We start from the raw sequence: 72,089 nt of genomic DNA on the forward strand, positions 1-72,089 counted from the left end.
TATGGTTGGGTCAAGAGTCTGTTTTTTTAGGAGTGGAAGTACCCAAGACTCTTTGAGATTACTTGGAATGGTGCCCGTGGCGAATGAGCCATTGATAAGCGTTGATATGAAGGGTGCCAGATCCCTTGCCTCATCCTTAATGAGTTGGGCTGGACATTGGTCACCTTGGGAATTCGAGGGTTTGAGGGAAAGTATGACTTTTTCAACCTCGAGGATGGAGAATTTGGAAAATTTGAAGCGGGTTGAAGGGTTATGAGATGGCATCGGGGTATTGTTAGGTGAGGTCAAGGTAAATAAGGATGCTTTTATTTTTTTTGTTGCGATTTTATCCTGAAGGGTGCTAACTTTATTTGCTACAGCATGCTGAATATTAGAACACCAAGTTTTGTCCTTAGTGCTGGTATCTTGCACTGGGATGGGTGTTTCTAATTTGTTTAAAATTACAAATAATTCCTTCATGCTCGAGTTAGCTTGTGAGATTCTATTGTTCGAGGATTCTCGTTCAGCCAAAATTATGTATTTCTTATAATGAGATATGTTGCTACGGATGGTTCTATTTTCTACCGATGGCAGTAGTCTCCAAGAAGCCTCACATATTTGTTCCATTCGCAGGGTTTAAAATTCTGGGGTGAACAATGAGTTGAGGTCACTTTGGGTTTATTTTGTCTCATTTTAAAAGTCATAATGGAGTCAAGTGTTACTGTCATAATTTGATTGTACTCATTGACTAGCGAATTAGGATCCATGCTGTCCGGTAGAGAGTTGAGGATAGGCAGGATAAGGGGAATAAGTCTATCAGCCGTAATATTCTTTTTATTCCTTGTTAGACTAGGGGGAGCGGATGGAGTATATTTAGAGGTTGGCCTTTTTGTGGCTAGAGTGAATGACAGAAGGTGGTGGTCTGTCCAGGCTTGGGTGGTTATGGTAGTGATATTGCATTGCAGTTATAATCCACCACCCAATCAAGTGTTCTGCATTTGATATATGTAGGAATGTTCACTCTCTGGGCAAGACCTATTACTGACAAGATGTTGGCATCACTAGTTGCTTGTTTATCTTTGGGGTCATTAAAACCTAAGTTAAGGTCCCCTAGCATTAGTATTTGTGAAGTGCTTTTTAATTGATCAGAGAGAATGGTGGAAATATCCTCCTCAAATGACCCAATGACACCTGGGGGTCTGTATATGAGGTGAATGGTGAGTGACTGAGAGTTGGCGCTAGGTAGTTTAGTTGTGAGGACTTAACAGGATTGAATGTCTGTGGAGGGGGCTAGTCTCATGGATAAATTTGATTTAGCGATGAGAGCTATACCTCCTCCTCGAGCCTCTGATATATCTGCTCTCAGGATGGTGTAGTCATCAGGAACTGTGAGCATGAGTGCAGGGCCTGCTGCAGCGTGCAGCCATGATTCAGTGATTGCAAGAAAGTCATCGTTTTCTGCCAGAATCAGGTCAGATATCTCGGTGGCATGCGTGACTAGAGATCTGGCATTTATTAGTGCCCCCTTGAGATCTGAGGTAGGGTTGTCTGGTAATAGAGGGAATGAGGGGCTTGTAGTCACTCCAGTAGCCTGTGCGGCGCAATGGTGTGTGGTCTGTTTGGGTGTTTTGTCGGAGTGGTTGTGCGTGATGAGAGAGAATGAGGAGTTAAGGGCAGACTTTTCTCTAATAGTGGATTGTCTATTTGGTGTACTTTTTCTCTGAAGGCCTGGTTTAGTCGTGGAAGTATCGGGAGGTTCAAATAATTTGGCCAGTCTAGAATGGAGCCTTATGTTCCTAGAGGCTGTATAACATGGTCTATTAGAATAGGATGGTCTCTGGGGTGGGTTCAAGTTACTTAGCAGTTGTTCATGGACTAGGTCGATAGGATGGGATGAGGTAGGTGTAGTATTGAGGGTCATTGCCATGTTAGTTATGAGCTTATGATCTGGTATTAGAGGAGTAGATGGTCTTGTGACACTCACTAGAAGGCCTAATGCTAGTAAGGTGCCTAGGGAGACTTGGTTTAAGACAGTGGCAAACATATTGCTTTAGGTCCAATTTAGCATGGTATAGCACTTAGGCTATGAAAAGTCACAATAGACTAAACATTATTGTAACAGCAAATTATGAACACACAATTGAATTGCTAGATCTAGGCATGTTCTTTGTTACGATGAGGTTAGACAATATTTGTGTCTATTGGCAACAGAGCAATACAATGCTAAAGTGGAATAGTCAACTTCTGGTGTCACATGTAAGGTAGTACAGCAGATTAGGCAATGTTCAATATATTTGAAATGCTGGCTTTATAACAGACGAGAATCAGATCACGACAGATGCAGTGATCAGCTAGTTTTAAACGCTCGTTTGTATTGCTGGACAAGATTGGTATTTTGTTATAGTGAGGCTGGACAATATTCATTGAGATTTCTAAATGCGGACAGCAGTTGCAGTAGGCATGCCAGAAAGTAATATAGTCACCTTCCGGTGATGCAAGTAGAACAATGCAACAACATTAGCAGCTTTACAATATGTTCGACTTGTTCAAGATGTAACAGATGAACAATGTTCAAATCGCAACAATTACAATAATCGGATCAGTACCAACAAAGAAATGGGTCGGAATGCAGGCAGACTCAGATGCTAACAGGGATGCAGATACGGAAATGGCTACAACTGTGGATTATTGCGGTAATGGTTTTTGGAACACAACCATTTTTCAGTTTTTACAGAGTAACTTTTTTTCAAGCATCAAAATACTTGAAGATTTCGCAAGTAGTCCAGAGCCAATTCGTTTTTAATCATTTGTGATGTTCTGTTTTCCCTTTCCCAAGGAAAACAGGGTTGTCATATATGTATTTCCCTACCCAAAGACATTTCATGTCCTGATGAAGGCACTGCATGGAACTCCAGCAAAAACATCCCAGGATAGACTCATCTTGATTCATGGGGCAAAAACAGTGTGTCGACCCATAGTCTGACTAGACATTGCTCGTTTGCTAGTCTGTTCCTTTAAGGACCAAACTCCTGAATCACAACGCACCACACCTCCGTACTGTGTAATTAATCATGACCTATTGGAAGGTTCAAAAAAGGTGTTACAAATTGCACTATTGTATGTCCAGTGCATTAGGTTGTGGACCGTGTGACCCATTTGTTAGCCTATTTTGCTTAGGTTTTATTTTTTGTACAAACCTGTACTTACACACATTTTGGTGCACTAACCCGCTAGTGTGAATACTGCTCTCTCGTCCTGTAAGTAGTAAAACTTGTTTGCACGGCGTCAACCTACTATGAAGTGGTTTGTGCTTTTGCATTTTGTTTTTATTATGAATGTTTTATACATCATTTTTATGTTGAGTGAATTAATAAACTATTTGTAACAGACCTTCTGATACACGTGCAGATGTTTGGATTGACTCCTGCATTTGCAAGTTGTAATACTTTATTAGTGAATGTGTTGAATGCAATGGTAGCATGGTAGCCTTTTTACCAGTTTGTGCAGCTCAGTGTCTCGCACCCATGAAACGGGCCCCTCGTAACCAAAAAAGTGTGAAGTACCCATAGAAAAACTATCCCTGATCAGTCTCGGTCAAACATCCAAAAAGGGTATTGCATACATTTTTCTACTGAAAACAATCTGTTATCTAATATAGTCCCACTTGTAACTGACAAAGATGCTTGCGTGGACGTAATGATGTCACAGGAACGCTCCCAACTCGTGGTCCGCATTGAGTCCATTTAGTGGTGTTCTAGTTTTTAAATGGGTTTCGACTCCAGTTGTAGCAGCTTTAATTCCTAATGACATCCTCACTTACTACAGTTGCTTTCTGTAGGCCAACGTATCTTATTTGCTGCTTGTCACCCAGTCGGTGTGCTTTTTGCCACTGGTTCACCAGGGGGAAATCTTTGCTAAATGTTCACAAATTCTTACTCTTAATTCTCTGATCGTGCTACCCACATTTGTTTTGTTACACACACACAGATAATAGCAGAACTACAAACTTAGTTTGACAGTTGATTACATCTCTAAAATCTATGTTTATACTTGTCAGTCACAAATGTCTGGGTGTTAGAATAGGCATATTTACACATGGTGCAACAACCACATTTGTGAAAGCCTGTGCTGGGCAGTTGTAACCAAGATATCCCAGTACTTGTGGTGTCTGGCTGCATCTGCATGAACGAGGGACTTAATGTATTCTTCAATGTGGTGGCCTTGGTATAGATAATACCAGGTACTTGCCCGTAAGTCATGGGTCCTCATTATAGTTTTTCCGGTCCAGAAATAAGGTGCTGATAAAGTTACAAGCACCTTTTCCATACCAGAAAACTACAAGTCTGCCGGTAAGGGCAGTGAACTACCAGCAGGCCTGACCTGCCGGTAGTTCAAGCCCCTACCGGCAGATTTTTGAATGACTGAAATGGGAACTTACTGTTCCTCCGCCATCTGTGTTATCCCAGTATTTCCAGTGTATCGGGCGGTGGAAACAGTAAGCCGAGGTTGCCGGCAGGCTGCCGGTAGCACCAATGGCCTACATTTAACCTTGTAATGAGGGCCATCGTCAATAACTAACAGATGCCAGTGCTTCTTAAAAACAGAGTGTAACAAGTTGTTGTCCTTGCAGTATCTAGTAATTAATTTGGTTTTATATCTATTGGAGGGCTCAACCATTATTTCTTTGGATGTCAGAGTATCATCCCTACTTATGCTTCCAGTTTTATCACGTGCTTTGGACACACAACAGTTTGAGTAACCTCTGTCTAGTAATCTCTTTGACAACATATAACATTATTGGTTAAAATTAACAAGTTCACTGCAGTTTCTCTTTGCCCGAATGAATAACCCCATTGGGATGTTGTTGATACTACATTTCTGATGGCAACTCATGGCATATCATCTAGAGTTTACCTCTGTTGGTTTCCTATATGTATCTGTTTCCAACCTACCATTTGATACATAAATGTGTAGGTCGAGAAAGTTAATCACATCATTGTCACTTTGGTATGTGAATGTGATGCTAAAGGTGTTGGCCTTTAGGTGTTTCATAAATGCTTTCAGTTGTGTTTGGTTTCCATATCCTTAGCACATCTATGAATCTATGCCATATACCATTATTGGCTAAAAATGAATGTTCATTCTATACATGTATATCCTCAAATTTCCCCATAAAAAAGGTTGACCAGTGATGGTACATATTTCACATCCATTGCCACACCACTGGTTTGTTGTAATATTCATTGTTGACAGAAACATGTCATGCTCTAGTGTGAATTTGAGCATGTCTTTGATCATCATGTGCTTAAAGTATGAAGCTGGGCTGTTTCTGAAGGTGCAATCTATAGCCCCAATAGCCACATCATGTTTAATTGATGTAAATGGAGCCTTTACATCTAGGGACTCTGTCCCATATTATATTCCACAGGTTCTGTAATATTTGCATTGAATCACTAATATATGATGGTAGTTCTGTTACATTTGGTCTCATGACTGTGTCAATATATTCAGACACATTCTCTGTTGCCCATCAAATCCCACTGATGGGTCTTAATTTGAGTAGTGTCATAGGTTTTGTGAATCTTAGGCAAGATGTAACTGGGGGACATAGTAGGTTCTGTCACAGTAGGAAACGTTCTCTTAATCTACCAATAGTGCTTCTCTGTACCAACTCAGGATGAGCTCCTTCTTGCATGATACAACATCTTTGCTAGGATTAGAAAGTAATTTACGACAACACCCGGGGGTACTGAGATGTAATGTGCCCAGCTCTGTATAGACTCTGGTCTTCAAAATGACAATATTGCCTCCCTTTACCGCTTCTGTAATAGTGATGCTGGGACATGTTGCCAAGTTATGAAGTGCCATCTGTTGATAGGTCAAATTATTGGTAGCAGGCTTGCTTTTTTTAGCGCTTGTTTATTTATGTGTTTATTGCAACACACTAAACCCTCAGGTATATAGGCTATAGTTGCAATAGGGAAGGACTCAAAGTTACAAAAGGGAAGGGAACAAGGTATCAGGTATCAAGCAGTATAGTGAATAAGGTGATGGCCATGACATCTTGGTAGTAGATGCCTTTCAGAGGCAAGGAGGACTTGGTGTCATCAGCGTAATTCGTGTATGATATGCCAAGGACATCCAAGTGTTCCAAAAGTGGTTTTGTATAAATGTTATAAAGAGTAGTGGAGATGCATTAGCCTTGTGGTACGCAACATGATCGTCCATGAAAGCACAAGTAGATCTGTCGGCCAGTAAGGATCTGATCCAGTTGAAGGCTGCAGGGGAGAAGTTAGCTGGTGAGGTGGTTGCATAGCATATGGTGGTTGTCGAGGTTGAAGGCTGCAGATAGGGCCAGCAAAAGGTTTGGCCTGAATAGCAAGACGTTTGGTGCAGATTTTCTCCTGGAGGGGAAGGAGTTTTCCAATGAGGGCTTCTTGCACGTTGGAGCACCAGGTGTTGTCTATGGTAAATCCTGTGGAAGGAGTAGCTGGTGACTAAGTTCTCACAGGATGGTGAAAAGTTTGTGAGTGTTGTATTTTGGTGTTGTCAATTCTTGCATTGTAGCTGCTGGCTTTGGCATTGTGTATCGCTTTTCTAAGGATGGTGAACCATGCTTTAACTAAGGAGGGGCTGTTTCTGCAGTGAGTTTGAGTGTGGGTAGCAAGGAGCTCCGGAGTGAACCAAGAGTTTTTTGTTAGTACAGGTATGGCTTTGTGCCATTTAAGCAGTCAAGTGTGTTGACAGGTTGCAATATTGCAGTTATAAAGATTGCTTAGGGCCTCAGGGTTGGCTGCGATAATGGTAAGATCCTTGAGGTCTGTGAGAAGAGGTATGAGGTGCTCTTTATTGAGGTTTTTGGAACAGCGTGCTAGAGCTTCTGGTTTTGCTGAGTGGATGAGGCTCGGCCGTTTGCTAATAGAGATGTGAGAGTTGATTGTCAGACCAAGAGCAGGTTGTGATCAGCAATCCAGTCGAGGATGCATCCCTGAATGTGGGTAGGTTCAGAGGTCCACTGTGAGAAGCCAGCGTGGTTAAGGGCTGTAGCTATGCCTTTTGTATGTGTGTCTGTGGGGTCATTGAGGCCTAAATTGAGGTCTCCTACAGTAAGTATTTTAGGGCTTGGCTTGATGTTGGGGTTCATGGTTTACATGAGGTCATCTTGAAAGGAATGAATGAGACCTGGGGGGGGCAGGGTTAGATGATGTGGAGACTAATGGTGTTGCTTGGCGAGAGTGAGTTTGCAGTTAGGAACTGGGCTTGTGCTAATGGCTCTGATTGCAATGGTGCTTTTGTAGATTAGGGCAACACTCCTGTCTGTTTTTGCTTCTATCATTGCAGAGGATTGTATATCCTGGCAAGATGTCAATTGATAAGGTGGGACCCGCAGCTGGATGAATCTAAGTTTCAGATATGGTGAGCAAATCAAGGTCATTGGTGGTTAGGTTGTAAATTTCTTGGGCGTGAGCTGGGACTGATCTGGCATTGATGAAGGCACATTTGAGGAAAGTCTTGGTGTCCACTTGTATGGTGCGAGCAAGGAGTTTGGGGGCCAGAGGAGAGGGCTGAGGTCCAGGTTAGCATGCAGAGGAACTTGTTTCTGGTGGGGTCGGTGGCAGTGCTGTGGTGGACGAGTGGGCTGTGGTGTCGTAGAGCTCAGCTCCAGGTTTGATGCTGGAGGTGCTTGTTCCTGATGGAGAGCGGGGGAGGTGAGTCTGGTTGTCTTGATTGTTGGTCCGTCTTTGGGCTAATCACTTTTCGGGTTGCTGTCAGAAGGGGTTGAGTAGAGCGGACGGAGGTGGGCTGTGAGTGCTGTGCATTCAATGCTGGTGGGAGGAATCTGGAATAGTGTGGAATGAGCCTGGGCAACATGCAGGCTGGTCTGTGTGGCTGTTAGCTGAGGCTGGATGGGTGTGGGTTTAAGAACCAGGTGGGAGGTGGCATGAGTGCCATGGTACCAATAGGCATAGGTGGGGTGACTATGGAGTCAGTTGCGCCAGTTGACTTACCTGAGGCATGGAGTTACGGGCATGAGAGGATGCAGGGCAGAGAAAGGTCAGCTGTTTTTGCTGTCATAGGATGCAGGGGTGCCACACACCTGCGGCACACAAGACTGCACCCTTTGCCTGCGTGGGCTTCTCCACAGTGGGCTTTGGTGTTGAGTCTTAATGTGCGTGGCGGTGGAACTAAGCCTGCATTGCGTCATACGTAGCAGAAGTTTGGTCCAACAGAAGGTCGGCCAGCATCTTCTTGTGCACCCGTGGGGTACTCCGCTGCACCTTTTGCCTGCACATGCTTTGCCACAGTGGGCTTCATTGTCAAGTCTTTATACAAGTGGTGGATGAACCTAGCATGCATTGCATCATACGCAGCGGATGTTAGGCCCAGAGGATGGTCGGCCAGCATTTTGCGCACCTGCGGTGCACAACACAATTATCAATTAATGTGGGTACGTCAAGTGTCACTGTTTCATGAAAAGTATCAACAATACCATCTGTGGGTGTTGTGGTGTAAATTTGGACCGAGGTATAAATTCCTCTATATCCATGTTACTTGACAATATTAAGGTGGTCCAACATTTGTTGGTAGATTGTCTCCTGATTATCTTCTAACGAAAGAAGTTGTTGAGTATTATGAATATCAACCATTGTCAGTTCACTAATGGGAACAGATTCCTTTACCGGCTCTCCTCTTGAAGATTTATTCATAAACTTTAAATTTAAGTGTTCTTATAAATTTGTCAAAAATTGATTTGAGTTTTTTTTGTGAGAATACAACTCCTTATGCCTGCAACCTATTTACTCTTCGTGTTCAACCGTGTCGCGTTGGTGTGAAAGGTTTTGGAGGAACCAAAAGCCCCTACCTCCGTGGATAAGTGTAAGAGTTCTTGTTTTAACACAATAACTGCGCCACACCATAGTCGTTTTTTGAAGATTTGTTTTAAAGTGGTTTGTGCAATTCACTTAAGTGCCCTTAAATTGTGACATGTTTCGACTTCACAAGAGCCTTTTTCAAGCAATAGGGCATATGTTCAAATCACATTTCCGGTCTGGTAAATATTCACATGTGGCTATAATCCACCTTGTTGTCTGAAGTCATGGGTTAATCCCATCTGTGAGGCATACGATCCAATCTCCGTGCATCAGCTGTGTGGTTCCACACTCTCGTGAAGCCAAAACAAATGTTATAACTAAAGGCCACTTAAGTGAATTGCACAAACCACTTTAATACAAATCTTCGACAAGAACGACTATTGTGTGGTGCAGTTATTGTGTGGAAACAAGAACTCTTATTCTTATAAACTTGAACAGGTCAATTTTGAAACTCAGTCACAGGCTCTCAATTATGCAAATGATAGCCCTTTGTTCAAAACCACTATCTCTGTTGGTGTAAGTATTGTATCTGATAAGTTAATCACCAAGTCTTTTCTGTCCTCCTCCTGTTTCCTGTAGCCTGCTTGTGTGAGCCTTCTGATTGGATGATCTTCTACGCCTCTTTCTTCTCTTTCCACCTCTCGTTCCTCTTCTAGTTGAACATGAGTTGGAATATCTTCCTTGATAGGGTCCTGAAATCTGACTAGCTTGGTATATATTCTTTGATTTACTTGTTTGTACCTCTTGATCTGCTCTAAAATAAAAAATAAAAACACGTTGGTACTTGTTTTTTTTTCCTGAGGATCTAACAATGACTGATGTACTACTGGTAGTTCCTGATTCGTTATCTAGATCTGAGTCCAAATCTGAGCTGCCCGGTGAGGATGGTGGGGTACTATCCCATAAATGTTGCTTAAAGTTGTCATATTTATTTTTAAATGTATAAACTCAGTCCTCCCTATAGTCCTTATCTTCCCTAAAGAACTTTCTAGATTTCTGTGGTATATCCTCATTTTGATAGTTCTTTAGAATGTCATACATGGGACAGTAATTTCTTTCTTTGGAAGTTTCTAGTGAATCCATTTCTATAATGTCCTTCTTCAGTCTATTTGTTCCACTATCCATTTGTGTTTCAGGGTCGCATGCTCAATGAACAGCTCGATCATAACTTTGGACCCATTAGTCAGGTTATCCTCCCATGTATGTGCAATGCCACAGCTTCTGAATTACTAAATTTTGGTAACATCAAAATCCTGAGGCCCCTGGGAATTATATCATTTTCCAGGTAGGTGGACATTCGTACCTTTTCCCTGTATTTATTGATCTCTGGTTTTGAGAGTCTTTCTAGTTTAATGCATTTCTGTTCTAAGTTTTCTTTAACAGATCTAGTGAAGTAAAGGAATGAGTAGTACTGGCCAGAAGGGCAAATAAAGCTGCTGTAACCTCATCTCAAGTTACTATATATTCTGCCATTTTATCACTAAATGAAATTGTCCTGCTGCTGCACGACTAAGTAAAGAAGTATGCCAAAAAGAATTGGGCTATACCTTGTAACACAGCACAAGGATGTAAGAGTTGCACATTGATCGCAGCTTGGGTGGATGTAAACAGGCTGGCCCTCCAGTCTGTAACTAAAGGAGGTATTGAATTACACATTAGACCATCTTCCTTTCTTCCTGTAAATATTGATACCACCAAGCTAAGGAAGACTAAACTGGACATACAATCTGTTGTCAAGTAATTTCTTTCCAGGAATACTGTGAAGAAGATTGATGGAGTTATACCAACTACTCCTTTGGCACGTGCAGAAGGTACTGGGAAGAGGTGGCCTCAAGGAGGCATGAAGAATACCCAATGGACACAAAGAAAGGACTGACACTCCACCCGGAGGAACCAGCTGAACAGAATAAAAATAGAGAAAGGACCCACTGAGAAGCAAAGCTGGTGTGAAGCCTGGCATACACAGGACGTTCAAACCTGGGAGCAAGAAGCTGCGTTGGGGAAGCAAACATCCAGTCTGGAGGATGCCAACGGCAGATTGCAGGAGTCTTTGACAGGCTGATCAGGAGCAAGCCTGACTGGAAGCTGAAAACCAACTGACAGTGGCGTGACGTCAAGTAGAAAGAGAAGCCAAGAGTATGTTCCATGGGAAAGCATCAACCCAACACCCCAGTTAGAACCGGCAACCTGGTTACAACAAAGAAGAGTTAACGAGAGACCCAGTAGGAGATTGGGGAAGGGTGCTTAAGCTAAAGAAGACATTAGGAGTAATCTCCCTAAACTCAGTAATTATATCAAGAATATCAACTTGGAAGAAAGCATCTGGAAGTACTGAATGGGACTTATCTCGTGGATCTTCCTTGCCCTGCACTCTGCTTCCGCAGGCTAGGTCTACCTGGCCTCCCCTGGCACTTGCTTTGTCACAGGCCCTTATGCCCTTACCGGCACTTCTCCCTCTCCCCTCTCCACTGCACTTGCACGATCCGAATGTCACAAGACCTAGTAGGATTGTTTGTTTTGTCCTCCCTAGTCCCCCACTCTTTTGTCTTGTTGTGCCTCAAAACACTTGTGTATATGCTCATTATAAATACTCAATCAATCAAGATATCTAGAGTGATCTCCATCATCTCAGTAATTGTATCAAGATTATTGAAAGGAAGGAAGAAAGAACATCAGGAGTAATCTCCCTCGTCTCCAGAGTTGGATACAAGAATCCATTTTGAAGATTACATTGTTAGTGATATTCCTCGTCTCAGTGGTGCCAAACAGACTGAAATAGACATTCAGGCTATCCCGTATAAGAGGGTTAGGAGAAATCAAGGACACAACCGAAAGGTTTCCCTTGTTTTAACCGACTAGAGGCGGGAAAAGAAGAAAACAGTGTGTTGGAAACAGGAGCGTTTGACTTTCAGGCAAAGACTAGGAGAAGCCAGGAAAGAAGTGCAAAGGTTGATGAAAATGGTTGCAGGACACTATTCAAAGTTAGCCAAAGGCTGAACCAGGAGAAGTGAGTCAATCTCTTGATTCTTTCATCTAATTTGTTAAATCTGAAACTAAGTTCAAAGGTTACTAAAAAGCAGCTTGGAGGCTGACCAACCAGACCAAGAGGAGATAGCAGGTGTTGAACTGTGGGGGCAGGAGAAGGCAGTCATTCTCCTGGCATTTTCTACATGTGCAGACCTTGAACTATTATCAGAGACTAATAGAAATACACCCCTAGGACTAAACCCCTTGCACCAGGAGAAGGGAGGCATTCTCCTGGATCCGTTCATGTTATTGTTTCTTTTTAGTGGTAGAGCTACAGGGAGTTAGTTTGAACAGAGGACTGACATTTTGAGTTGAAAAAAACACCTTGACAACTATCACCCAAGTTCTTCTTTAGTTGGGTACCGTATTCTCTTTAGAGATAGGGGAAGATAGGCCTTTTTCATTATTATTGAAATAAAGATTGTTATAAACATTCCAATCCTTTGTCCAACTCCTTCCTCAGCATGCCAAGTGTTTGAGTTAACCTCCTCCGGCCAAACTTGTACCCCATTAAAATCCTCCTTCACTGACCTGGGCAACCTAGTGTGGTTGTATTCCTTCAGTTATTCCAGCCATTGTACCTGCTATCACCTGTAAGAAGGGTCTGCCCATAGGGGCTATCCGCAATGCAAAGTTCAGCTGCTCCACCAAGCTCTGCAGCTGTACCAATGTTACTTTCTTCGCTCGCAGGAACCTAGACTCGAGTCCTGGAATTTCTGTATGTTGCCTGCCGGAAGGCGACACACACCCTGCACTGAATCAATTTCAATCCCTAGAAATGTGAGTGTGGTGAATGGGCCCTCCATTTTGTCCTTGTCTAATGGCACCCTTAGTCTCTCGTTAAGCCTCCTCGCATTGTTTTGTGCCTGGTTTGCCCATAAACAAATAAATCATCCAAGTAATGCAAGGCTGTGGCCCCTCTATTCTCGTGCTTGGTGGCCCATTCAAAGAAGGTACTAAATGTTTCTAGGTAACTGCAAGAGCGAGAGCATTCCATTGCCATGCATTTCTAATGTAGAAATTACCCTTAACCTGAAACTCCAAAAGCCAATAATCATCTGGGTGCACAGGAAGTAGCCTGAAAGATTCAATATCCGATTTCACCAGCAGGCCCCTTTTTACAAGGCAACGCAATAACCTAAGTGCCTCTTCAAAGGAGCTGTACCTCACTGAGCAACCCCTCATCAATTGCGTCACTAGCAAACCCTTTGGGTAAAGATAGATTATGAATCGACCAGAATTTGCCATCTTTTCTGGGCACTATCCCCAATGGGGAAAACATGAAGGATGGGAAAGGGGGGCATTCGAAGGTTCCCCAACTTCCCCTCCTTCTCAATCTTTTCCTTTAGGACCCCAGGGTTGGTTTATGGCCGAAATCTGGTTCTTGGGGAGGGCGGGGTGTCCAGCCCCTGAACAGGTATACGAAAACCAGCGGAAAACCCTCTACAATGAGTTTAGCATCATTCATCCTAGGATAATCGTTTTCCCATATCCTTGATATGTCCTTCCGCATTGGCGTGGGAAGGTTTATGTCACCAAGCAGGGTTCGAGCAGTCCTATTTTTGTTACTTATCTTTTGTCCATTTAACACGCCCAATACCTGGTGTCCAGACATTCCACAAAAGGCGCTTGCGTGCTTGAATTTACAAACTGGCTTTGTACATGTTTTAATTTTAAATGCCCAGCAGATCCCCCTTCTTATCACCGGCTTGGACAACAGTCTGAAAGGACTGCCCTGCATTAGCTGACCACCTTCCCATGTTTTTTTTCATTATTTGGTCACACCATTGTGCAGCTAGCCACCAGGTCCATGGCTTTTGTCCCTCAGTCCAGTTCAGTGCTCCGCTCTCTGCTTTAGAACTCCTAAACCTTTAGTCCTAGTTCAACTACTACCCAAAAACACATTCCCGGTACATGAGAATGATCAAGTGCATGTAAGATAACTTTTGATGCAACTCCAGGAATTCTCCTAACATCACTGCTGAGAATATCATGGCCCAATTCACTATGGTTTTATCAACCTGAGTTTTCTTATGCTTCCCTTCTGCCTAGGGGTCCTTAACCTCCTCCACCATGGCATTATTCAACAAAGAGAATACATCAACAAACTTGTCCTTCCAAATGTTGTCTTTAACCTCTGGCATCATGTGCAAAGTAAGCATACCTGGTGTACTGGGGATGGGGGCAGGGTTAGCCACATCACCTGTGTTGTGCCTGGGAGCAGCATGGCCATAGCACTCCACACCACCTATATTCCCACAAACCTGTTGGGCCCGCCGCAATATGGGCCGAGCCACCCGACTGTCGGAGAGTGCCACCCCCCTGCTCTCCCAGGCCACCCAGCCATACCGCTGGATAGCTGACCAATGGCCCCCAACAGATTACCCCTCTGGGCAAGACCTATGTTGCCTGAGAGGGGCATCCTCATGACATCCAGGGAAACTTAGTTCTTCACCCTACTGTATACTTGATCTGCTGTTTGTATTTGTATTTAATAACATACTTGTTAAGCACATCTGTACCACTATGTGACGTTTTTAGCGCCTTGATGCCTCTGGGCTAAAAGCACTTTACAAATGACTAAATAAATAAATTTGAAAATACTAGAGAACAGGCCCATGTCCCCCAACAAATTGTCCCCCTGTTGGTAAACCGACTACACCCCCCCCCCCCCAAGGGTGCTAAGCCCCATTGCCTGAGCCACCCAATGAAAAAGCGTGGGTGGGATTCGACAACCTGCTGTGAGGATCCTACGCCCCAGGGGCTACCCCCTCGGTGAGGCCCCCACCCACAAGGGACAGGGTGAACAATACTATTTGGTGCCCATGAGGCGCTGGCACCCGTTCTCTGTCCACTCCCGCAAACATATTCAGCGACCTCCTCACCATTGCTGTCGTACCTGCATTGTATGACACAACAGTGGGAAACTGCACTACTCCCACACTCTGTCCCTACATGGTCATCGCAACTCCTGACTGCCCTGCTGGATGGCCATATAATCCTGCCCCAGTGCTGGGGCAGGGACCACCATCCCAATTGGAGACTGGCCCATTGGTGGCCCAGACCCGCCACCCTGTCCCTCACTGCTCTGTCCATCAGAAAGCTGGGTGCACGTCTCACATAATTTCCGGGCTGCACCATACCAACGGGCGTGCTGCAGTTGGTTGTTGCCTTTATGGGGGCCAACCCTTGCCCCTCTGTTCAATTGCATCCCCACCCCCTTTTTCCCTTTTTTCTCCTCTTTACTGCAGGGAAGGCTTTCTATGTAGGACATCTTTTCCACCTAGGGTGAACAGATGCTTGATCCGGGGCACACTGGTACAGCATCCTGCAGATCCTGTCCTGGTGTACCACCAACAAACCCCCCTCTAACTGTGCCATTACCCTGTCTATGCCCCTGTCTTGTAACATGGCACACAATGCCACCACCTTTGCTGGATCCATCTTCCTGGTGCCCACCTTCACGTGTGTCCACCCAGAAACAGCATGCCCAAACGCATTATGACTGTGGGCTTCCTGAATGTTTTCCTTCACTGCACACCTACTCCACAATGACCCTTCACCCCTGGAAAACGATCCATGCACCCACAGTTTGCCAAAGACCCAGAATCGGTATAATAAATGAATCACTGTATGCATAGAAATTGCGAGCCACAAGCAGCCGCTTGCCAAATATCACCACCACTGGAACAAAGAAATCCAAACCAAAAACTGCAAACCAGTAACTAAAACCCTGCATGCCCGACTTGCAGCCTGTGCACTCCCAGCTTCTTCCGCACAGCTACTCACTCTGTGCCACTGCCAAAACCAGTGTCCATGCCCCGTGCTCCCTGATGCCGCATCTATAGCCCCTCTCCTTACCTCTCCAGACGTCCCTGGGCCTGGGGTGGTCAACTCAACACTGGAATTCTCTGCTGGAACCAGGAAGGCACTGGAACAGAAGGCAGCGGCAGCCAGGCAGCCATCCAACATGAGATGCAAGTGAGGCTGGTGACAGCAAATGTCTATTTCCTTGGAGCACAGCGACGGCCATACGTAGCGGGGACCAGCAGCAACAGACAATGAGGCATCCGATGGAAGGGGGAAGCTGATGCTCTGTCTTCTTTTTACTAATAGATTTTATCAATCAGCAGTGATTTTTAGATACTGAAGCTCGAGCCCGATTACTCGATCTTCTTGGGTTGAGTATGTAGTCCTTAGTTAGGATTCTTCTTGGTCCATGTGGACTTGTAACAGTAGGGCTGGTTTCACAGGGTCTCTGCTGTGATGGGCCGCGGGTAGCAGTTGAAGGGGTGTGCAGTGGCGGCAGTAAGTCTTCGGATCAGAGGGTTTGGGTTCTGATCCAGTCCTTGGCAGAAGTTCTTACTCGGCTTTTATAGATGTTCGTCCAACATCTCAATGTCCAGTTCTCTGTGAAGGTCAGCTATCCTTGTGAATATTGAAGCTCCAGAAGATATCTGCAGGGCCTTGTTCTGGATTATCTGAAGACTCTTCCGGTGTAGCTCATGGCAGGTCATCCATGCTGGGGAGGCATACGTCAGGGTAGGTTTGATGATAGCCTAGTACACATTGATCTTTGTCCGGAGGGGCATGGATTTGGTCTTCAGGAGTGGGTACAGCGCTACAAAAGCGCACAAGTGGTGCCTTGAATTACAAAGGGTTTTGTCCAAGCGACAGGAATGTAACACAAAAAACTGCAATACTACTGCACACAAAATTGAAATCATAAGCAACAAATCAACATGTGAATCCAGGAGCAATCCTGAGATGGGGGTTGCCCTGGGTTTGTATGAAGAGGACTCTAATGGATGGGGTGCATACAAAAGGAGACAGTAGGACAGTGGCGAGTTCTAGCTATCCCTGCCTAGGTATCCACTTATACTAGAAAGTGCTGATGTGCTGCTTATCTGAAACTGAGAGTAAACGGAATGCAACATCTACCTATTTAGTTAAGTATGCACCTTGCATCCGCTGGAAATGCAGAAGAGTCTCGCTGTCTAGAATAGCCACTCTCTGTCAAAAAAGTTTGTCAATGGCAAAACAGTAAAAAGTGCATGTGAGGTGCGCTCTATTGCACTCCTACAGTCAGTCTACTTCTGGTAAACATATACTTTAATAACCTGTAGAGTTGGCTAGGACTGTGCAGGTGTTAATAAAAGATAACCTAAGTCATCAGTTTAATAAAACCGGGTATTAGTGTACCCTGACCCTTGTATGTAAACCTGTAAGTAGTTTGCAAGTCGGACGTCTCAGAGAACTGAAGACAAAACTTACAACAAAACAGGAAAAATCTGGGGGGAGGCTTTTCTAGTGTGTGTAAGAAAAAAAACAATTTCTTGAGGTTTGGCGTCTACCGGTTTCAGTGGTTTTTAAACAAATGTACCCACTTTGTCCAGGACCGTCTTCGTTGGGTAACAGAACCAATTCAGGTACTTGGAGGACATCGGGTTGGAGGTTTTCAGGTTGCTCAGACCCTTATTATGGTTACTGCAGCGCAGTCCATGACCGATATTAGTGTTCTTGGGAGGAAGAATAGATACCAGGGTCACTAAGGTTGTTGCTAAGACTAAATAAATTAGAACAAACATGACTAGCTATTGGCATGTTCATCTGGCACACCCATGACAAAAGCAGCTGATGTTCCACTGTATCCAGTTAACCTAATGGTTTTTGTTTCAATAGGAGTTGGTTATTTTAAAAAAAGTGTGAGAAACAGTTCCTGAAATATGCTCAACACGGGCCTTGTATGCCCATACATGAATCACTGAAAGGGCTATTGTTATGCTGTAAATGTGGAAAAACAAGAGATCTTTTGGTCACATTAACTCCAGAGTATAGATTAACCCACCTGTGTGTGGTTCATACACAATCCTGTGTGTTGATGGCAGGTGGTCCCACTTAGTGTTAGCGCATGCAATTATAAAGGTTGAAAATTCACTGTTCAAGTGCTGTGATCAAAAAGGAGGAAACTATGAGTGATTGGTCCCCTATTGCATGCTCTAAATTAATGCTTAGATGACATTTCCTGATGGTTGGTTTGTACCTGAAGTGTAGTTTGGTTGGAGCAAGTGGGTCCTTGCCAAAATTGCATTTGATCATAGGATGAGTAAAGTACTGTACTCCTGTGGGCGTGTCTGAAGATGTAATCACTCCATACAGCCAGTCATTATAGAACCGGCAAATCCCTGAAACGTGAAACATAAAATGTCACTCGTATCAGGGTTGTGGTATATGCCGAGTTGTTGCGTGGTCGCTGGGGCTAAATAAAAGTACCTGCAACAGGGTTGATGTACTGGAGGCAAGCAGCGTCTCTCATGGTACGTGCTCTGCTACCCGAAAGTTAAATCGAATCAAACGGAAATGTACGTGCCGGCTCCGATCATGAGCGTCAGGTGGACGTGCTGACGTGTTAAGGAGATCCGGGTTATTTTCCATGGTTGCCTGGGCAACGGAGATGCCAACACTCGCTAGGCGCCACCTAGGGTTGGCAAGTTTTGCATCCAGTGAGAAATTGGTTATAAACCTCAGGTTTGGAAGTTTATAGAGTAATTCATCACATGCTAGCTTGCTGGATGCGTAATGCAAATTCCATGGGGTCAATCCAGCAGGTCACTGGTATAGACCAAGTGGTACTGGGGTGTCCACACAGTTATTATGGGTGTTGTTATGGGAACATTAGAATGAATTTCACAATGCTGTGTCCTCATTTGTTATTCGCCTTGATCAGGTTTGACACTGTGACTTACTGGTGAAGTGAGTGAGTTGGTTGGGCCAAATTTAGCCCGGAAGCTTTTGTAGAATGGCGGGAGATGGTAAAGATGGGATTCCCTTATATTGCCATCGGGGGTGCATAGGTTGTGTAAGTGTGGCCAGGGTTTGCCAGGCTATGGACTCATTAAGGCCGTGCTGATCGGTCTTCAAACGTAAAAAAAAACAATTTTGTTCACATCTCAACAAGTGACTTAGCATATCCCCGCCTCTCCAAGGTCTGGCAACTTTTTCAATGATGGAAAAAAGTGTGCAACCAAAGGTGCATTCTCCCATTGGATACAAGACATTTGTTCCTGTATACGCTTTTTCACTGGTCTGCTGGTCATGCTGATGTATTTTAATTTGCATGGGCATTCAATAAGGTATACCACATTCGAGGAATTGCAGTTGGTAAACTGAATTTGTTGCCACGGTCTGTATTGGCCTAGATCCAATTCTGTGGTTCTAGTAGTAAGTAGTAAATCTACATACATTACATTGGCCACATGGTGAATGTCCTATCGGTGGTGTGGCATTCCATAGGAGGCCTTGTTGTATAGGAGTGGCTGGGGGTTGATAAGATTGTATGAGGATGTCCTGCAAATTTCTCCTTTTCTTGATGGCAAAGCGAGGAGGGGTTAGGGTGGTGTCTCCAGTATTAAGAATGGGCCAGAGTTTCCATATCTCTCTTTTAAGTCAGTTGGTGTTTGCAGAGTAGTTCAAGACAGCAGTTATGGTGTGTTCCGAAGTTGGTTTGTGGTCTGTTGTAAGGTAATTTCGTGTGGGATGTTGCGCACGTGTTTCCTGGCCTCCTTTATGATCTTACGCAGATACCCTCTTTGGTGGAGACGGTCATGTAGAATTTCTGCTTGCTTATCAAATTCAGAGAGGGGAGAGCAGTTTCTTCTGTAACGTAAGAATTGGCCAAAGGGTATATTCTGTCCTAACCTCTTAGGATGGAAGCTGGAATATTCCAACAATCAATTCCTGTTTGTGGGTTTCCTAAAAATACTAGTTGTAATGGTCCCTTCTTGTGCTTTAATTTCAACATCAAGGGAATGTATAGTTGTTTTACTGATACAGTGTGTGAACCTCAAATAGCGGTTACGTGAATTCAGCCTTTCAGTAAACTGGAGAAAGGTTTGTAGATCTCCTGTAAATATTACCAGAATGTCGTCTATGTAACGCTTGTAGACAGCTGATTCATGTATGGATTGTCAGCCCTGTGCATATGTTGTTCCTCGAAGTTTGCCATGTACAGGCTCGCTAGTGGGTGCAAAAGTGGCACCCATCGTGGTGCCTGATCGTTGTTGGAAAAAGGAATCCTTGTATTTGAAAAAGATTTGGGTCAATGTTATAAGAAATGTGGGGATCGAGGGCAGGGGAATTACATTTTGTATGATTTGATCAAGTACAAACAAGGTTTCTATTTGTGGGATATTCGTATATAAGGCCTCAATGTCGAGGGTGGCCATAAATTGAGTGTTAGGATCGAATTGAAGCCTGTTAATAAGATTCAGAATCGCAGTAGTGTCTTTGAGGTAGGATCTGGCCTGGGGTACTTCATTTTTTTAGAAACCAGTCTACAAATTGTGATATGGGTTCTAAAATACAACCTATCCCTGTCACGATTGGTCTGCCCGCAGGAGGGTGCGGGGAGGGGGGAGAAACCCCCTTATGTACTTTAGGTAGTGCATAGAATAGTGCATGGAATGCAGGATTTTTTGGATGTTTGGGGACCGAGAAATGCTGCCTCTTTTGTGCTTATATATCCCTCACAAAGAGCATCCTCTACAATCCCAGTGATCAGTGTTCTCAGGTTGCTGGTGGGATCCCCTGTTAAAGACTGGTAGTGCTCTTGGTTGTTCAGTAGAGCAATGACCATGCTGTCATAATCTTTTGTGTTAATTAACACAATTGCACCCCCCTTGTCTGCTTGTTTTATGATGATCTCATTGTTGTTTGATAGGGATTAAAGAGCATCACGTTCACTGTTGGAGATCTTCTGAAAAGTATTTCTAGGTGTGTTTTCTATTTCTTTGAGTTTATTTAGAACTGCTCTTTCAAAAACCACAGATTGAGCAGAATTTGCCGGTGGGTAAAAGGTAGAGAGGGGGTGAAGTCCTGTGGTGTCTCCAGTTGGCCGTGTAACATCAGGCTCTTCCTGATTGCAACAGAACTGTTTCAGATGAATTTTATGTATTAATCGGGCGATTTCAATCCGGGTTTTGAAGGGATCATGGTTCGTAGTTGGCACAAAACGGAGACCTTTTTGTAAGACAGCCATTTCGATTGGTGTTAATGTGTAGGTGGATAAATTCATGACTATGCTTTCCATCATTGGGGTTGACTTCTCCCTTTGCTCCTGGTTACGATTTGGTTGTCTTGCTCTTGGCTTCTGTCTCTTCCTTTTCCTTTCCCATGTTGGAATAAAAAGGGTTTCCTGCCTCTTTCTTGGTTTCTCGGGTGCATCTGTCCTGGAATTGTACCAGTCTATCTCTTGACTGATCTTGGTTGTGTGAGAGACTCCTTGGATTGATCCCTGAGGTTCCAGGTCTACAGTCATAGTCTTCACTTCCTCTAGAGAAGGTCCAGGCGGCCTGTGTATTTCTCCACTTGTTCTTGCGGGGGACACGCCATTTTTTTGGGCTGAGTGTCTCCTGGGTTGTTCTGCTGTTGTCATAGTAACTGTCCAGGGTATATGGATACGTTTTTTCATGCGTAAATGTCGCAGTATCCTTAAGTAATTTAACTATTTTTTTGTTGATATTGAATTCCTTAAATTAATTGATCAGTTGGTCAAGTTCTTCTAACTTTTTCTTGTAAGTGGTTTTGGCCTTGAGGTTATCCATTTTTTGTTCAATTTCAGCAATTAATTTTGTGGAGATAGATTTGGCTGTGTTGATTATGAGGATGAGCCAGTCCTGTGTGATTTTTGTTGGCTATATAGCTCCAATCCTTCCTGAATTGTATCTGATCTAGGAATATTTGTGGTTCAATCCAAATTATTAATCCATCTGGTGCAGTTTGGGCCCATAAATACTTGGTCATAATAATGCTGTGTAGCTCAGTATGTATAATTTTCTTTCTTAGCCCCTCAAGTTCATTCCAGACATCCCCTGAGGTAGGGGTGACTTGGATTATGATAGTATCTATCAATGAAGGTGCTGACGGGATGGTTTTGAGGAGTTCGTCGGCAAATGCCAAATAGTTGGACTCTGTCATGGTATTAACATTAGTGTCCATCATGGTATGGCTGAATAAGAGTGGATGAATACTGTTTAGTCACAAGTGTGTGTGTCGATTTCTGTTTGCTCAAAAGGATTCAGACATGCTGTTCACCTAAGCACAGTTCACGGCTGTCGCCGTTTGTAATTCAAGGCACCACTTGTGCGTTTTTGTACTCTCCTAAGGGTTTCCATTAGAGTCCTCTTCATATGACCCAAGACGACCCCTATCTCGGGATCGCTCCCAGATTCACATGTTGGTGGGTACAGCGCTGCCATCTTTCCTGTTGTCTTCTGCACAGTATTCTCGATATGACTTCCCCAGTTGAGTTTGCTGTCCAGGGTCACACCGAGGTAGCGGCTGCTGCTCTCCCACTTGATGGTCTCTCCATCGAGGCTGATGTGCGGGTGCTCCTTGATCTTCTTTCTGGTGAACAACGTTGCAGTTGTCTTGCTGGTGTTGAGTTCCATCTGGCAGTAGCTGTACCATGTCAAGATAGTATCCAATGAAGCTTGCAGGTTCTTCACAACTTCCTTTTCGCTGAATGACTGGGAGATGATTACAACATCGTCCGCATACAGTGCCAGAATGGTGAACAGGAAGGGTCCAAGGTTTGATCCCTGTGGAACGCCTGCTGGATTGGAATGTGATGAGGAAATCTCAGACCGCACAGCGACATGGAAGGTGCAGTCTCCCAGGCAGCTTGCAATCCTCTTCATCGGGTAGTTTGGAAATCCCAGGCCAATCATCTTGTGCAGCAGTGCCTAGTGCCAGACTTGGCCGAATGCTTTGGCGACATCCAAGAAGATGATTCCCGTGGACTTCTTGATGTTGAATTTCTTGTTGATGGTGTCCACCACACTCAGCAGCTGATGCGTCGCTGTATGCTACTTTTGAAATCCAAACTTTTGCTTTGCTAGTAAATTTCTTTCAGAGGCAATGTCGCTGAGTCCTATGAAGAGGACCTTCTCCGGAGCTTAGATAATCCAGAGAGCAGGCTGATGGGGCGGTAGTTCACAGGATCCCTCAGTGGTTTGCCAGCCTTTGTGAAAACAATGACCCTTGCTTCCTTCCAGGATCTCGGGAAGTGCTGGAGCCTCATGCATGCATTGAAGATCTCTGAGAGGTATTCCATTGATGACGGCAGGAGGTTCTTGAATGCCAGATTGGTTATTCCTTTTCTCCCTGGTGCCTTGCCCTTCGCCAGCTTCTCTGCAGGATCTGCTACCTCAGAGCTTGTGCACTCATTGATATATTCTGCTCCCAAACCGGTTTGGTCTTCTGTGAGATGCTTCTCAACTTCTTCCTCCACTCCATCTGAGAGCCTACATGCCTTGTTCGGGGTGAACAAAGCCTCCGATGTCTCAGCATGGACCTCTGTCTTGTCCTTGTTGCTGCATGCAAGGTGGGTTCATCCCTGGTTTGGTGGGCTTGGCTCCTTCATCCCACTCAGGCGACGAGTCATTCTCCATACTGAGTTGTCTGCCTCCTTCAGCTTGGCTGTTGCGGCCTCCCACTTCTCTCCACGGTGCTATCTGATTTGCTCCAGCAGGAGTCTTGTGAGTGGGAGTGGGTTGTACTTCTGCAGGATATCAGGCATGCGGTACTTCTGCCACTGGCATCAGGCCCGGTTCTTGTCAGTGATTGACTGTTGGATGCCTCTCGGTAGGTCGTAGATTGAACATCGGTTTGTCTTTTGCTTCGGAAGGCTGCTCCTATTTGCCTCCTGGACTGTTGTGAAGTCTTCCACAGCCCTGTCAATGTCTTCCTTGGTGCTCAGTGTGTTTGGTGTGACCTTGCTGTTCAGCTCTTCCTTATAGTGGCTCCAGTCAGCTTTTCTGAAGTAGTACTTCTCGGCCTGCTGGTGGGGTACCATATCTCCCCCAGTGATTGCTACTGGATTGTGCTCCATGGGTGTTGCAGGTTTTTCAGTAGCATGATATCTAGCACATCTGAATTGTGGCTTGCTACACCTGGGTAGTGCGAGGGCTCAGTCGGGCCTGGTCCCACACAGTTGTTCTTCCTGGAATAAGCCAGCAGTGTCTGTCATCTCTGGTTGGCAGTCCAGGAGTTCCAGCATTGATGTTTGGTGTTGAGGTCTCCTCCGATTGTCGGAATGGTGGAATCCAGCAAAGCATCCAGGTCTCCAAGGTCCAGCTTTGCTTTTGGAGTGCAGTAAGTTGCAATCAGCCGGAGTGGTGCTGTCACAGTCTTTACTTGTACTCCAGTGGCTTCAATGCATCTGAGGGGTGGGAGTGCAATCTCATGGTGGTCGATCGTCATCTTCACTATCACTGCTGCCCCCACTCCTTTGCCTCCTCTCCTGTAGGTCAGTAGATCTGGTACACTCTGTGGTTCGCCAGGCTCAGCTTCTGATTTCCTTGCAGGTGGATCTCTGACAGCAAAGAAGCACTCATCTTTCCCATTTCCATCAGGTGAAGGAGTTTGTCTTTTTCTGGATGTCGTTGGCATTCCACATCACGATGGCGTAGCTGGGTTTAAATGCAATGTTGGTTTGTTTCTTCACTCGGAAATAGGCTCAGGATGAGCCTCGCCACCATCGTCATGGTGGGGGTCGATGTTCAGCTCTGCAACAAAAGCTGCGATCTTCTTGATGGTCTTCCAGTTGATGAAGCTTGCTGTTCCCTCTTCCTGCGCTGGGGTGGCAGCTCACAGCGGGATGGGTGGTGGATTTAGGATGTGGTAGGTGGCCTCTGGGTTTTCGCAGGGCCTTGGCCTCTGCATGGCAGGTGTTTGTTTTGAGTCCTGGCAATGTGCTGTACTTTGGTGTGGTTGGTGGTGTCTGCTGCTCTTCTGCGAGTCACGTGCAGTGGTTGCTGGGTTCTCTGGTGCTTGCAGTGGTCCTGGTGCCCTCCTCTGCTGCTCATTCTGTTTTGATCTGGTCGGGTTTTGGCATCCGTGATAGCTGGCAGGGTGAGGTACCTTGCAGTTGGCGCAGGTTGCCAGCTCTGTTCGGTCTCGGGGGCAGTGTTGCGATGCATGCTTCTCCCCACATGGCACACAGCATGGCTCCTGGTGGCAGAAGGCAGATGTGTGGCCGATGTGCTGGAAGTTGAAGCACATGATCAGTCCTTGTCTGCCTTTTGGTGCTTCTGTGGTGACTGCACATCTGCAGAGCTCTGTGATCTTCGTCAGGTCAGCGGGTTTTCCATCGCTGGTTGGTGCCAGGGTAGCAACAAACGGAGGACATTTCCTGCTCTTGTCCGCTGGTGTGGTCAGCTGTATGACGCTCTTCACTGGGAAGCAGTGCTTTGCAAGTTCATCTGAGATGTCTCCAGTGCTGGTGTTTGCTGGGAGGCCACGGATCACAAACCTCTGGGACCTCACTCGCTCCAGTGGGAAGGTGTAATACTGCAGGCCCTGTTCGGTGAAGGTGTCGTCACACTCCTGTAGTCCTCCACTGTGGTGAGCAATATCTTCACATGCTCACCATGAGGCTTGGTTGTAAAGGTTGGTTCAGCGCACAGGTCTTGGAGCAAGTCGACCAGGTCTTTGTGTGTCTTGCTTGTGACGGACTAGTACTCGGACTTGTTTATTTATAATGCACAGCCTCACCTGAAGGTATCTGGGCGCAGTACAAGATGATGCAAATTTCTTGGTTACACACGCAAAGATAAACTGTACAGTACAATATCCTAGTTACAAGGTAAAAATAACTATAAAATCAGGTATCAAACAGGATGTACAATTGTGGTTTCAAGGATAACCATAGTGATTACAAAGAAGGCAGGGCAATAAAAGCAGGCATAAATAAGTGCAGAAGCATATTGTTACATATATACATGGTAAAGGCTAGGGCCCTCTTAAGAGTCATTGTTGGAAATAAGCCAGTTTTTAATTTTGAGTCTGGAGAGGGATGGGCTGGTTCTGAAGTTAGAAGGGAGAGAGTTCAGAGTTGGTCGGCCAGGACAGGGAAGCTATTACCTACTGCTTTTTAAAGTTTATATCTGGGCACCTGTAGGAGGCCCAAACTGGCTGATCTGGTAAGTCTGGAGTATTGTTTCAGGGTGAACTTGTCAGAGAGGTATTGTGGGGCAGCGTTATTAAGGTATTTGTAAGTGAGAGATGCAGTTTTAAGTTGAATTCTTTCTTTAATAGAGTTCCAGTTATGGTCTCTTCTTATGACGAGATGTGTTGTTTGCGAGGAATGCTCAAGGCTTTCCTAAGGGCATTATTTTCCAGAATCTGCAATTTTTTGGTAATGTATTTATTGGCTCCAAGATATAGACCATTGCAGTAGTTAAGTTTTGAAAATATTAGTGCTCTGGCCAGCGTGGTACAGCTTTGTGGGAGAGGAAAAGTTTGCATGCTCGGATAAGTTTGCAGGTATAGGCACATGTTGAGGCAGTGGCATTGACATGTTTTTTTAAATTTAAGGAGGAATCTAGGTAGAAGCCTAGCGTTTTTGTTTCACTGGTGACTTTTATGTTGTTGCCATTGATATTGAATGAACGATATTGTTCGCCTAATTTGGAGATATTGATGGGAGTGGCTAGGAGGAGGAGTTCTGTTTTTTCATCATTCAGGCAGAGGCCATGTGTGGCCATCCATTCCTGAATGATAAGGTAGATTCTGTTAATCAGGGCTAGGTCCTTGGCATAGTCACCTGTCAGGGGAATAAGGATCTGCGTGTCATCCGCATAGTTTGTGTAGGTGACACACAGATGGTCTAGATCATCAAACAATGGTTTGGTAAATGCAATGTACATGGTTGGTGATATGCATGATCCTTGTGGTACTCCACATGTAATGGGGATAAGGTCTGCGGCGGCAGATGCTGAGAACACTCATCGACCTGTTGCTTCGGAATTATTTGATCCAAGCTGTGGCTTCTGTTGAGAAGTGTGATGTGGTGGAGAGGTCGTTGCATAGGATTTTATGGTCAACCAAGTTAAACGCGGCCGACAGGTCCAGAAGGAGTAAGAGTGCTGAATTTCCTTTATATTTAAGGTCGTTTATGTGCATTTTTAGGTCAATCGAGGCTGTTTCAGTGCCGTGTTGATGCCTGACGTCCGATTGATGGAGGCCTAGCAATTTGTTGGTCTCTAGGAAATTTTGTATTGGATTATAGGAAGTTCTGTCTATGATCTTCAGCAGGAAGTTGACGGTGGTAATGAGTCTGAAGTTGGTAGAAATATTAGGGTCACGGGTAGGTTTTTTTTAGCAGAGGTAGCACCCATGAGTTCTTCAGATTGGTTGGCACAGTGCAGGACTGGAAGGAGGCATTAATGAGTGACGTGATAAAGGGAGCAAGGATGATCGCTGTTTCATTCATGACGGCCGAGGTCAGGAGTCTCCTTGGCAGTTTGATGGTTTGAGAGATGCTATAATGTTTAGTATCTCGCGCGGAGATATTGATGTAAACTTAAAGCGTTGGGTAGTGATGGGGGTCTTGGCATCAGTTTTGTAGGATTCATTTTGAGGTGGCAGTGAGAGTTTATCAGTGATTTACTTTTGGAGAAGGGCAATTTTATTGGCCAGCGCTTCCTGAATTTTAGTGCACAAAGATTGGTCCTTATCACAGAGGTCAGTCTGGCGGGTGGGTGATTCAAGTTCCCAAAGAATGATAAAGAGTTTGTGGGTACTTGAGCTGGCTTTATCGATCCTTTTGTTGTAGGAGTAGCTTTTTGGCTATAAGGATTGCCTCTTTATAGTTGTCAGTGATTTCTAATGGGGTTTCTTTGTTGATAGTACATTTGTTATGTTTCCATAAGGATTTGTGCTTCTTTTTCTTTACAGTGCTCTTTGAGATTAGGGGTGAACCAAGAGTTCACGTGGGCCGTAGGTTTAATTTTGCACATTTTTAGGGATGCAATATAGTCTATGGCTGAGTTGATGGTGTTATTGTACAAATCTACTAGTTCCTCAGGGTTAGATGTTAGTGATGTTGCCAGTAGGGGCTTGTGAAAAGGCCTGAGATTGTCGACGGTAATGTTTTTCTTATTTCTGGTTGGAATAGGAGGTGCTGTGGTTTTGGTCATTGCTGGCGGAGTGCAGTTTAGGAGAGTGAGGTAAGTAAACTATGGTCTGTGCAGGGTAATGGTTGAATAGCTGTTATATTAGCTGGGCAGTTAAGGTCTGCTAGCCAATCCAAGGTTTGACCTTTGTTGTGAGTGGGAAGGGGGGCTCTTTGGGTAAGACCTAGTTCAGACAAGGAGTTGGCTAGGAGTATGGCTGAGTGATTTGCTGGGTCATTAAATCCCAGGTTGAAATTGCCTAGGAGTAAAATTTGGGAGGAGGGTTTAGTGTTAGTTGTGATGATATTGTTAATGTCGTCTTCGAAGGACCCTAAGGGACCAGGATAATGATAGATGAGGTGAATGGTCAGAATTTGTGATGTGGAGAGTGGCAATTTAGCAGTCAATAGTTCACAGGATGAGGTGGAGACATGGTGGAAGGCTCTAAGGTTAAGTGAATCCTTAGAAATGAAGGCAATACCTCCCCCTCTAGTGGATTCTCTGTCTGATCTGAGAATAGAGTAGTTGTCAGGTGTGGCGATGAGGAGTGAAGGGCCAGCTGCATCATGTAACCATTTCTCAGTTATTGCCAGGAAGTCCAAGTTCCTATATGTGATCAAGTCTGCAATTTCAATAGCATGGGCGACTAAGGATCTGGCGTTGATCAATGTTCTGGTGATCGTGGTACTAGTATTAATAGTGGGAGTTATAGGTGGTGCGGTCTTACCTACAACAATGGGGGCATGTTTGCATTTTTTGCGGTTTAGTGGTGCTGGGCCTGAGGTTGTTGATGGGTGTGGTGATAATGGGAAGGTGGTACAATCTACTTAGTCTTCAGCCTAGTCTGGTATTTCTCATGGAGTAGGACATGGGGAGTTCGGGGTAGCAGTTAAGGTGTACAGGTCTGTGATATTTTGGCTGTTGCTAAAGGGGGATTCCTCTGTCCTGTTGTTCAAGTAGACTGTGGGCAGTGGGGCTGGATTAGTGTTACCATTGGAACATCTTAATTTCAATGGGGGTAAGAAGGGTGTGGGTTTGATAGCGTGATAAACTTTGAGTGGTGGGAGGAAGAAGGTTGGTTTAATCCTAATGTCCATTGCGAGGGGGTTGGACATAGTTATGGAAGTGCTAGCTATGGCTAATGATGATCTGGGCAGAGTGAGGGCCTGCAGAAGCAAGGGGGTTGTGGTAAATGTGGTGTATATGGCTAAGTAGATGCTCATACAGAGTATTCCAGAACAGCATGGGCTTGGAAAGTTCATTTTCATGTTAATTGTTTGTGCCATGCAGTATGCATTAGTAAAGGTATGTATCATACCAGTGTATGGTCTGAACATGTACTGGCATAGAGAGGAACATTCTATGGGCCTAGTTGGTGTTTGAAAGGGGCTGGAGCTCAGAAACGCATATAGGCAATCGCGAATTTGCAAGCAAATACAAAAGGCAGTGGGTTAATCAACAGGCAAGGGCAGTAGTAAGTTAACATGGCTAGTGATCAGGCAGGTGCCATAAGCCGTAGGGTAGTCAACACGCATAGGTGAACTACAAATCGGTAGGCCGATACCGTGGGTAATAGGCTAATTAACTGGCCTGGGCCATTACATATCAGCAGGTTAATAGACAGGCAAATGCAGCAGGCATAGCAGATTTTGAGTGTGCGGGTAGATGACAATCAACACGCATAGGCAAATTACTTCTCCTTCAAATTATCGAATGCATGGGCGGACCCACGCAGGCGCTTCCCCATCCAAAAGGATGATGTGCACCTACCCCACCAATCTTACACACAGCCCTCACATTCTCACAACTCCTCCCACCTCCCCGTCTGCCCCACAAAATCTAGCAGCACACTGCTCCTCTCCCTGCCTCTCACCCCGATGACTCCTAGCAAAGCCTTCCCACTCAGTTCAGCCACTACCAGCGCAGACAACCGAACCCTCATCAACTCTCTCTCCTCAACATGCCTCTCACACGCAAGCAGAAAATGTCCCACAGTCTCAGGCACCCCACACGCCGCACAGTCCCTCGATTCACGCTCCCCCACTCAAAACAGACTGTCTTTCAGCCCCACATGCCCTATCCTCAACAGCATCACCTCCTCCCTCCTCCTCCATTCCAGTTTCCCTGCATCCACCTTCAGACACTTTCTCACGAACACCAAACATCCACCTGCCCTTCACCCCACTCTCCCACCTCTCCTGCCACTCATCCATAACCCGCTTCACCACCACAGTCTTCACCTCATCCACACTCAAAGGTATCCTCACATCAACCGCTCCTTTCCTCATACCCGCACATGCCGCCAAATCCACCAACTCATTACCCAAAATGCCACTGTGACTGGGAACCCACAACAACTCCAGATCCATCCCCCCACGCACACACCGATCAATCTTCCTCCTGATGTCCAAAATCACATCCTTCCTATCACCATCCCCTGCCACAATCGCCTGCAATCCACTCAATGAATCCAAAAACACCACCACCTTCTCAAACCCCAACTCGCACACCCTATCAATCGCATATACAATTGCCACCAACTCAGTCGTACAAATCGACACGTCATTCGTCAGTCGCCCCACTTTATACTCCCCAGTGATTTCCAGATAAAACGCCATACCCACTCTCCCAGACACAGGATCCTTCGAACCATCCGTGAACACCTTACACCCTTCCTTCCCTGCCACATACGCCTGACCCAAAGCCTTGATCTCACCCCACAAACCCCGCTTCTTCGACACCACACTCGCCAACTCCAAACACACCTTTGGAGACCCCATCATCCACATCGGCCATCTCACCAAATCCGTACCCGTCACAGCCAACAACTAGCCCACACCCCACTGCACCCCCTTCTCCCACATGTGAAACCCCAAAGTGCCCCCCTTCCTCCTCCACCGGTCCCTATAATAGTCAAACCTCCAATTATACTGCAAACATTCACGCACCGGGTGAGCCACACTCTTCGCACTGCACTTCACCCACCACCTCATATTCAACGCATCCCTCCTCAACCCCAACGGCATCTCCCCCACAAGCACCTGAACCGCATTCACTGGAGAGGACCTCATCACACCCGAACACACCCTCAATGCCCTCGCCTGCACCCTATCCAACCGCAGCTTCTGACTCGCCGTGAAATCCACTGCCACCTGACATCCAAAATCCATCACACTCAAAATCAACCCCTTATACAACATTCGTAAACACTTCTGTTGTGCACCCCTCTTTCCAAGACACCGCCCGCAACAAATTCAACCTACGTTTACACTTATCCACCACACCATCCACCTGCAAATTCCAGTTCAACTTCGTATCCAAAATCACCCCCAAGTACCGAAACTCTTCCACGCTCTTCACCCTCACACCTTTCAAAACCAAGTCCAACTTCTGCTGCACTCTTCTCCTCGAGAAAACCATACTCACACTTTTATCCACAGACACCGAAAAGCCCCATTTCCCACACCACTCCTCCATACACACTATCGCGGCTTGCAGCCGACTCTGCACCAACAACAAACTCCACCCTCTTACCCATACCACACCATCATCTGCGAAGAAATCCACCTGACACCCGATACCCGCCAAAGCCCGAATCAACCCATCCACCATTACATTAAACAGCATCGCACTAATCACACTCCCCTGCGGCGTCCCATTCTCCATCTTCCAAACCTCAGACCTCACCCCCCTCACTCTCACCTGAAAGGTCCTATCAGCCAAAAATGCCCTAATACACCGAAACATCGTCCCCTTCACACCCATTTCCAACAGTCTCACCAACAACCCACTCCTCCACACCATATCATATGCCTTCTCCAAATCCAAAAAGAACGCCCCCACCAGCTCCCCATCACACAATGCCTCCTCCACACCAGTCACCAACCTCACTAACGGATCTGCCACTGACCGATTCCTCCTGAACCCACTCTGAAAATCACTCATTCGACTCCAAATAAAACCCCAATCGCTCAACCACCATCCGTTCCATAACCCTACACAGCACAACAGTCAGCGCAATCGGCCTATACGACTTACACTCCATAGGGACCTTGCCACCCTTCAAAATCGCCACCACAATCGCTCTCTTCCACAACCTCGGCAAAACTCCACTCTTCCAGATCTCATTGAACAGAGCCAACACCTCCAATTTACATTTCACTGGCAACTTTTCCAAAAATACATACATCATCCACCCCTGGACTAGACCACTTCCCCTTCCGAATCGCCCCATCCAACTCCACCATGGAAAATGGAACTTCATACTGCTCTTCCCAAGGCCCAACATCCGCCAACAACTCCTGCATCTCCTCCTCAACCACACCCATACCTAGCCTCACCGCCTCTGTGAAGTTCCCTGAACTGTGCACTCCCACAAAATACTCCCCCCAACAAATTCGCCTTCTCCCCATCCTCACTGACCACCTCCACCCCTTTCAACAACACAGACATACCACCCTGCGGCCTCATCAACCCGGACATCCGCTTAAACTGCTTGCAAACCTCACCCACACCAGAATTACTCCCCAGGGACCCACAATAGCCCCTCCAATATCCACGCTTCCTTTCCGTAATCACCCTCTGCACCACCGCCTTAGCCTTCTTATATGCCAACAAATCCTCCAACATTCCCTATCTCACCGCCCTGGCCATAGCCTTCTTACGTGCCGCCACAGCCTGTGAACATTCCACCGACCACCAAGGAACCTCGACCTTCCCACCCTTCCACTTCACAATCTCTGCAACTGCCGCCCTGCTCATTCCCTGCACCAGATGCTCATTCCATTCATCCACCCCCCATCCCTACCCGAGGAACAATCAATTCCTGATGCAATCCTTTATACAACTCCCAATCAGCCTTCCTAAAATTCAACCGACCCCCAAGCATCGGGGACCTGACCTCTACCTCACCCCTCACAGTCACCAAAATGCCAGAATGATCGCTCCCTATATCCCCATCCTCACGCACCTCCCAATCACATTCACCCGCAATTGCAGCAGACACCCAGGTCAGATCCAAACATGACAACTTCCCAATCCTCACATCCAACCGTGTGCCCGAACCATCATTCATCAAAAACAGACACAATTCATCCACCATGCCCTCCAACAGTTCCCCATTCGCATCCGTCCGGTCACTTCCCCACAACGTATTGGCACTGTTGAAAACACCACACAAAACGCAAGGTCCCACTTGTCCCCTTATCACTCCAGACAGCACACCCACCTCCACCACCTCACACGGATTATAATAATTCAACACCAATACTTCCGATCCCCCTACCCGAATCCCCACCCCGATAGCCTCCACTGCTCCATCCACCACAATCTCCCTTGCAACCAACCCCTTCCAAACTGCCAGAGCCACACCCCCCACGCCCCGCCCAGCCTATCCTTACGAAACAACTCAAAACCCGGAATCACAAACCTCAGATCACCCCTTAACCAAGTCTCCTGAATACAAACCACATCAACATTCGATTCCCCACACAACACCGCTTTCAACTCCTGCCCATTCCTCAACAAACTCCTCGCATTCCACTGCAAAATCGGCAGGCCGACACCCCACTCTGCTTCCGCACTTTAGCAACCATCCTAAACACATCCTGTTCCAACACATCCACAACACTCAAAAACCTCCTCCCCGATTCCACCACTCCTTTCGTAAGATCCGACACACTGACAGACAAATTCCCCTGAACCAGCTCCAGCACACTCACCATAAAGCACATAAACTCAGTTTTCTGGACAACCACCATTTCTACGCCTTTCACCTCACCCACCACACTCTTCCTTCCCACAGCCTCATCCACCACCGGCTCTCTCCCACACAGCTCACTCACTACCCGTACCGGTTTCACCTTTGCCACAACCTCCGCATAAGACAAACCTTCCGCCGCCCTCACCTGTACCACCTCTCTTGCCACCCTGTGGCTCTCACACCCCCTAAATGCAGTAGAGTGCCCCCCCCACAATTCACACACTTCTCCGGGGTCTCCACCATGCAATCCTTAATATCGTGATCTCCGGCACACCTCCCACAGTGCTTCTCATTCCTGCACACACTCGCCACATGGCCAAACTGCTGACACTTATAACACCTCAAAGGCAACGCTACATAAACTTTCACACGGAACCTCAGGTAACCCAACTCCACCACCTCCGGACACTCTGCCCTCGCAAACCTCACTGCCACAGTTGTAGACACCACATCCCCATATGCATCTCTCCTCCCCAACCTCCACGCCTCCACCACCCCCACATCCGCCAGCTGCTCCTCCACCTCAGACATATTCACAGACACCGGCACTCCATGCAGCACCCCCTTACACGACGCACCACTTTGGTCAAACACTCGCACCGCATGCCTACCCAGACAACGCACCTCCAGAATCTTAGCCTTATTACCAGCTTCCGTCCCCTCCACCAACAACCGGCCTCCAGCCACCACTAGCACCCAAGTGACATCCCCCACGGCCGCCTTCACCCATCCAGCAATCACCATCGGATTCTCCCTCAAACGTCTTCAGACGAATATCAGGCTTCCACACACTGTCACACTGCATCTGCTCCACCCCAGGCACACCGCTCCCTGCAGCCCCCAGACCCTCCAAAGTGCAGTTTTCCTGGGTCCCCGACCCAGAGTTGCCCCGGTCCAGCCCCCCTCCATCATCCCTCTGTGTAGACCTGCTGCGATGCCGCCCCTCACTTCCCTCCTTACCCCCCTCCACAGAGGTAGATTTCACAGTCAGCGTCCTCCCCCTCTTTGCCCCCTCCTCCACCCCCCCTTCTTTTCAGCCTTCCCACCCCCCTCTGCCATCCTTACCATCTCCTCCAAGCACACTCACCCCCTGCACCTGCCTAGAGAGTCCGCTCCGCCTCCTCGAGCCCAGCATCCTCCACCCAGACACCGCTCCGCCCTGACACCGCTCCGCCCTGCCTGAGTCCGCCTCCTCATCTGATGGAACACTAGGCGAATTACAGTCAGCAGGTAGATAATGCAAATAGTATAGTAGGCTGATCAGCTGTCTTGGGCCAATACAAGTCAGTAAGGTTGATAGTCACGTGGATATAGCAGGTAATGTATCAGAATGTAGATCAGCAGGGCGAGAGACAGTGGTATTCATGTAGGTAGGCCCAGGCACAGTTCAGGTGTCTAAGGGGTGTAACGCTGGAGCTCAGTTGCAGAGACATGGTGGAGATGGTGACAAAGTGTGAGTGGAGGGAGGCGACCAGTCTCAGGTGCGTTATAGCACGGTTATACGTGTGGCCTGAAGGGGAGGCTTGTACAAATGGCCTGGGGCACTTACGCAAGGAGAGTTACAATACCTGAAGTTGATGGTATTCTGGGAATGGTAGACCGTTGAAAGGGCAAGGTTCCTGGCAGGCGGCACGGGCCAGGCGGGGACAGGAAGTCAGCCTTTGTTCAATGGTCTGGTTAAGAGAGGCCGGCTCATGCCTGCCGGCGTGTGATTGGCTCTCTAATGGGCAAGAAAGACCAATGGGCGCGGTCGACTCGGCCGAGCGGAGATGGAAGCTGTTAGGGAGAATTCTCTTAAATGTGCTAATTCCCTTCACCTCAGAGACCCCTAGAAACTTTGCTGGATTTTGAGGACTTGATTTTTTACCTGGAAAGAGTTTGAGTGTGTTTTGATGTGTGTGTTACACTGGTGTTCTTTGAATATGGGGTTTTAGATAAATTCGTTAGGCATCATCTTTTCATGTGCGTTACACAGCACCTTCAGTGCAGTGACACAGGGATGTCTTTTAGACTTCCCAAAGGTTTAAATACCTTCTCTGGGATAAACTACTGTTTCCCAGAGAGTGTAAAGTGAAATTGACTTTACTAGTCTTTCCAAATTTAGACCCAGCACACACCATCTTACAATGGATTTCTGGATGGGGTTACCTAGTATTCCCTGTGTCTAAACACTCATGTAGCAGTCAAATGCTACCCTTTCCTATTGAAAAGGCTGGTGGCAGTGGTTTTACAATGAACTACCATGATTTTTCCCGACCGCGAACACTGGTAGCTAAAAATCACGGGAGTCAGGGTTTTCAAAATGGCGCCTTAAGCCCCTTTTGTTTAAACAGGTCCCGGTCTTCTTTTCTCACCGTTTCTTTTTGGAAAGGTCCTTCTATAGTTTGTCTCTGTGCGCCAAACCAGGTTTGGTCCCTTTGTTTGTGTGCCTTTGGCGGGCTTCAGGAGTGAAGACCGCCTCTGGTTTCTGAGTGTCTGGGGTGGGCAGGAAGTGAGCGAGGTTCCCGAAACTCCCTGGGCTTAGTCTCCTAGGAGACCCAAATGCACTCTGGTGTGATTGGTTGGCTGACTGTCCGGCAAGGACAGCCACCCTGCTGGGTGAGTGACAGCTAGGCTGGAATGAATGGGAGAAAACTGTTTAATAGGCCAGTCTCCTGGACTGGAAGGCAGAGTAAACCACTGGAACGAAAGAACCGAAGACGAGCTGGAAGAGGACGGCTGCTGCAACTCCTGGACTATTAGTTTGCCCGGTGAAGCCCTGCTGCAGGTCTGAATTGCCAAAGCTCCATTCGACAGAGAAGCTCCTTCAAGGACGGCTTCTTCCTTTGAGTTGATGGGACCAATCAACTCGTAAAACACCTGGATACCATTCTCAAGGCTGGTTAGGATTAACCAGGGAGAGGCACACCAGTTTGTGTTCTTGAATCTACAGTTACTGGAAACTGAATTGACTCCATCTTGTTTGCTTTCTACAACGATCCTGTGCAGTGCAAGAGTCCCCCTATGTCCTCCCTCTTGTCCCCACGACTGAGGCTCAGGAACAGTGAGATCTGCAGGAACTGCCAGGAAACCACGACTTCAGCAGCATTTGTTTCTTCATAATAAGGTACTGTGCCCATTCGATTGAGAAAACCTCTCTCTCGTGGTGAAAGTTTATGAAACTTTCCCAACTTGCAGCCCTAATCAGCTTGTGACCCGACATGATTCTTTTTCGCCAAAACTACTTCTAAGAACTTTTGTAAAGACTTTACCATTTGATACCAGAACTGCTCTTTCCTATCCAGAACACTAGCCCATTGACTTTGGTCTGGCCTATTGACTTGAATTAAACTATTCTGGTGAACTGAAACTATTTGCACTGTCTACCAAGTATATGTAATCTATTCTGCTACTTTATGCCTTTTTACTCCTTTTGAAACTTAAGTCCCATTTTTTGCTAGCACTTCAGGGGAGCCTAACTTGTTCAGAAACGTATTGGTTTAGTACTGAAGTATATCTGTGTATATTATTAAGTTGCCTAACACTAGTGAATGTTTTATAAATGATTGTGCAAATAAATTAATAAGTGTGTTACCAAGAAACCTAGAGTATAAGTGTCTACTTGAACCACTTTGATTGTAAGTCCTCTGTGTAATATCTTGTACTGCTCACATTCCCTCTTGAGATATGCCTGACTGCTCAGCCCTGCTACCACTAAACTGTGTAGTACAGACTTATACCAAAAGGTTGGTTTTGCTTATACCTGTAGCCCTAATTGTATGTGTTGGTCCCAGAGGGAACTGCATGCAATTCTGTCTAACAGAAGCCTGGGGCTACTAGGCAGCCATTTTACAGTAGATGCCCACGAGCATCCTAATGTGGGAGCGCAGCAACAGATAGAACAAAAGTGGATATCGGAGAGCCAGTAGATGTAATTTCAGCAAGTGTAAATTAATGCACAAATAACAGCGCTTTTATTTGAAATACACAGCAAACTTCCAGCATGGTCGATTAAGCCCACAGGCTTACCGCAAGGTAGGAGGAAGCTACCGCTTCTTCTCCTAGGGGTTGTACTGCTCCTGCAGTGGAGAGGGGAGCTCCTGTTCCTCCGGTGTGTTAGATTCCAGTAGTGAAACCAGTATTTGGTCACAGACCGCAATTAAAGCACTTGGCCACATATCTTTCCATCTATAGGTAATACACTTATTTGTTATTGTTGGGGTTTGAAAAGATTAAATACATTTGATGGCAATGCATTTTAAAGTACAATAATTGCAGTGTTTACGTTTTGAAAACTGTTCTGACAGTGAAAGGAAATGCAGCATAATGTAATGTTATGTGGTAAGGTCTTTATTTCACACAGCATGCAACATGATACTCCTTTAACATGTATTATTCCAAGGAAAGGGCGCATAATGCGCATAACCAATTTACACCTTTTAATGGGCAATAGTCTATCCCAGGTACCCTTGTGCCTGGGCTATCAACCTCTAATCTCGCTTATTGGTATACATTGTTGACACAATGCGAAACTTCAAGCTTGAGCTTCCCTGCCATTTCACAGGTCAAAGTGTGAACGCCAAGCTGTGAAGGCTTCAGACATCTGATGCGTGTTGCACTAGGATATATGGAACAGTTGGCAACACTATTGAGTACTGGTACTCTCCTCAAGCTTGCAGAAGTCGCCCCTCAATATAATATGACTTTATAAGAGCAGGTACTGGGGGCCGGATAGTGCCTCCCCATATAAAGCACTGGTACAGTAGCACTAGACATGGACAGGTGTCTTTGAGTCGCTGGATAATAGGGGGTATTAGATGTTCTCCGGGCTCAGAGATGCCCTTTATTCTCTGATAGTTATGATGTAAGTGTAAAGAGGCAAGGAATGCTATCACATATGAGGGTTGGATGGAATGGTTCATGCTAAGTTAAATAAAATATGTATCCATGCAGAGAGTTAACCGTTGTGTTGAATTAACTGGCCGAATTCAAAACTTCACAGGACTACAAAAGGAGCATTTCAAATTACATTTTCAGTAATGTGATTATCAATGGACAGGCTATGCCCAACATATGTATTCTGTGCATTGTCCGTACGTGTGAATACATTAACCTGTCACATTACACAGCCTTCAGGCCAGGGGAGACACTAGACCCAAACGTTGGGGTTGGGGGATTTGGACAATAATACAAATTGTGGAAAAGAGGCCACATTCAGAGACTTTGATGCCCAAGACGAACTTACTTGTGTGCCCTCCCCCCAACTTTTCGTTCTTCCATAAAAATATTTGTTACAACCGATGTCAAATTAGCAGCAAATTGTGCACTATACAGCAGATTGGACCAGCTGCAGCTCCCAAAGAATGATGGGATTTAAAGGCAACATGGCAATTATGTGTATGTGTAATCATGGTATCACAGTTGCAATGCAGTGTGGTGTTGGCTTGGTCAGTTGCTAGGTCATGCTGCCTGTCAAGTTGCAGTGTATCATGATCCGATATAACTGTGAGTGTGTTACCATTGGACAATCTTTAAGGTTTCGGTGGAAGCCTGAAGAGATGAGCCAGGCAATTGACTAATTATGGGCGCTGAATATGCACCAGGGTGTAGGGAAATAGGGCATATCATGGCTAAGCCTAACATTGCCTAATGTCACATAAAAGAGTGCACAAAAGGGTTTCAGTCCTTATCCTGTTCAGCAGGGTTCTGCTATCCCCAAACTGCTCCTTTGATGGACTGAAGCCGGGGAGGATTTTTTTATGGTTCAGCTACAATCAGTGTTCTCTACTTGAATCACTGATGCCCCGACTGGGTAGGGAGAATAGCTACGAATTCGAGGGGTTTGAGACTGAGACAAAGCCAGTGGGCACAGGCATCCAAACCGTGCCCCCTAACTCTACCACCAGCACATAAAAGGAGCCCTCATTAAGGCCAGATCTGTTTGCCCACTCCTTAGATATTACCGACCTCATCTCAGCCAATAACCTCGACTTTCTGGCATTCACAAACATGGCTCCATCTTGCAGCAGGACCATCCCATATTTTAGCAATCCCTGAAAACTTCTCCATCTTTAGAACAGACAGAACCACTGGTAGAGGTGGTGCTGTCGCCATTATTGCTAATAACACACTTGGCATCAGAGAAGTTGATAGCCAGCCATTTCAATCGGGAGAACTCCTCACTTAAACTCCCACTCTCCTCCACTCACACTATTCTCATTCTCCTACTTTATAGACCACCTGGCCCGATATCCTCTTTCGAAGAAGATATCTCTTATCGCCTTACCCAAAAGACAAAGCCTACCTCCCAAATCATGCTACTGGGTGACATGAATCTCGGCCTCCATGACGCCTTAGACACCAAAGCCACTGTATTACAAAAATCTCACTGTGAGAACTAGGCTTCTCATTGCGCATTTCTGAAACTACTCATTGCAAAGGCAGATCCCTGGACTGGGTAACCGATCTAAACTGCAACAAAAAAATCACATCCAACCCCCCCCCCCCCTCCTGTGCTTGTTAAGATCACCATATGATCTCCTTTGAGATCCATAATATCAAAGAGCTTCCATTGCCACTACAAGAAATAACTGAATGATCACCCTGGAGAGCATACTCCCGCTACTTCAGGCCATCACTAGCCCATCTGAGTTCCTAGAAACAGACCCTTCTAAACTGGTGTACCAGTATAACCAGAATCTTCTCCAAGCCATCGACCACATAGCTCCCCTCAAAGCTAGAAAATCCAAGGCCTTAGTGCACCTTAATAAATGGTTTTCATCTGAACCTAGGGCCTTAGGGAAAGCTAAAAGACGCTCAGAAGCTAGCTGGATAAAAAAATCCAACAGCACCCAATAAAGACAACTTCAACATTGCTTCGTCCGCTTACAAAAGTGCCATACAAATAACTGTCATGACCCTCGCCAAAACCCCCTCTGGCAAACCCATTGGCCAGGTGGAGTCAGGACTCTGGCCTCTAGAGACTGGCATCCTCTTCAAAAGCCCTCATGGGGCCAGTCCTGGCGCCTACGGCGCCAGGCTCATACACCATGAGCAACAATGTGCTTGCGAACTACTTTATTGTATTGTCAGCCAACATGGAGGCATCCACATAGCTTGGTTCCCTAAGAACCAAGCTATGCGGTCTAGTGTTTTGGGTGTGGCAGGCCTGGAACTACTTTCCCTGGTACTACTTTACCTGGGCTATATAAACCACACCCTTACTGCAGAACATGCTTCGTGTTACTTTGCAGCTTGCAACGTGACGCTCACTGTGTCCAGCTATTCCCTTGAACCTCGGAGAAGCAGAACCTGCAAGTAGACAAAAGGAACATCATTAGCAGCAGCATCTTACCTGCAGTCTTCATCTTTAAACACTCGCAGCTACTGAGAAGAGCTTCCTCGAATCTGCACGCCTCCCGGACAGAACGACCTGAAAGAGGAAGATAGAGGCAACATCAAAGAAAGCTGTAGAGACATTTACAAATTACGAACTGCTCAAAAGGCTTACTTGGCTGGTCGCCTCTCAGCTGGCACCACTCGGACATTCCACTTGCGCTGAAGAACACTGCGACCTACAAGGAAGGAAAACACAGGTTAGCAAAGGCAAGATTTCGCAGTGCTGCTCATAGCTCTTAATGCGCCATCATTTACCACCGGGGCTCAACCAAGCCAGTTCGCCGCGCTGAAGCTCCGCATACCTAAGGGAGAAAAAGGAGACATTTTAAACAAAGTAAGGCATGCAGGATAGCAACAAAACTAAAGAACAGCAATAAGACCTACCTGAACAATATCAAACGGGCAGGCGTCAGTGAAGTAACTGGACCGCACTCGCCCATGAAAGACAACGCGCCCCTGAAAAGAAGGCAGGACGGAGAGCACGCCTAATTCTACCACAAGGCAGAACCTTCCCCGCAGAACACATCAGGGCAAAGCTGAGAAGCATACCAGCGAGTAATCCGGCTGGGTGGCGTCCCTCTGGATACCAGGTGAGTGTAACAGAACACAAAGACTACCATAACAAATCCACATGGGCGCCATGAAGACATCAGAAATGGACCAATTGGCCCAATTACTAGGAGAGCTTCGTGCTGAGGTGCATTCTGCCCGACAAGAGACTAATGCCCTCGGAGAGACCTAATAGTGACCAAAGAACGCACTGAAGAGATTAGCGGGCAATACTTGCAATCACAGGCAGGACAGACGCCTATACCTGGAAGCAATCCAACGATGCAAAACTCCGCCATACCACCCACTCCGGTACAGATCACGTTACCTGGAACAGTGCCCCTGGCACCACCAGAAAGGTTCTCAGGAGACCCACTTAAGTATGCGGCATTCATCAATCGGTGCCGCCTTCATTTTCTTTGTAGGCCTGGAGCATTTTCAAACGACCAAGCTCGGGTAGCTTTTGTCTTATCATACCTGAGTGGTAGTGCAGCAGATTGGTCGGTGCCGTTGGTAACCCATGACAATCCTCTATTACATGACTTTGGGGGGTTCCAGATAGAAATGGAAAAACTTTTTGCTCGCCATACACGGGAACAAGCAGTAGACAATGAACTCTTGTCCCTCTGACAGGGGAATCGGGACTTGTTAACGTACATTGCTACCTTCAACAGACTGGTTGCCGAAGCTAGGTGGCCAGAAAACAAAAGAACCACGTTATTCCTTCGAGGCTTACGAGGCGAATTAAAGGACTTCTTAGCCCAGGTGGTTGATCCACCCAGAGACTGTGCAGAATTCATAAATCTGGTCGTGCAGCTAGACCACCGGTTGCAGGACCGAAAGGCAGACTGGTCTAAGACGGACCTTCGGACCATGTATGTTCGACCAAGGGAAAACACATACTGTGTACCTGAAAATGCTGTAGAACCCATGCAGATTGGAGGGATACGGCCTCCATTAACAAAACAAGAGCAGGACAAAAGAAGACAACAAGAGCTTTGTTTGTATTGTGGGAAACCAGGACATTTCCTGAAGGACTGTCCAATAAAACCCCCAAGAACAGTGAGGGCCACAGAGAAGGATGAAGCTAAGGAATCTGGAAACTACCAAGCTCGACAAACGTAGAGGTCAGTTTGTCGAGTGAGAAGAAAGAGTTGCTGACCTCACACTTTGCAATACCAGTGATCTTAATTAACCACCAACAGTCGTCAAGAATGCATGCCGTTGAAGCATACATCGATAGCGGAGCAGTTGGAAATTATATTGATCAAGAACTGGCAGCAGAGATGGGGCTTCCTTTGTGTTCTAAGCCAACTATGGACAAGGTAACCACCGTGGATGGGACAGAAATTGCTTCTGGACCAGTAACCCAGTGCACAGCCAGGGTAACCTTGCTGTGCCAGGACGGACATCAGGAGTCTATTTCATTCGATCTCATCAAGGCACCTCAGTTCAGGCTAATAGGGATGCCATGGTTGGTTGCTCACAACCCTTTGATAAACTGGCGGGCATGAAAATTAACCTTCCCCGGTGACTGCTCCCCTGCCTGCTACTATAAAGAGGAGAAACCCGACTTCTGTATCCCCATGACTCCTGGAGTGACAGTATCTATCCTGGGAGCAACTAATACCTTGCCAAGTGAATACCATAATTTTCAGGATGTTTTCCGAAAGGACCAAGCCAATACATTGCCGCCGCACAGGCCCTATGACTGTCAGATCGACCTTGTTCCTGGTGCACAAATCCCTTGTGGCAGGATCTACACTCTCACAGAACCAGAAAACCTTCATTTAAAATCCTATTTATTAAATCCTTGCAAACGGATTTATCCATCCTTCGAAGTCTCCCGCAGCCAGTCGTTTGTTCTTCGTACTGAAAAAGGAAGGAGACTTGAGAACCTGTATTGACTACTGCGCATTGAACCAGATCACCGTGAAGAACCACTACCCCTTGCCACTTATCCCTGAGATGCTAGACCAAGTTAAAGATGCCCAGATGTATACCAAATTGGACCTTCGAGGAGCGTACCACCTGGTCCGAGTCAGAAAAGGAGATGAATGGAAAACTGCCTTCCGTACTAAGTACGGCTTTTTTGAATATCAAGTCATGCCCTTCGGGTTATGCAACACTCCTGCGGCATTCCAATATTTCATGAATGACGTCTTAAGGGAGTTAATTGATGCGTGCGCCTTAGCGTACATAGACGACATCTTGGTATACTCAGCCTCGGAACAAGATCATGTCAGGCACGTTCGTTCAGTCCTCACCAAGCTCCGGCAACATCGCTTGTTTGCAAAGCTTGAAAAATGCTTTTTTCACGTCACCAAAGTAGAATTTCTTGGTTTTATCCTTACTCCAGGAGGCATCAGAATGGACGTGCACAAGGTAGATGCCATTCTGAAATGCCTTCACCAATGTCTCTGAAAGGGGTACAAAGCATGCTGGGCTTTGCGAACTTCTACCGCCGTTCATCCCAGACTTCTTTCAGGTTGTCCACCCAATCACAGTACTATTACAAAAAAACAAAAAGTTTGCTTGGACCGAAGAAGCAGAAGAAGCTTTTCAGGAACTTAAACGAAGGTTTACCTCTGCTCCAATCCTGCGACATCCTCGTCCAGACCTCCCTTATGTCGTTGAAACTGATGTGTCCAGTCTCGCAATGGGGGCTGTCCTTTCACAGAGAGACCCGGAAACCGGCCAGATACATCCTGTGGCCTTCTGGTTGAAAAAGTTCTCACCTTCAAAGATTAATTATGCGATCACGGACAAGGAACTCCTGTCTATCAAATCCGCCTTTAAAGCCTGGAGGCACTACCTTCTGGGGGCCAGACACACCATTACATTCATCACAGACCACCGAAACCTACGATATCTCAAAACAGCCAAGGCCCAGTCCTCGCGCCAATTACGATGGGCCCTTTTCTACGCCAAATATGATTATGTACACATTTCAACCAGGAGTCAGAAACGGAAAGGCGGATGCCTTATCTCGCATGGGCATAGATGAAATAGTATATACAACTCCAGACCCAGTACCTATTATACCTGAAGACAAACTCTCGGGTATCACGACAGCCTTAACACAAGCAGAACTACAAAAAGAAATCCAACTGACAATGAATTCTGATGCCTACCTCGCATGGCAAACTCAAGGAGAACAATATACCATCAAGGACCACCTACCCTTTTTTAGGGATCGCCTATATGTACCCAAGAAGGAATTACAACAGCATAGTATTTCAAACTATCACGATTCACTGATCGAAGGGCATCCTGGGATCGCCAAAACCCTAACTAAGGTGAAAGAACTTTTGGTGGCCTACCTGGCGTAAGGACATCATTCAGTATATTAAGTCCTGCCGAGTATGCGCACAATATAAATCACAGAAACAAAAACCATTGGGTCTCCTACAACCATTGGACATTCCTCCAGTTCCATGGCACACTCTTTCCCTTGACTTCATCACTGATCTACCTCCAAGCCAAGGGTTCAACACCATCCTTGTAGTTGTGGACTTATTCTCAAAGATGGCCCATTTTATTCCTCTCAAAGGCCTCCCAGACGCAGCCACTTTAGCAAAAGTGTTCCTGGAGGGCGTGGTTAAGCTACATGGCTTCCTTTCGATTCTGGTCTCTGATCGAGGCAGCCAGTTTGTTTCAAACTTCTGGAAAAAATGCTGTGCAATGGCGCAGATCGACATTCGGCTATCTACCAGTCACCATCCCCAAACGGACGGCCAAACCGAGAGAACCAATCAGACACTCGAGCAATATTTACGGTGCATGCTGCACCACGAACAAAGGAATTGGAAAGACCTACTATGGATAGCCGAATATGCATAGAACAATTCTTTGCATTCAAGCACGGGACAAATGCCCTTCTATACCCTTCATGGCAGACATCCACGTACCTCTGAACTAGACCTTCCAGCCAGCTTGGAAATGCCAGCGGTAAAGACTCTACACACAACCTACTCAGGCTTTCAAAAGGGCAAAGAAACACCTTATTCATGCCAAAGAAAAACAAGAGATCCACCGACCAACACCGGAAAAAGGCCCCTGATTATCAAGTAGGAGACAGTTTGGTTAGCCACTAAATTCGTACCCATCAAGGGAACCCGGACCTTTCATCCCCGATTCTTAGGACCCTATACCATTAAGGCAATTATCAACCCAGCAGCCGTGAAACTGGATTTACCACCTAATCTACACATCCACCCGGTATTCCATGTGTCCCTCCTGAAACCAATGCAACCTGGCACACAGATTGGGACACAACCTAAGCACATACTTGTTGACGGAGAACCAGAATTCGAAGTCAGATATCTTGGACTCTAAATACTCTAGGACCAAGCTATATTATCTCGTCGATTGGAAAGGATTTGGACCACAAGTTAGATCCGGGGAGCCCAGTGGGAATATCCACGCACCACGTCTAATCAGGAAATTCCATCGGAATTTCCCAAGCAAACCTGGGCCAGACAGAAGGAACACCATGGGAGGGGCCTTAGGGGGGAGTGCTGTCACGACCCTCGCCCAAAACCCCTTCTGGCAAACCCATTGGCCAGGTGGAGTCAGGACTCGGGCCTCTAGAGCCTGGCATCCTCTTCAAAAGCCCTCATGGGGCCAGGCCTATGGCGCCAGGCTCATACACCATGAACAACGATGTGCTTGGGAACTACTTTATTAGATTGTCAGCCAACATGGAGGCATCCACATAGCTTGGTTCTTAGGGAACCAAGCTATGCGGTCTAGTGTTTTGGGTGTGGCAGGCCTGGAACTACTTTCCCTGGTACTAGTTTACCTGGGCTATATAAACCACACCCTCTCTGCAGAACATACTTTGTGTTACTTTGCAGCTTGCAACGTGACGCTCACCGTGTCCAGCTATTCCCTCGGAGAAGCAGAACCTGCAAGGAGACAAAAGGAACATCATTAGCAGCAGCATCTTACGTGCAGTCTTCATCTTTAAACACTTGCAGCTACTGAGAACAGCTTCCTCAAATCTGCACACCTCCCGGACAGAACGACCTGAAAGAGGAAGATAGAGGCAACATTAAAGAAAGCTGTAGAGACATTTACAAATTACGAACTGCTCAAAAGGCTTACCTGGCTGGTCGCCTCTCGGCTGGCACCACTCCGGACATTCCACTCGCGCTGAAGAACACGGCGACCTACAAGGAAGGAAAACACAGGTTAGCAAAGGCAAGACTTTGCAGCGCTGCGCATAGCGCTTACTTACCGCATCATAGCGCTCTTAATGCGCCATCATTTACCAGCGGGGCTCAACCAAGCCAGTTCACCGCGCTGAAGCTCTGCATACCTAGTGAAGAAAAAGGAGACATTTTAAACAAAGAAAGGCATGCAGGATAGCAACAAAACTAAAGAACAGCAATAAGACCTACCTGAACAATATCAAACGGGCCGGTGTTAGTGAAGTAACTGGACCTCACTCTCCCATGAAAGACAACGCGCCCCTGCAAAGAAGGCAGGACAGAGAGCACGCAGAACCTTCCCCGCAGACCACATCAGGGCAAAGCTGAGAAGCATACCAGCGAGTAACCCGGCTGGGTGGCGTCCCTGTGAATACCAGGTGAGCGTAACAATAACTAAGAGTGACACATTCAACCATAGAATTCAAAATCCCAAGTCCAGTTCCAAGGAACTATTCACCATCCTCAAGGAATTGGAGTCTGCTATAGCCCCTCCAGATTCATGTATCAAAGACACACTCTGGTGTGCCAATATCCAAAAGGCATTATTAGATAAAATGTGCCTCACTTCAAGCCAAAATCGAAGCAAAAAACTAAGTCTTGCATTCATGACCAATCCTAGCACATTCCACCACCCCTCCCAAAACCTTGTAGCACTTTTGACTTCACACCATTCACTGTTATTGAGGTTGAATACATTATAACAAGCCTAAAACCTAATAGATGTCTTGGTGACATTTGCCCAGTCACCATCATAGAGGAAGGGGCCAAGGAATTTGCTCCGTTCCTCACCTAATTTATCAACCCCTCATTCGCCTCTTGCTCAGTCCCACAAAATATTAAAGATGCATGGGTCATGCCGCTCATCAAAAACCCAACCTTGACCCTAGCGTTCCCACAAGCTACAGGCCCTTAACAAATGTACCCTTCCTTTTGAAAATCTTAGACAAGGCAGCCTATATCCAAATACAGAATCACCTCGAAGCTAACAATCTGCTGGCCTTGCAGCAATCCAGTTTTAGGCCTTGGCATGGCTGTCACGCTGTCCCCTCATTCTGTCCCTTTTTCACAAACATCAGGGACAGGCAACACTCACAATACACCAATTACCCCAGTCACGTTTCCACTCCATGTCCCTCACAGTGGACGGGTGTCACGTGAGCGGGTTTACCCCAAGGGCCACATATGCAGACTCAAGGTTTCCCCGTTCCTTCACTGGCATCTGCCATGGCGTCTGCAAGAGGGAGCTCGCAGGCGCCGGCTACAGGACGCTGCCCGCAGAAATTCAATTCCGCCATCATGGAGATCATAGAGTTCAAAACAACGCTCACGTGTCGCGTCTGTGGGTCACGTGACGCGTTCATCCGTCTCACTCACGGATCAGGTGATGCGGAAGCCTCCGCTATTTAAGCGCTGAACTTCCGCACGTCCGCGCTTCACAGCTGTTCTTTGGAGGACTCTGTACGGCGTTTGGATACCTTGTGTTTCACGGCTCTTGACTATTGGACTGTTTTTTGGATTTACTTTGCTCACGTCTTTGGCTCTGTTTGCTGGATCATCTCGAACTCGGAACGCCTTTTGGACTGTCTTGGATTACCCTAAATAGGACTTGGCATTTGTTCCTCTTCACTGCATTACGTTATCAAGTACTTTGGATTTTGGTCCTTTTGTTTCATCAAGTTACAGGAGGGCAAGTTGGGTTTTAACCCAGCCTACAGTTCTTCTCCCTACTGTCATTGGGGAAACCAGCTCACGTGCCCCTCCACGGAATCATCAACCATCATAGGTTCTGGGCTTCCTCACCCATCAGTTTAGGTAAGCCCTGCCCTTTATTCTGCTTGTTTGCTTGTACTGTGCTCAGTTGATTGCAAATAAAGGTTTTCCTTTACAGCTGCCTTGGGTTTCAACATTTCCCGTGGATCCGAGCTTCAAGAACTACCCACCTGTGGCCTTAATGATCGCATAGGGAGTAATCTTGTATTCTCTCTCTGTGGTACTTGGGGACGGAGGTTTCAATACTCTTCACGACAATCAAGCAACCTGACAATGGCATGAAACAGCCCTCCTAAACCTAAAAATCTAGATGGATGACGCGAAAGACAGTGGCAACCCAGCACTACTCCTTCGGCTCGACCTATTGGCAGCTTTCGATTTAGTCGACCAGAAGATCTTAATTTCTAATCTAACCACATCTGCCTCCTTTTCCACTAAAGCTGCTGCCTGGGTGCACTCCTTCCTCTCTGATAGAACCATGCTTGTTTGTTTGTTTTATTATTCGTAATGCGCACCTAACCCAAAGGTAACAGGGTGCAAGAGCAACAAGAGGATTATATAGCTTAGGTTACATGAGGCACTATGGATGGGTCCAGCTATGGTTACAGTGCTGGACACATCAGCAGTGTTAAAACAGGATGCAGTAGATAATATTTACATAACAATATACATAATATACACATTTTATGTTAAAGCTAAGCATAGGAAATCAATGAGAGTACATTAATTATCTTTTTCCTTAATTTAAAGGATAAGATTGGATCTAAATTGTAAGTAAGGAAGGTTTTCCCTTAGGGATGGCGGTAGGGAGTTCCAATGTTGTGCTGCTTTGACAGGAAAACTAGTCCCACCCGTCGTGCGTTTGAATCTTGGCACCAGTAGAATGTTGGAGTTAGTCTTTCTAGGAGGGCGGCAGGAAGTTTGTCTAGTGAATCACATTGTAAGGTATTGAGGGGCAGATTGGTGGAGACATTTGTGGGTCAGCGAGACAGATTTGAGGAAGATCCTGTCTTTCGTGGAGAGCCAGTTGACATTTCTGGTATCTGAGATGTGGGCTTTCTTCGGGAGACTTGGGGCTGCTCTTAGTGCATTATTTTGCAAGATTTGAATCTTCTTTGTGATGTATTTGTTACTGCCTACGTAGAGAGCATTACAATAGTCCAACTTGGACAGGATCAAGGCTCTAGCTAATGTAATAGTTGTTCGAAGACAGGAAGGGTTTGGCTGCTCTAATAGGTTTGCAGGTATAGGAGGTAGCGGAGGCCATGGCATTTACTTGTTTTTTGAAGGTTAAGGTGGAGTCGAAGTGGAAGCCAAGGGTTTTAACCTCCTTAGCTACGGTAATATTGTTATTGTCGATTTCGAATGAGGAGTAGTTCTGGCCTAGTTTATTAAGCTGAGGTGTCGTGCCAAGGATGAGGAGTTCCGTTTTGTCATCATTCAGGCATAGACCATGTGAGGCCATCCATGCCTGGATGATGAGGTGCACTCTATTTACAAAGGCCAAATCCTTGTCATAATCCCCCGTCAGCAGGATGATGATCAGAGTATCATCAGCATAGTTCGTATAGGTGATACCCAGACCATCAAGATCATCAAAAAGGGGCTTTGTGAAGATGTTGTACAGGGTGGGAGAGACACACGAGCCCTGTGGCACACGGCATGCGATAGGTATAGGGTCAGCAGCTGCTAACTGGGAGAAGACTTGCATTGTTCTGTTGTTAAGGAAGGACTGAATCCAGTCAATAGACTCTTGGGAGAAATGGGCTGCCGACTCTCGATGGTTGCAGAGAATCCCATGGTCAACCAGATCGAATGCAGCTGAGAGATCAAGGAGGAACAATAGTGCCGACTTACCCTCGTCTCTCAGCTCATCTGTTTGTGCCTTTAGATCTAAGAGCGCAGTCGCAGTTCCATGTTGGGGTCTGAAACCTGACTGTCGGACTCGTAGAAGGTGGTTGAATTCAAGATAATGTTGGATTTGTAGGCATGCTATTTTATCCAGGATTTTGAGTAGGAAAGGCACTGTGGTGATAGGACGGTAATTAGTAGGGATGGACGGATCTAGATTTTGTTTTTTAAGGAGTGGGAGGACCCAGGATTGTTTCAAGTTATTGGGTATGGGGCCTGAGGTGAAGGATGCGTTTGAGAGTTTTTGCACCGTCAGCCGTCGCAGAACCCTCCCCTATCACAAGCAGAGTCTCGCAGGACTCCTGTGTCTCCCCAACCTTTTACAATCTTTTCACAAAGCTTCTCTTCGACTACCTTGATGATCTGGGAGTATCATACTCAAACTATGCTGACGATATGCAAATACTCATCACATTAACAGGATCTTACTACAAAGATTTGACTGTCCTAAATGAAATCTACTCTAGAATGCAAGCTTGGATGGCCAACAACAGCCTTTGTCTCAATGACAAGACCAAGCTGCTACTCATCAGCTTCAAACATTGCCTTAATCTACACGACGCCCAGTACACTGTATTTGACATCAGTGGGAACAATATTAAAGTTGCCAAGGAAGCTTAAACTCTAGGTGTCTATCTGGATACCACTTTCTCCCTCTCCAAACAGGTAAATGCGACTGCCTCAGCAACAGCATACGCCGCTAAACTTATAAATGCATGCAGACCCTTCTTGTTCACCTTCAGCTGCATCACAGTGGCAAGAGCACTCATATTGTCTAAATTACACTTGCAACACTCTGTACTTAGGCACCAGCAAGCGCAACCTAAATAAGTTATAAGTGTTGCAAAATAATGCCCTTAGATCGGCCCTAAACATACCTCACTCAAACCACATCTCACAAGCCAGACGGGATGCTAACTGGCTCCCCATCCGAGACAACATCACTTTCAGGACGCTGATCATCACCCAAAAGTGCTTAGCTAACTTGGCCCCCAAATACTTGGTAGACAAATTCTCCAGAAAGCAATCCTCCAGACCCTCCAGAGCCATCTACTCTCACAGCTTAAACATACACAAGTTTAAACAACACAAAGCCGGTGGATCCTGCTTCCCAATTTTGGCAGCCAAGGCATGGTACGTGCTTCCTCCCTGAGCTCAGAATCGAACCCTCTTTCCTCGCTTTCAGAAACAAGGTAAAAACATGGCTCTTCTCTCAGCTGGTCTAATATCCTTCTACCCCTACTACCCCTGCCTCCCTTGAATGCCAATAACTGCCTCCCTTTATAAGGACATTCGCCTAGATCTGTAACACTAGATGAAAGCCCTTTATCATCACAAAAGGTAATGAGGGACTTTTTTGATTGATAACTAGTTGTACCTTGCGACCCTAACTTTAGGTGCTATTGTCCTTAATTTAAGTTGAAATTAAACTTTTGTTGCATGGGTGTAGGCATCTACGGAGACCAAGAGACCCTCTACTCCGTTGTTGAGTTTAGAACTGGTTGGGTTGAGCTTACACCTTCTTATGCGCCAGTTTTCATCAATGACAATTGTGTATACTTAATGGTTCATGTTCAGAAAACAGTCCAGTATTTTTGTATTTGTGAAAAAGTTATTTTATTTTTTCATTGTATAGCCCTTAGTGGATTTATCATCACATTTGTTGAAGTTTTGTGTCGTGATCTGTAACATGGGACAGTTCACTGCATTCCCTATTGCATTTGTATGCTGTATGCATGTACAAGAAGCCTCCATGTTGGCACTGCTCTGTACATCTATCGTAAGACTCATCTGCCATTACCGTTAATATGCACTTTTATGTTGTAATCACCTCTGTACTTTCAAGTAACAGTGCCCAGATGCCCTCGGGTTTGGCGTGCTATTTAAGCAAATAAACTAAACTATAATAGTGCAATACTATGTCACTGCCAAAGAGTACACCAACACAAGAGTACAGCTCTAATGGATATTATTTTTTAACCTGAAAGCATCATACCTGCCCAATAGTAAGCATGTGGCACAATTGAGCCTTTCATTAACCGTGACCCATTGGAAAGTACTCTCCTCAAACCATCAAGCTTGCTGGAAATGTGAACAGGGAAAATCTCTTGTGATCAGTCAAACTGAGTGGAACCACAGTAACAATGCAACACTCCTAATTAATTATGCAGTGTGGGACATGGCTTCTTGCAGCTGAAACTGGGCCAACTTTCTATTTGGAGGAGGAAATATGCAGAAAGTTGTAGAAGCAAGATACTGAGGGTTGTACGATTTTGTAATCAAGCAACATCTAATTTCGGGGTATCTTTCCATCCACTCCAATTGGATCTTGGGATTTTTTATTTTTAAAAAAACATCTTTTTATGACCCTGGAACCCCAAATTTAACAATATTGATTCTCTACAGCCTCCTCCCTCTTTTGGGACAAGAGACATGTAATCTTCCACAGAAGGTCTATTTATTAATGAAATAGAAATAATTGAATAATCTAATATAAGCAAATTATACATATATGAAATTCCAACGTCAATGGTGGCTCCCATAAAGAATGATCAATACACTAATCACCTCCATTTTCAATGCTACATTTACAGAAATAGTTACTTTTGTAAGACATACAGCACCATATATACATTTGGTTTATCCTGACCGCATATCCACCATGGATTGATAAATGCATACAAGTTCAGGATAAAGATTTTATTTTGTGAAAATGATTAAATCCGAACATCCCTGCCTTCCCAAATCTCCTTATTTGGAATACACATAAACACCTCCCCTCTATCTAATAGAGATGTGGGCATCTCAAACAGCATTCTAGACACTCGATGTAAAAGACAGGCTACTTAACACATGCACATGTCCATTGCTTGTCAAGCGGAAAATGTATGGTTAATTTGTATTTTTGACAAATCTACACTTTTACACATTAATGCAATAGAAGCACCACTGTAGGGGAATCCAGCATTTTCAATAGACAGCTTAAAGGTGGGGAAAATGGGTAGCAGTTAATAACACTTTAACCCTTATTCTTGAGTTGGATCAGCACCAGTAACTGGACTCTGCTTGCTGATATAACCAGGAAATGACTTCAATGACATATTTTTTCTAGGTATGTACATTTCGAGATATCGTTTTGGCTCCCAAAATGCGTCTTCTGTGCCTGCTGATTACCCTGAGGAGGAGTCAGGGTTTCACCCTGTATACACACACACCATCAGACCTATTCTATCAGATCTATAATTCCAAAAGCACATACACATCTGAACTTTTTACTAATTTCTGTGGATGTACAGCCAATTTGCGTTCCTCCCCACCACCTCACTAGTTTAGAAATAAAAAGGGCTGGGATTTAATCTATCCCCTTTAGAATATCACTCCCCACAGAATTATTTTACTTATACTTAAATAGGTATTTGTTTATGGCTGTCTCACAGACAGGTGGGCACCCCCTTAAGGACCCCTTCCTCCTCAGGGAACAAGTGGGCATCTGTCTGCAAGTTAGGGTCAACGTTCCTCCAAATCCTGGTTTCCCTCTTTCTGTATTGTGCCTGTCTGCTGTCCCCTCCACAGAAGGAAGGCTTGGGGTATAAATCACAGGGAGGCTTTCCTTTACAGTGCTATGCAAACAATCCAAAAAGGGACCAAAGGAAGATTTTTTTCCATTCTCCTTTCTGTTGCTAACTCTCCTTCACATCCATCCATCTGTCAGCCAGTATGTGAGTGAACAAGTGAGTGCCCCATAATCTATGCGGTTGGAATTTTATAGATCAGAAACTACTCTCTTTAGAGGTGTGTATCATTTATCTAAACTATTTGGTCAATGTATGTGATTGGACAGTGTTCCAAAAGTGACATCACACTAAACTGCCCATTTCATATTTATTGGGTATATATGAAGAGGGCAGTCTAATGCAAGTGACTTCTAAACCCAGTTTCCCTCCCATTTTATGCAATGTCATCTTGCTTTATTCTGCATTAAACAATTGTAATTTTAATAAAAATAATGTTCCTCATATATGATCATGTTACTAATCTGTTCATTATATTACTCCCACTCAGGTGAGTCAAATGATTGGTTCTCATCTCGGCACGACCTGTGATATGGGTGTTACAGATTCTTCCTTGTTTTTCTGATACTTTTACACAAAAGTTAATTCCCAGTTTAGAATAAGGGGCTCATCAGTGTAAACGCTAAGATATATGAATCACTGGTGTTCACCGTTTCCATGCAAAATTATCCACATTTGTCTATTTTGGACTATCAAACACATATAGAAAACATTATTTTTTCAGCTGATAGAGCTTTCCACCCTGAACTATTTTTTGAAAAGTAACTTTCTACATTCCGTTGTACAGCTATTTACAAAACTGATTCTATTTTTAATTTTTGACTAGTAAATTATTTTGTCATATGTCATATGATAAAGCACAATGTGAAATGGCATCTCCAGTTCCTGGTTCTTAACATACATGTGTGTCAGTTCCTTTAGAGAATAGAACTGGTCATTTATGGCTGCTGAGAATGCGTAGAGACACGTTAATACACCTCTGCCCTTTTGAATGATTACAGCCACTTTCTGTAACTTTAGCCAGACTCCAAGACTTCGGAGGTGTGAATGGTATGCCCTTGGAAAGACCTGGCTGAAGGGAAGATTTGATAACGTGAGAACAGACCACTGCAGGGCACTTACCCGAGCAGATTAGCTGTATTTTCAAGTCGTTTTTGCACAGGTCCCGTGACACATGGAAACTGTAAATTGGTGGCAGCCTTTATTTTTATTGCTTAGGTATCTGAGAACAAAGATCCAAGAAGTATTGTTTTTAAAGCCCGTCCTCTGGGTTTCATTTTCTTTAAGCAAGCCATCACCCTCAATTGTTGCTATGGGAGGTCAAGAAAATGCCACTTTGATTTCCAGGGCTAGGCTGGGTTCATTCACAAATGCAGCCTTTAAAATTCATTTTATTCCCTACATTTCCCACTGTAATTGTTACTTTAAACAGTGCAAACATAACATTTTCTTTACAATCAAACTCCTGTCAAATGTTGACTTTGTAATCTGTAGATTTAATGTTCTAATACCGATTTTTCATCCTGTAAGGAAATAAAGAGTATGCATGCACAATTAGTTTTGTACTTTTCTGTTGCATGCTCTGCTTTAACATTCCATATTGTCTATTTTTTTCCATTTACCAAAAGGTTTCTGGATACTTGCTGGTAACTGCAAAGATTGATTTTGAGCCTTGTCAGTGCCTGTGGACAAATAATTCTTGTAGATGGACTACTGATTTCACACCACTTCATTGTATGAGTCTTTCAGATGTTTGGTGTAGAATGTAGATCTCATCTTGATTTTAAAATTCAAGATTTGATTTTTCTTTGCATCCTTTTCTTTTGCATATATTTTCATACTGGGTGATAATCTAAGGGCACGGGGAACATATGGGAAGGAAGAAGTCCTTGATCACTGTTTAGGCAAAAAAAAAGAGAGAGAGAGAGAGAGAGAGAAAAAAAAACACACAAAACAAGCTGATGTGTTAATTGAGCTTGCCATAGTTGCTGTCAAACTGCATGGTGGCAGACTGTATGTTGGTAGCAGGTGGCTGCCTTCTGAAGGTTGTGCTCCAATTTGTAGGTTTGACCCATCTGATTTCATAGTGGAGGGTGCTGCTCGAACAGCAGAATCTCAACTCAACTTTAGATGGGGTTAAGCCATGTAAGTGTCAGTAGTTGGAGTTCTAATATGGTGTAGACTGCCAATCACCCCGAATGGGGCCCAGCAGCAAGAGGTCAGTTCAGGGACAGTAGTGCCATAAGAGGCAGTGCCACCCTCTCTTCTGCCAAAATGGAAAATCCATGATACACCCATTCTTCCGAGGCAGAGCAATGCAGAGAGGAAAGTGAAGAGTGAACACACTGACTAAATGTGATGGACGTATTGGTAAATGGATGAAGAATGCTCATTTAAGACCAAGAATGGCCTAATCCTGGCATCCTGTTTCATTTACAAATAACAGCCCTTTAAACTGCAATGGAATTGTTAAATATGCCCAATTAGTTGTATCCCTGACTCTCACAGGTCTGTAAATCCACTTTGGTGAACGGTGCTACCTAAGTCTCAGACACTTCACTGGCCAGATGGATGAATCTCAAATGGTAGGCCGTAGACTCCGGAGCAAACACTAAGCCAAGAATGTATTTTCATATGGCCAATTCTAAGATGTGTGTGTCCCTGTGTGATAAGGAGTGCAGGCCCTTTAATATGGATATGTAGTGACATCTCTGGAAGTAACAGTCTGATGAAGAAGGCCATTAGGGAAGTGACTTTGGAAGAAATGGAATCCTAATAGGGGACATCAGTAAAATGGGTTTATTGTTTTTATTTTTTATTTTTTTTAAAAAAAAATGTTTTCATTTGATTTAGTTGAAGAATCAACGTTTCAAATACAGATTATTCATTTCATCACAAATTATACAGATTAAAACATAGGATCATAAACTGTTAAGAGGAAAATTTCATTTTTTAACAATTCAAAACAAAATTTCTTAAATATTTCAAATCATGATTAATAAACATAATCTAATACAACATATTAGCAGGCTAGATACATTTCATAATTTCCATCTTAATCTGGAATTTAACCAAATCAAAATGATTAATTCTTCAGTGTGTGTACTGATGGTAAAACACATGTTAGAACTTGGACTATAGCTTTCATAACAGCTATTCTCTCTGTGGAGAACAGCAGACGCCAAATCTTAGCATCACCTGCATCATTGTATATGCATACAAGATTTTTAAAATATAACGTTCTTTGTACATTCAGAGTTGGACATATTACCAATATATGCTGCATCGTCTCTTTTTCAGTAAACACTTTACAAAAGCGGCAATAACTCAAAGATGGTGATATAGCCTTCCGTCGGGTTAAAATTTCCCTTGTAGGCCAAAGATTTAGGCAAAAACGTAAAAATGTATGCCTTAGATCTGTAGAAGGACACTTTACTAAATAAAGCGCCATACGCGGCAACCTTTTTATAACCAAATTGATCATTATCAAAATCCTTATATTTCATACAATTCAATCTGTTTTTTTATCCAGTCCCATTGATATAGTTTCACCTTAGCATGGGATGGATTTTCCAGCAATAAGGTTATGGTAACATCAGCTTCAGTCATGGCATCTATTATACACTTAAACCATTCCAAGGGAAAACGATTAGAGGACGATCTAAACTGTTGAGCTATCACACTCAAAAGGTTATTGGCTTCTGTTCCCTGCAAACATTTACGAAATAAACTACACATTCGCGAGAGCAAGCGAGCTGCTAATGAAACCAAACCCAGCTCATAACGAAGGATCGCAAAGCCGTGCAGTTTGGTAATTTTAAAATTGTTTTCCAGAAACGTGCCTCTAAGGTGTTCCACATTGTTATTTGTATGTTTATCATGGTTTCTGCTCCATACAATAGCACAGGAATTACTTTGTTCGTAGAACAGCAGCACATCTTTGCTAAAAATCTTTGCTTGTGAGATTAACACATTCATTTGATTTTCAAGAGTTGTTAAATATGTGATGTTTGTTATTTTGTTGTGCACAATTAAACCAAGATATTTATATTCCGCTACAGTTTTAACAACTGCATTTTGTAAAGTCCATACATGATTGCTTTGCTTCCGTTTTCTTGAGTTTTTACATACTAAAACCTGTGATTTTTCAAGATTGACTGTTAGATTATTTACTTGAACAAAATCAGCCAATGCATTCAACAGGTTTTGTAGGCCTTTCGGAGTTTGTGATATGAGTATCAAATCGTCCATGTAGAGCATCCAAGCTATACGCTGATTTCCCAATTTAGAAGGATCTGATATACCATTGAGAAAGGAAACCCCATGTCAAGAATGAACAGATTAAATAATATCGAGGCCAATATGCAGCCTTGTTTAAGGCCACGTAAGGTGTTGAATGCTGCCGATAGTAGTCCTTCATAGGTCAATCTTACTTGCATGGTATTGCCAGTATGGAGTTGTTTAATTAGAGCCAGTAGAGAAGAGGGACAGCCATACGCCTCTAACTTGGCATATAGTAGATTCCTATCAACAGAATCAACGGTCATACGAAAGTCAATAAATTCAAGATATAAAGGTTAGTTACGAGTGGCACTTTGAGATTGTATCATATTGAGAGTAATCATATTAGGCGCTGTTCCCATCCCACTGAAGAATCCTGATAGAAAGGGATCTCTCTTCAAGTTATTAGCTGACCAATTGTTTAGCTCTTTTAACATGATGCGACCAAATATTTTTCCAGGGGCATCTAATAATGATATTGGTCGATAACTAGCCGGATTTGCTTGATCGCCCTTTTTATAAACAGGAATAGTAATCGAGCATTTCCAGGAATTAGGAATTTTTTGAAAGACTAATATGTTATCAAACATTATCATTAAGATGTCAGCCCACATTTCTGGAAATTGTTTCATAGTTGAGTTGGACAATCCGTCTGGACCCAGAGCTCTCGATTGACTAATCTTATGTATGTAGTAGAGTATGTCATTACGATCATAGCTAAGAGCAAAATGAGTTTGCTCTAGCTGAATTTCATGTACTATAACAGGATCTGGTAGACTGTATATTTTTTGATAATAGTCAATCCAATCCTGTTCTTTGAATGGATTTGCTTGTAGTGCCATCTGACTTCCAGCTGTTGCTTGCTTTATTAAAGCCCAGATTTGGGCAGAGTTTTTGTTAGACAGTTTCCTCGGCATATTGCTGCCATCTTCTTGATACAGCCTAGACTTCATGCCTTTGATCCAGTTTTTGCATTTTGTTTTGATCTGTATTAGGGTCTTGGCTCTGATATCAGATGGTAATTTTAGAGCTTCACGTTTTTCATGCCTCACCTTAGTTTTCATTTTTTTGACTTCATGATTGAAAACGTGCAAATGTGGAGTTTGTTTTGATTTCATCTGAGCAGAGTTAGATTGAAATAACTGCATCAGTTCCGGATACACCACACTAGATTTTTGTACCTCCTTTTTAGCATTGAAGGTCTCAGAAGCATAATGTGTTCTAAAAGCCTTCAATGTTGGCTCCGACCAGGTTATTCTATTTCGTGTAGTATTAACAGTTAACATGCCTAGGTGAGCTTTACGTGGGGTTGTGTCTATCCAGTTTTTATGTACCCAAAAACAAGTTAACATATTTTGATCACTTAGATCAGAATGTAATACTTGAAAGGACAATATTTGAGAGAACAAAACCAAATCTACATATAAGAAGTCGATAATGGCCGAACTGGACCCTCTATGCCAGGTCGCTTTTGGAGGGATGTCTGATGACAGGGATCCATTAAACATAAACAGATTTATGGATTTGATTAATTTGTTCCATTTTTGTAATCTAATGCTTTCTAGAAAACGATCTGAATCAAGACAGTGTAAATTTAGATCTCCTGCTAATATATGACAATAGGTGTTTTCTTGGGCTACAGATACTTGACATTCCGACTGTGAAGGCCCCGCTAAGATATCAAAGCCCAGTTCGAATAGTTGGGACCTAACAGCCCAAATGGTGTCGAGTACCACTCTAGAGTTCAGCTATAAAATAACTGATGTTCTTTTTGGTAGGTCCACAAATTCAACCAATTCAATGTCAATTGTCCCAATGTCATCCAGAGCTGGAATTGCACTAAAAATTGAAAGTACCGAGGAGCGGTTCAAACAATATTGGGTGCATGGCAGCGGGTGACACATCCATGTGAGTGAATTAATTGCGGGCCTTTTTATTGGTTTGTTCACTGGTTTAGTGTTTTGCACCAATGTATTCAAAACTTGCTTAGGCTGTATGTTGTGTGCGTCCTAGATAATGTTGTTTTGATTAGATGTTTAAGATCAAGGTCTGGTATAGATTGTCCCACTAATGCTTTAAGGTGAGGCTCAACATCTTCTTTGCTTAGGGGTTGAGAGGAAACCTTCCCAGTTGATAAGTAATTTCTTAAGATAGACTTGGGCTCCTGATTTAATATAACCCCTTTGGATTCTTGAATATTTGCACTAGTATTCTGTTTCAAGATATCTGTGTCATATGGGCAAAATCTTAGAGCTTTTTGTGCAGGAAGAGCAGCCATATAGGCATCCACAGCTTTCCTTATTTCATTCAGACGGGAAACCAGGGTATCAATTTCATTGCTTGGATGCAATGGATCAGTGGATGGAGATAAGCTGTTATCCGGTGTAACCGTTACCGCGGCCATCAACTCATCCAATGGTTGATATGATTGAACCCTGTTTCCGTTATTTGTGGGGACCAGTTGCTTCTTTAAGGATGCTTGCAGCAAGTATTTTTTTGTAATTGCTTTAGAAGCAGTCTCAGCATCAGATTTTGGTTGCGATAGATTTTTAAAAAATTGTTTCGATTGGGAAGAGGAGCCCCTTTTGATATTTTTGATATTCTGTGTCTTTTTCTCCTGAACTACTTTTTTCTTATTTGCTTTGTCTTTTGTATCCAAGGACTAGTCCCTGAAAACAAAGCATAGTTTATTTTGGTTTTTGTAATTGGAAGGATTTGGCTCTCCTTCAAGGTTCCTTTAGGGACTTGTGAAATCGATTCAACATTTCCACACTGTAGTTCAACAATCGGAGTTGATATAAAAGGTACTTTAGCAACATTTGTTGTTAATTTATTTTTTTCCACTATATTTTGTTGTAAAGGTAGTGGAGTATTTTTCAAATGTATAGCCTGTATAGGCATTGTTAGTCCTCCAGATGATCTAAAGCCTAATAGGCATGTTTGTTGCCAAGACAGAATTTGTTCTAATTGTATAGCTTGCAGCGCTATCTTAGCATTTAAATTTTCAAACAGCTTTAACAGCGATTGAATTGCAAGGTTCATTGCAGTAAGAGCAATTTCAGTTAAACCATTTGGCGGCATTAATTTATCCGCCTCAATTGGGTGGTGGTGAAAGATTTTGTTCATGGAGAGGGGAGTTTAGGGGGTGGAGCAGAGGGCTTCATTCTCCGCGGGGTTGGAGCAGCAAAGGATAATTCCTTGACTGATTGAGAAACGCTCAAATTCAAGAACATGTCTGGTGACTTGGACACATTTTCAGGTAAAATGTGGGATGAGAAACCTTAGGCATCAGGGTCTAGATCGATTACAACTGGCTTGTCAGGCAAACTTGATTCAGAAATACTTGCAGATGCCACACCAGCACCAGTTAGGACACTGCGAAGTAATGCACCATCGGTCAGGGATACATTTTCTTTAGCGAAAATCACAGAACTGAGTCATTAACAATTGGTTTCACATTTACCTTAGCAGGTATATCAACATGCTCCTCTGTAATCTACTTGCCTTTTAAAGCCAAAGTGTTATCCGTGTTGTTATTAAGCAAATGGACTCCAGCAGCTCGCGTTGCAGGTAATGCACAGTCCTTTTCCATATGAGTTTTGCCTTGTATGTTGTTTTCCTGGCAAAAGGAACAAATGTCTGTGTTTCTGGAATCATTTTTGCGAGGAGCTGTTTTAGTTTGAGGATTTATTAGCAACGGAGTGGAGGACGAACAAACAAGTTTCAATGGACGCTCTGGGGAGGTAAATGAGATGCCATTGATAGTGTTCTTTTGAATACTTCAACAAGGTTATATTTCGCTTCATTTAAACGTGTGCCTGAGACACACACACAGACAATAATAGCAGCGGGCAAGCACCGAAAAGAGCACCGGAAAGCCCCGCTTGTGACGACAAAAGTGCAACAAGCACGGCAAAGCGGCCAAGCGGTACTTTCACGGTACTTGCTCCGGTGTGTGCGCTTCTTGGCTTATATAGCCCCGCCTTCAAAGATTAGGCAACGGTGCCTCCAGGGGTGGACTGGGAACTAAAAGAGGCCTGGACATAATTACTAGGGCCCCAAAGAGGCCCTGGAAATAAAGTTCAAAGTGGCCCCATATGAGACATTTTCAGCAAGCCCAATGCTTTTCTTATGAGAAGATTTGGAAATACCACACAAAAGAGGTCCAGGGTGTTAATCGACTTTAATTCAGCAATCCCACTAAGTCTGTGCCTTGTCTGGGACACCAAAGGGAAGTCCTTATTTATATATTTTTATGACAAGTTATACTCTGGATGATAAACCCTTATATAACGCCCCTCTCTTAGAATCCCCCTGACCCCACTGAGCCAAGAAGTAGGTTTGTTTTGCAAATTAAAAAGGTTTATTTGAAAAATTAAACAATAAATATATATCACACTTTTATAATAAATTAATATTTGATATCACACTTAGACATATGACAGTGAGTGATCAACAATGGATGATGTTATACTAGCACACTGGTTTAATTACTTGGGAGTAGTATAGAGGATAAGGTAGCTGAGAATGCTTTAGATGGTACAAGGAAATGCAAGGTGGAAAAGAAGCAACACAGGAATAAACTTGATATGATTTCAGCAAAACATAATATAATCACTTTTCCCCTTTTGGCAATTCAACCCCCCTCTATGCAATGTAAGGAGGTGAAAGTAACACACACAGTCTTCAGGAATACAATCACAGTACAATACGAATTCAGTTCCCCCCCTAGCAAGCTTAGAGAAACAGGGATGATTTTAAACACAGGCAAAGTACTTTAAAGGTGGTATGCAAAGAAGGAAAAAATATGCTAAAAATGATTTTAATTCCCTCTCAATTTGATAGGTCAAGGATTTCTCTTTGACTTGATTTGAGAAGGGAACAGTCAGAGTGATGAGGTAGGTTTATGGTCAGAGGATCCCCCTCTTGTCAAATTGCACACATCTATTTCTGATCCAAATACCCATTTATCTACGTACCATTTTTCTAATATTATATGTCCAGTTAACATATTTTCTGTAGCACCAAACCATCCGATCCCTGTCTTTGTAAGATGTCGTGTCTACTTTTGACAGAATTCTGCCCTTTTCATCCAGATAAAGACCTCTAAACTTTTCCAGATTTTAGACAAATGTTCACAAGGGATATGGGTTTCAGATGATAAAGTGTCAGATTTTTAACATGCATACATTTGGAGTAACAACCTTATTTTCCGCTACTACTCCCCAGAACATCCCACAGAGTCCTGACACCTCTTAAAATGTGCACAGAAAAATCACAAGAATTATATGATTTATATAATGTTTACAAGTCCGCACTATGAATTATGCACCTTTTTAAAATTATGCTCTGGCCCCAAAGGGGTGTGGTTTTCCAAAGCACATGGTGGAATTTCTGGTTTGTCCACTTCCCCCAAGCTCAGCTTGCTCACAGAGGCACTTCTCCTCCCGCTTCTCCCCAAGAGGAAGCTATTTTATGACCCCCCCAATATAACATTTGCCTGAGCCCAAGACAGTGCTTTGTTCAGTTTCCTGCGGTCCCCAGGTGCCACTCCCCTAATTCAATCCGAGAGGTGTCATCTCCTTTTGGCAGGGGCAGCAGAATGGAACCAGGCCTGGGAACACAGCTGCTGATCAAGTTTCAACTCCTGTCGGGGGTAGTTGTCGGGCAGAATTCAATCTCTTTAAGCCAGGCTTCAGCTAAATGTCACTTTGGATCCCAGTTTTCTACATTCAAACCAAACTTGCGATTTTTACACATGCAGCTAGAACACTGATTCTAAGTTCAAAACTATGACATTTAAACAATTGCAACCTATATGACACTCAAAAGTAGGTCACTCATTTATTCTAAACATTTCGATTTTAGTGGCTTTAAACCCAAATTCCCTTAAGCTGCTGACATCCCCAGCTATTTTCAATACATACATTAGACAATTACTTCCTTCAAGTCATTTCAGAATATAGTTTTACATTGTATCCACCTCCTAGTAAGTCTTTCTTTGGTCTGGTTTGGTTCATTTGTTCAGTTTTACACAAGTGTCTGGTGGTTTTAAAACGCCGGATTTCTGGTAGTGGTGAGCACCAGTATTGCACCCATTTTTGACATTAACAACAACAGATTTTGAACAGCTCCATATTCCTTAGCACTGATTTCGCTCATGGCGCTTCTGGCCCCTCACGCTCACACTGGTGGGTGTCAGGTCAGGCGACCATTTTGTTGTGCACAAAGACTGCGCGGTTCTCCAGGATTCTGGTGCAAATGTGGGTTTTTCCACCCTCTTGGATTTCCTAAGCCCACAGCACCAAGTGTTGCAGCATAATAGTCCAAACTTGGGTCAGGACACCCAACAAGCCCCCCCCGCCAGACTGCGCTTTGATTTCGAGTCATGGGGAAGTCGGGTGCAAAGGATGTTTTGATCCACGCGCTGGTATGTCTGCATCATCATCTTCCAATTCCGCAGATGGCACAGTTCAGCATCTTTTCCTCCATCCAGTTGGATCGATTGGTTCTCCTCACCTGTCCTGTTGGGAATATTGGGCGGTACCCCGGGCCCCTCGGATCTTTGCTCCCGGTCCCTGGGTCATTCTCCTTGCTCAGTCTCCATGGTTTCATCTCTCCTAGGATGATAAAGCAAAGCGTCAATACACATTCCTAGACATTTGTCCACCACTATTAATGGTGTGGCGAACATATACATTTTATACATCCGGATACATTTTACAGTCTTATTTTAAAAAACAAGATATAACAGGAAACATTTTCATACCAGAATCATGATATTTTAGAGACTATATGCGGGATATTTTAGGTTTGGAACTGAATTACTCTGGAGCGGCCCCCTCTGGGATTCCAGAGGATTCCTCCAGTTACTGCAGAGTGTGCCTGGGATGGCAACACTTTAGCTGATTTATATATACCCACTTGTCTTCCCCTTCCGCCAGACTACCTTTGGGGATGCGGATCTTATAAGCTACTGGGAGATCTTGTCTATAATTTCACACGGTCCCTTCCATGTAGGCAAACATTTTTGCTGTTTGGCCTGGTTTCTTTGGAAATCGTATAGATAGACCCGATCTCCCACATTATATACTTTCCTGGAAGTTTTCAAATCGTAATGGGTTCATGCTATCAGCTGATCTTTCTAGATTTCACGGAGCATAGGCAAAAGCATGTTGAAGGTGCTCCACATACTCATGAGTTGTGGAGGCATTTATCAATGTCTGCTCTTGGGTCCTGTAGTGAAAATGCTGGGGAAGCACCATCTTGCGTCCAGTCATCAGCTCAAATAGTGACATTTTAGTTGCAGATGAAGGGGTAGATCTGATGGCCATTAGGACCAGAGGTAATCGGATATCCCAACTTGGCCCAGAATCTGCCACAAACTTTTTTAATATGCTCACAATGGTCCGGTTGTAGCGTTCTAGTGCCGCAGAAGAAGCTGGCCGGTAAGCAATATGTAGCTTCCTTTTGACCCCCAGTATCTCCCACATCTTTGTCATCACTTCACTAGTGAAGTGGCTACCTCTGTCTGACTCAATCCTTTGAGGTAGACCAAAACGGGAAAAGATGTGGTTAATCATCAGGGCAGCTGCTGTTTCTGCCTTGCAGTTTGGGGCCGGGAGACATTCCACCCTCTTGGTAAACAAGCATGTGACCGTCAACATGTACTTGTTTCCTCTAGATGAGCGAATCACAGGGCCTACGAAGTCGATTTGCAAATCTGACCATAGCAGTGTCATCCCCCTCTTTTGAAGAGGCGCACGGTGTGTGAGGGATGATGGCTGAAATTGTGCACACACCAGACACCCCTTGAAGTATTGGTAGAGGTCCTGCCCCATGTGTGGCCAGTATGCAACCCCTCTCAAGATTTCCAGTGTTGTGTGAAACCCCATATGACCGGCGGTGGCCGCATCATGGGCGTGACTTAACATCAGGCTTCGGAATGAGGTAGGGACCACCCACTGATCATGGCCAGCTTGGGATTTCCTTACCAACAAACCGCCTTGGATTCGGAACATCTTTGGACATTTCATTAACACTCTAAGGTCCTCTTTCCCAATGTAATCGGTATCCGTCAGGGGAAAGTTCTCAGGGTCCTCAATGCGTTGCTAAAACTTACCAATTATTGGATCCCCTTTCTGAGCCATAATTAAATCAGCATCAGGGGTCTCCTTACTCCATTGTGCAGTTGAAAGATCATTGTGAGGATTTGTCTGGGACCTATTGATAGCAGTGACCTGGATTTCCCCCAACAGGGACTCTATTTCTATTAGATCCCCTTGGATGGCCGCGGTTTTGGCCAGCTGATCAGCTAAGTCATTTGCAGTTTTGTCTGGTCCCTCTACTTTGGAATGACCCTTGATCTTTTTCCAGTAGATGGTCATCCCATTCGATGTGACCAGATCATCAATATTTTGGATTAACTTCCCATGTTTCAGGGGTTTGTTATTAGCACATAACATGCCTCTGGTTTTCCAATTGACCAGGTGCTCCACGAACCCGTTCCGTACATAATCTGAATCTGTGATTATGACCAGTTTGTGGAGTTGATGTTGGACAGCAGTGAGGATGGCTTGATGCACAGCCATCAACTCTGCTACTTGACTACTTCGGGGACCGATTTTGTACCCAGCGGAGGGTTCTGGAGACTCATTCACCCACGCATTGCCTACGCCGGCCACGAGTTCTTTTTCCCTGTTGTTTTCAACATGGTAAGAGCATCCATCCACATAGACAGTGGGCATTCCCTCCCACTTGTCTTCTTCAAAGACTTTGTGTGGAGAATTAAGGTATGCCTCCATGTTGTCCTTGATTTTTAGACTTTCGTCCTCGAGACAGTTTTCTCTGGCACAATCATGCAAGTCAGCCAGACCTTGCGTGAGGGGGGGACTCTTCTTATTTTGGCCATAGTCTGACCTCCACAGGAAAGCCTTGCATTGACAGAATCCAGGAAGTAATTTGGGAATTACTCACATTTCCGGCCAGGATTCTGTCACTTTGGAGGTATTGCAGAGGCTGGTGTGGAGTCTCCACTATGATGTGTGCCCCCTGGATGAACGGGTGGTAATTCTTCAATGCCCACACCGTTGCCAGGAGTGCCTTCTCACAATCGTTGAATTTTTCCTCCACAGAGGATAAAGTTCTGCTCGCATAGGAGATTACTTTATTGACCTTGTCATGCTTTTGGTATAATACTGCCGTCAAGCACGTATTAGAGAACCCTGTCTCCAGGAAGAACTCCTTGTTTCTGGCAGGGTAAGCTAGGCAAGGCGCTTGTGAGAGGCTTCTTTTGAGTTGTCTTACTGCCTCGGATTGTTCTGGACCCCATTCCCACTTGACCCCCCCGCCTTCAAGAGATGAATCAGGAGTCTGGTGATCTCTGCGTAGCCCTCAGTGAACTTTCAGCTGTAATTAGTCAGTCCAAGGAGGCTCCTTAGTTCCCGCAGAGTTGTGGGATCCTTCAGTTTCTGAAGTGCTTCCACTTTCTTTTCTTGGGGACAGAGACCCTGAGGAGTAATCTCATGCCCCAAGAAATTAACACAGGTTCTACACCACTGTGCTTTCTGAAAGGAAAGTTTTGCTCCGGCGGCCCTCAACTGTGTTAGAGCATAACGGATCTCCGCTATATGTTCCTCCACAGATGAACTTTTGATGAGGACATCATCTACATAAGCCAGGTTACCCCTCGCACACAGGTTGGGCATGGCCTTATGTAGGAAAATGTTGAATTAATTGCCGGAGTTGAGATATCCGAAGGGAGTTCGGGTCCATGTGTACTGCTGGCCCCAAAGGTAAAAGCCAGTTTGTATTGGTCCTCCCTACTGACAGGCACGGTCCAGTATCCATTGGTCAGGTCTATTGCAGTGAATACCTGTGACCCCTGAATCTGGGCCAGCCCTTGGTCAATGTAGGGCAGAGGCCATCGGGAAGTATGGGCCAGTTTGTTGAGCTCCCTAAGGTCGGCGCAGAGTCTCCACTGGCTGTTTGGCTTCAATATTTCCAGCACCGGATTATTGAAGGTGCTGTGTACTGGACAGATTATTCCCCGGGACTCAAGGTTCTTAATTATTTCAGTAAGGGACTCCATGGATGCGAGAGGCAAACAATATTGCTTCACAAACACTGGAGTCATGCCAGGGTCCGTGGGAATTGTTGTTGTTTGGATGTCGGTGCGACCACAGTCATATGAGTCTACCGCAAAGAGATCTTGGAAATCCAAGAAAACTTGTTTCAACTTTTGCTTCTGTTCCAGAGTCACGTAGGCATCAGCTAGGTTGATTCTCTCTTCCACCATCTGCCTGAAGCCTGGAAAGACTTCGGGTTTTGCTATCTCAGCGGCCTCCTCCAGCTGGGTGGAGAAGTACCTGGTCAGAGTGCTAATTTGGACCGGAGGCTTCAGGTGGGAAAGGCAGCCCTCATGGACCTGGAAAATCACCTCATCCCTCCTGAAGTCACAAGTCACATCTTCCTTACCATAAGGGCAAGAAGTGTAAACCAGGAAGTTCCCCCCCATGCCGGGTAAAGATCCTGTCCGGTGTTGTATTGTCATCACTGTCACTGTCAAAACAGTCCTTGGGGATTAGTCCTAAATCAATGGAGAAATGTCGGTCATCAACGGTCATTCCAATAATGGTGCCTGCGGCTAGAGTAATACTCTGTAAGTTGCTGTTATCCACCTCTATTGGAATGGTGTCATGTTCTATGTTGACTAATGGTGTTGGGTTTACCCCCAACCGTTTCTGTTGGAGAGACGCATTTAAATGTATGTAAGCATCAGGGTTTTTCAATTTTTGTCCTCTTTTAACGTTCACTTCCAGGGAGAATTGTCGGGTCCTTTCTGGGATGGTGACTTCCTCTTTAATCTGAATTTCAACTGCATAAGGTAGCAATTGAGCTGACCTAAATGCGTTTTATGGATCATCAAAGCTCATGGGATTATCCACTAATCGGGACCAAGCTTTGAAGTTTATTAGGTCCAAACTAATTTCAAAGCGATTGAGAATGTCACTGCCTAAGTAAAAGGTGGCAGTGACGTCTCGCACGACCCAACAATTATGGACTATGCTCTTGTTGCCAATGGAGATTTTGAGCATGCACCTGCTTGGCAGGAGATGTTTGGAATTAGGTGCTTCCAGGTCCATTTCCCATTTGTCTATGTTTGTTTGTTTGTTTATTTATAACGCGCAGACCATCAGGCCCGGGGGCATCAGGGCGCAATTTGTACAGGGTTGCAAGAAAAGAACATACAGGGAGATAAATTACAAAAAAAGTATAACAATACAGCATAATAAACAATCTTAATAATTACATATCTTACACATGGTACAGTGTCCCTAGGCTCTGCAGAGGAAGTATCCCTGAGGTAGTTGGGAAAGGTAGCAGACCGGAAATCGTGCAGGGGAACAGGCGGGTTGGGTAAGAAGGACCGAATGTCTGACACAGCTATTGCTGGTCAAAGAGCCAAGATTTGGTTTTATTCTTGAAGGCGTTGAAGGAGTCTTCAGCTCTGATGGCAGCGGGGAGGGTGTTCCAAAGTTTGGAGGCTAGGACAGGGAAGCTAGTGCCTCCTGCTTTTTGGAGCTTAAACCTAGGGATAGTAAGGCAGTGAGTCTGAGCAGTTCTTAGTGGTCGGGCAGTGGAGTGGCGCGAAAGCTGACTGCAGAGATAGATCGGAGCCTTGTTGGCTAGGCATTTGTGCGTGAGGGCAAGTGTTTTTAGGGAAATTCTCTGCTTCACGGGTAACCACTTAAGGATAGCTCTGGCTTCAGAGATGTGGTGGTTACGAGGGATGTTCAGAGCCGCTCGAATTGCATTGTTCTGGGTGGTTTGGAGTTTGGACAGGTTTTTCTTGGCTGGTGCCTAGATATAGGGCACTGCAGTAATCTATGTTTGCCATGATAAGTGTTCTCGCTAGTGTGACGCTGTTGTGGGTGGTGAGGAAAGGTCTGCAGGCTGAAATGAGTTTGCACGTGTAGGCGGAGGTGGATCTGACTGCATTAGTTTGTCTTGACAGGGAAAAGGTGGAATCCAGGTAAAAGCCTAGTGTTTTGGTGTCTTTCGAGACTTTTATGGAGTTGCCGTCTATGATGAATGACTGATAGGATGGCTCCAGTTTGCTCAGGCGTTGTGAAGTACCCAGAATAAGTAGCTCCGTCTTATCGTTGTTCAGACATAGCTGGTGCTGGGCCATCCAGGCTTGGATGACCGAGTAGACGTCATTGAGGGCCTTGGTGTCAGCAAGATAATCACCCGAGATGGGAATAAGTATCTGGGTGTCGTCCGCATAGTTGGTGTAGGAGACACCCAGATAATCGAGCACATCGAAGAGTGGTTTCGTAAAGATATTGTAAAGGGTAGGAGACACGCAAGAGCCCTGAGGAACACCGCAATGAATAGGGGAGGGAGCTGCGGCAGCGGAGGGTGCAAAGACCCTCATAGATCTGTTGCTCAGGAAGGATTTGATCCAGGCTGCTGCGGAGGGAGAGAAATTGGCAGCAGAGTGGAGGTGCCTGCAAAGGATCTGGTGGTTAACCAAATCAAATGCGGCGGAAAGGTCGAGGAGTAATAGCATTGCTAATTTGCCCTTGTCCTTCAGGACTTCGATCTGGGTTTTTAGGTCTAATAGAGCCGTTTCGGTCCCGTGTCTAGGCCGAAATCCGGATTGTCGTAGACCTAGCAGATTGTTAGATTCAAGGTAGTTTTGGATCTGCAGGTAAGCTGCACGGTCCAGTATCATCAGCAGGAATGGTACTGTAGTAATAGGTCGGAAATTCATGGGTATGCTTGGGTCAAGGGAAGGTTTTTTTAATAGCGGGATCACCCAGGCGTCTTTAAGGTTGTCCGGGACAATACCTGTTTCAAAGGAAGAGTTAATGAAGGCTGTAATGAATGGGGCTAGGTCATGGGCGGAGTCTTTAATGATGGGAGCTGGGCACGGGTCACCTTGGCAGTTGGAAGGTTTCATCCTGAGGATGATATTTTCTACTTCGATGATAGTGAGCGGTACGAAGGTGAAGGGTTTGATGTTGGCAAAGTTGGAGAGGGTGGGCCTAGTGGGGGGAGGATGAGCGGTTGTCGCACCTCAGGCAGTCCTGCTTATCTTTTATTTTAGATTGGAGCATAGAGATTTTGTTTAGGAGGGCTGCTTGAATGTTAGTACACCATTTGCTGTCTTTTGTGCAAGTGTCTGGCGGGGATACTGGGGTTTCGAGCTCTTTTAGGACTCTAAAGAGTTCCTTGGAATTAGAGTCGGCTTGTGTGATACGATTATTAAGCGATTCTTTTTTAGCAATGATGATGGCATCTTTATAAATGAGGGAGGCGAGGAGGAAGCCGTCTTTATGCTCATCAGATGGGTGGCTTTTCCACCGGTTTTCCGCGCAGCGTTTGGCCTTGCGAAGGATTCTTAGCTGTGGAGTGAACCATGAATTGAGGTGTGCTCGTGGTTTAGGCTTTCTAAGTTTGATTGGTGCTAAGGTGTCAATGGCCGTGAGCATCGTTTGGTTGTAGGTGTCTGCAAGGGAGGTGGGATCAGAGCAGGCGTTGGTCGCCGCATTAAGAGAGGGGAGTAACAGTGGGAGGAGATGTTCTCTTGTTATATTTTTTTTATTGCGGGTGGGGAGGGCTGGGGCTATAGATGTTGGGGCTCGCGGGGAAGCTTCAATGTTAAATGTTATGATGTGATGGTCAGACCATAAGCAAGGGGAGTTATTGAGGACCTGGATGTTGCAGTTGGAGCCGGCTAACCAGTCAATGGTCCTGCCTTTAATATGGGTCGGTTCTTGTAAGTACAAGGTAAGGCCAAGGTCAGTAAG

Source organism: Ambystoma mexicanum, chromosome 8 (genome assembly GCF_040938575.1).
Source record: "Ambystoma mexicanum isolate Mex_15411 chromosome 8, UKY_AmexF1_1, whole genome shotgun sequence".
Classification (NCBI taxonomy): Eukaryota; Metazoa; Chordata; class Amphibia; order Caudata; family Ambystomatidae; genus Ambystoma; species Ambystoma mexicanum.